This window comes from Notolepis coatsorum (assembly GCF_963971535.1).
Source record: "Notolepis coatsorum genome assembly, chromosome: 11".
NCBI classification, from domain to species: domain Eukaryota; kingdom Metazoa; phylum Chordata; class Actinopteri; order Aulopiformes; family Paralepididae; genus Notolepis; species Notolepis coatsorum.
In genome coordinates this window covers 14,021,823-14,093,911 of record NC_140175.1, presented here as the reverse complement: position 1 = coordinate 14,093,911, position 72,089 = coordinate 14,021,823, and the positions used below count along the sequence as shown (strand labels likewise).

The 72,089-nt window shown below is 44.6% G+C and overlaps 1 protein-coding gene across 1 annotated transcript; it reads left to right on the top strand.

The window, feature by feature from the left end:
• Positions 1-23,595: 23,595 nt before the first annotated feature.
• LOC311236985 (pyroglutamylated RF-amide peptide receptor) lies at positions 23,596-70,920 on the top strand (the record flags this gene model as incomplete). The annotated part of the gene is made up of 6 exons (XM_084324794.1): positions 23,596-23,929; positions 37,729-37,887; positions 39,215-39,276; positions 40,871-41,103; positions 61,246-61,343; positions 70,328-70,920. The coding sequence occupies 6 exons, from the start codon at positions 23,596-23,598 to the stop codon at positions 70,918-70,920; spliced, it is 1,479 nt and encodes a 492-aa protein (XP_084180920.1).
• Positions 70,921-72,089: the final 1,169 nt, after the last annotated feature.

The window sequence follows — 72,089 nt, the reverse complement described above, 5'->3', positions numbered from 1 at the left end:
CATGCTGTCGCATCTATTGGACACAAACGTAATCAGTTGCCGGCAGCGTAATGAGAGAGAGAGAGAGAGAGAGAGACAGACAGACAGACAGACTGAGACTGAGACTGAGACTGAGACTGAGACTGTGCGGCGCCAGTCTAGAGAGGACTCAGAGGAGTAGGCTACTTTGCTTCCTGGATTAGGTACTATAGTTCGATTGAAACGAACCGAGTCCCAACTTTTCAAGAGGACCATGGTTCGGTTGTTTGGTCCTCATTATAGTTCGGTTTGCGTTCACACCTGTACAAACCAAACGGACTATCGATCTAAAGGGACCATGTAAAGTGGACCAAACAGAGTAGGTGTGAACGCGCCCTTAAAATCGTGGCAGGGAGTAGGATTTTGGCACGACACCGGCAGCCATCAACAAAGGGCTCGGACTGCCGGCTCTGCTGCCAGAACCACACTGTCAGAACTCGGGACTTGAGAACTATAGAGACTTATATCACTGGACTATCTTGTATTTGTACTTTTTATATTATATTGTATTTATATTTTATAATTCATATTGTATCTATAGTGTATATAGATACTGGACTGTATAGGCATGTGAGGCTCTGTATCCCCCCCACCCTGTACCCCCCCCCCCCTCCCCCCATGCTGCTTTGATTGACACCTGAATTTCCCAAAGGATATTAATAAAGGATCATCTTATCTTATCTTAAAGAGATTTGCACTACATTCATACCTCATTTGCATTTGCACCTTGCCTTAAAAAAAGTGTTTGTACCTCATTGTCTGCATTTTTACTTCATTGTACTTAGGTTGTACTTAGGTTGTACTTTAGTTTGTATATTGTATTGTATATTGTATAGTGTTATTCCCCTTTTACTTACTTTTTGACTGTATGAAGCACATTCTCAGGGGCTCATACAGAAACAAGCATTTCACTGTAATGTACCTTATAAGTGACAAATAAAAACAGACTTGAACTGGAACTGGCAGTGTGGGGGCCTTGCTGGAACTGAGGGAGCTGTTAAATGAAAATATGGCCCGTTAACTCAATGGCCGCCAACCACGTATATATATGTTTTTTCTTTTATTCGATATTTCTATTCATTACAGGCACACAGACTCTGGGTTAACATGGGGAATCATCCTGATAATGGCAAAGTGCAATACCAGCCGCATCACGCTAGACGGCGTATCCAGCACCCTTTGTAACCTTGTATTGCCGGTTGAATGAATGAATGAATGAAAACTTTATTTAACAGATTGCAGAATGGGTACAATACAGTACGGCTCAATACATACAATTGTTAAGGGGATGCAGACCAGAGAAAGACTTTTGTCTCGTTTACATCAGGGTCCCCCATTTTCAATTCATATAGACATTTATGACATACACAACATACATGACATTTATGGCATAGGGACATAGGTATTTAGTACTGATAAATTTGTGACATAACGGTATTCAAATATACAGTACTGTTACCCCTAGATCCTGACAGAGTATATACATATGATGGGGAGGGGACTGTACATTAGGAGGGGGTGGGTGGGTGGGAGGGAAATATACATACAGCGGGGAGGGAATATATACATGCGGTGGTGAGGAGACTGTCTATTAGGAGGTGGTTCCATTGAAGCACGTCAAATATCCGCAATCCATATGTTGTGGTGGATTATGCTATGGACCAAATTGACATTGGATGTACCAGATGGCGATCAAACAATTGAAATATTATTTTTGGAATACTCCCTATCACAGGTAAGCACGATCTGACGTAAATTTTTGCTTGATCCTGGAATGCTTTTATACCGATCGGGCTGATAAGCGTTTTTTGTGTTCAATACAAATGCTGTTACTGACAATCAAATAATCAGAAACGACCCCCCAGAGTACGATAAAAGGGAGAGAGAGAGATAGTAAGATAAAAGGGAGAGAGAGATATTCAGTTGAAGTTCAGTGGCACCCCACCCCCCAGTCACCGTTGATCAACCCACCCACCCCCTGCTCTGTGAATTGTTTGGGGGGAGGGGGAATCCAGATGTGGAACGGATTTTTGAAAGAAAATAGCATTTGACCGTTGGAAACTTAGCATTACTGGAATAAAATGTATTGTGAAAATCCTTGTTGTATTGCTTCAATAAAGACATCAGCTCACTCACAAAGACAACGTTAGCATTCACACAGCGATATATGTATATTTAGCTGATGCTTTTTATCCAAATTATGTAGATTCAGAGAACTATTTCAGGGTACAACCCTTTCAGAGTAATCGTTTGAACATTGGCGCTAGTTCTGATCATCTGTGTTACTACAATATTACACGGAACACGATAAAAAAGAACACTTACCACTGGTAGATGAATCGTGGCTTACCGTAAATCCTCAAATGGGTCTTCTATTTACCTCAGCTGCGATGAGCACCAGGCCATTTTTAGAGAGAGGCTTATATAAGAGGCAGGCCTTAATTTAAAAAAATTACACTCATGGACATAATCCCTTCATGTTCAGACTTATATTGCATTATTATTATTATTATTATTATTATTATTATTATTATTATTATTATTATTATTATTATTATTATTATTATTATTATTATTATTATTATTATTATTATTATTATTATTATTATTATTATTATTATTATTATTATTATTATTATTATTATTATTATTATTATTATTATTATTTATATTTTTTAATACGTACATTGTCTGTAGCATTGGTATTTAAATATTGAGTGCAGTTGAGTAATTGTGGGATTAACGTAATGCACACACTGAAGTTGGAACTGTCTATACTAGGTTGTGGGGTCCGGGGACGGTTTAGCGTGTGGTACCTTCTCGACTTCCTCAGTTGAATCGAGTTGTTTACATGCAGTAGCTTTAGCTACTAACGTTATCATAGCATCATGGTCTGTAATGTGTCAACTGGACAACGCCAGCCTCGTCTGCCAATGCCATATAGATAGCGAACGTTAACGTTTGCAAACGAAGTCAACGTCATCCAGCTGACACCACAGATCTACCATATTATGACAACGTTAGCTAGCGGCTAGCGCTAAAGCTAACCAGAGGGAAACGTTAATGTACGGTAGTCAGTGTAGCGGGAGGCAGCACTTGATTTCCATTGGCAAGAGTTTATCTCATTCTATATCACGGCACACATTTTTTTTTAAATACTTTTTTTTGTGACCTTATATTAGAGACCGGCCTGTGTTTGTCTAAATTCATCAACACCCCCCCTCATTATAAGAGGCCCCTCCTTTATCGGAGGTCCCTCCTCTATTTGAGGATTTACGGTAGTTTCATTGGTTTCCAATCTCCAGAGCCATGGTCACTGTCTGATAAATCAGAACTGGATGCATCGCTGCTGTCGGATTCAACCGGCCGCATCTTCTTTTCCCGGGTACTACGACGAGGCTCCGGTACAGATCCAGTAACATCATCTTCAATCTCAGACTCTGTCTCGTCGTCTTTGCGAACAAGGGGCATCGTCTCGAACAAAGTCCGTTGGAACAGGGCCAGGTGCTGGGCCCTTCTTGGACCCTTTTATTTGCATGTTTACATTATAATAGATCAAATAATATATACAAAACAGGAATTTGCAGCATATTTACTGATGTTGGCTGGCTCAGGGCATAATCATTTATCATAATACAAAGTGATAAAAGAGAAAAGTGCAATACAGTTCAATGTCAGGCTTGTGAAGAACACCAGTGAGGAACAAAAGGCCAATACATTTCTTTAGCTCCTCGACCTTTTCCATGCATGCGTTCTCGCATGTGGGAGGTGACCTTGTTCAGCTCTAATGTAACATTTTCTGTTCATGACCTGGAGCAGCTCGTCTGTCATAAATAGCTCCAGAAAGTCTATTGGTTGATCAGACTGAAGATCTGCAGCACTGTTGCGAGGACCAGGACTTGCTGTAAAAGGGATTTCGGTTGCCTTCCACGTAGTCTCATCATGCCACAGAGGATGATCTGCTGCACCGTCCGCTACGGGGCCTGCCATCAGCTGTATATGATAGAAATACGTAATTACTAGGGATGCTCGATATTGGCTTTTTTACCGATACCGATATACCGATAATTGTCCAACTCTTAATTTCCGATACCGATATCAACCGATATCACATTTGAATGCCGATATCGGCCGATAATATCGGTAGGCCGATAATATCGGACATAATTTCTATAGAAATGTAAAAAAAAAACAATTTATTTTTTTTAACCGATACCGATATTTTCCGATATCACATTTTAATGCCGATATCGGCCGATAATATCGGACATCCCTAGTAATTACCATCAAATTCATATTTGCTTTTATTTATTTGTGTGGTAAAAGTGTGATGAGACAAGGCCTTATCTTTCTCCACGGGCTGGTACTGCAGACGAAGATGGCTGTCCTTCATCTTCCTCATCTGCAATCAAAATAATGAAAATATACATTTGTTATAATAAATGATGTACACAAAATCTAATTATTTTCACTGTTACTGTCCTTTATCGGAGGTCCCTCCTCTATTTGAGGATTTACGGTAGTTTCATTGGTTTCCAATCTCCAGAGCCATGGCCACTGTCTGATAAATCAGAACTGGATGCATCGCTGCTGTCGGATTCAACCGGCCGCATCTTCTTTTCCCGGGTACTACGACGAGGCTCCGGTGCAGATCCAGTAACATCATCTTCAATCTCAGACTCTGTCTCGTCGTCTTTGCGAACAAGGGGCATCGTCTCGAACAAAGTCCGTTGGAACGGGCCAGGTGCTGGGCCCTTCTTGCGTCTACGTTTGTCAGACATCTCCCAGGCAAAATAACGTTTACAAAAACAACTAAACTCAACAAACTAACGATCTATCTTTACAATTTACTCTATACAACTATACAAATCAATCTATAATCAATCTAAAATACAATACCGTAACTCTCTATATCTCTCTCTCTCTCTTGATGTTTGCCTATCCACAGACCACACGCTACAAGGCAGGTGAGCTCGGATCCCCCCTTTTATAATTTCTCAGTTCTCAAATTCACCAGCCGTTAGCTCTCCAGTAATTGGCAGCAGTCCAACCAAGGTACTGGTTGTGGAGCCTGATGGCTGTTATGAAGGACTGGTGTAACGGAGGTACTGTGTGTCTATCCTACAGTCACGATGGACAGTGTTGTGAAGGGACTGTGGACGGCAGCGGTACTGCAAGTAAACTCACTCCCCAGAGGCGTCCAGACCGCCTGAATACTTTGGGCAGCCGAAGAGTGTTTCCGCGTCTCTGATTGGCCAGGTCATTTCTGGTCATGTGACATGTACGCCCAATTATACAACGGCATGCAAATTTCTCGATTCTGATTGGCTGAAACAGTCATTTTACACGTGTTTATTCTTCACAATTCCACGCTGCTGGCCCAGGACCCGCCCACAACCGAATCACATCACTCCGCCGGATCACAAAATGCCGGACAATAATTTAACAAATGGATATGTTGATAACGACTAAACGACTAAATATCAAGTGATTCTGTCACAGCGAATGGCTTAGTCCTTTAAACAATGTTGGATGATGTAATTGATGGGTCTTGAATCATTGTGTAGCAAAAGAAAAATCGCGGATTGATTGATTGATTAATTTTCAATTTTTTCTTTTTCAATTTCTTTTTCTGCAGCCCTCACTCTCACACTGTCCGACGCTGGCTCAGTCTCCACCCACCCCAAGCACACACACACACACACACGCACGCACGCACGCACGCACGCACGCACGCACGCACGCACACACACACACACACACACACACACACACACACGCACACACACACACACTCCTGTCTGCAACGTTACGCGGGGGATAGTCAGACTGAGAGAGAGCTGGGTGCTGCGCTGTTCTAAGTGAGCATGGCCTATTGAGTTGATTGATTGATTGCTAATTTTATTACTTTACGCTTGGTTTCCAACTGGTTAAGTTTAGGCCCTCTACAGTAGGTTTAAAAAAATAAATAAAAAAATAGGGCGAAGAAAACTTTTTTTTCCTATAGGGCAAAGAAAACTTTTTAATTTGTTTTACCTACTTTCTATAGAAGCATCTAAGAATGAAGTTCTATAGAAAGTAGGTCTGCATCCCCTTAACAATTGTGTGTATTGAGCCGTACTGTATTGTACCCATTCTGCATCTGGTAATAAAATGTTCAATCAATCATTCCAATAATACACAGTTGGATGTGTTAGTTGGTTGGATGCACTTCAAGCTGCTTCCACATCAGGCAACTTCTCTCAATCATTCCAATAATACACAGTTGGATGTGTTAGTTGGTTGGATGCACTTCAAGCTGCTTCCACATGGAGGCAACTTTTTTTTTTGTAGTTGTGGGAACTACTTTTTCTGGCGGATGGTTTTTTCAATAAATCTTCGATTAATGTGTGTTTATTGTATAGCAATAAGGTTGGATGAATATGGCAGTTGTATAAAAGCATTACACCACTTGCAGTTGTGATTTGTGAACAATAAACCATGCCTAGGGGGGTCTAACGACCCTCGGCTGCGCCTCGGGCCTAACGACCACCCCTAGGCATGGTTTATTGTTCACAAACCACTCCTGCGCGTGATGTAATGCTTAATTGTGGGACCGCAAGTTTCTACACTGGTTAAGCTTAGGCGCTTGTTCGAAGTTGGTTAAGGTTAGAGTTTGTCTTAGAGCATGGCGATAGAACACCAGGTAGTTTGCAGGCTGTTAGACCCGGAAATAGGCGCAGAACTTGCTGTCCCACGATTGGCGCACATGTCACATGACCTGGCCAATCAGAGCGCAAAACTCAAACGCGGAAGCACTCTTCGGCTGCCCAAAGTATTCACGCGTCCAGACCCATTACTTAGAAGTGAATTCACCTCTTGGTAGAGTGGTCTGTGATGCCGCCCGTCACGCGGGAGACCGGGGTTCAACTCCCCCTCGGGGCATGTCCGAACCGATCTGTTACACTGGCACCAAGGTGGTTTGTGGTGTGTCGTGGGGGGATAAGTCTGCGGCTGAACGTGCTCCTCGTCCTGGCTAGCTCCTCTGTGGCTGAACGCGCTCCTCATCCTGGCTAGCTCCTCTGTGGTTCTTTCTAGAACTCCTCCGAAACTCCCACAAACAATGGCATAGTCGGAAACAGTATGGTTGGTATTTTTTATTCGCCGGCGGCCTCCCAAGGTGCAGATGTGACATTAATTTACAAAAAGTGACACGAGCGAAATAACAAAACAAAAATACTAGGGCTGGTCAAAATGAATGCTTTAACTCTGGAGATTAATTTAAATAATTTAAAGCGTTAAATTTTTTTTTAATATAGATTAATCTATGGCGTGAAAAATTTTCAACGTTCTGAACTTTCAGCAGTATATTTGCTTGTTCTTTTTTTGCATTGACTCGTGCACCTTTTTGAAAATCATTTGACATGAAGATGGAACACATTTTTGTTGTTAATATGATTTATATCACTAGTTCATACAAGACATTATCGTCCTCTAAGCCAATCTGCACTTTAACATAGGCCTGGGTTGTTTTTATTTCTGTTAGCGCCGCAGATATAAGAAAGCGAGTCTAGCTGAGTCAATGTTGATGGTTTTGTTGAACATTTGTATTTCACAGGAGAGAAACTGTATTCAAAGAAAGCTATTAAAATAGTCTTTGAATCTAAATATGATTTCTTTTGTGTTGATTTGACATTAATTCCATGATTTTACTCAAGTAAATATCTGTTACAAGCTTCGGTCTTAAGTAGAAAAATGCGATTTTTAATCTAGAATAATCTAGATTAATTACAGAAAATTGTGAGATTAATTAGTTAATTTTTTTTATCTATTGACGGCACTAAAAAAAAATACACTATACCTACACTATAAAATTAGTTCCACAATAACACACAATAATAAACAGAACTAACAAAACACTTGCGGAGCTTCACCCATGTCACCTATACTTCGTAGCTCAGCAGGTGAAGACTCCTCTGCCTGGTCAAGACGGCTCTCTTGTACCCGGCTGGCAGCCTCATCGCCTCAGGCTTCACACATGTAGGTGCCACACATCAATTCATTAACCTACCAAGCAAATAGAAACACCAATAAAAACCACAACCATGATAATCTAATAAATATATGTAATGTATGTATGTATGATAATATATGTATATGAATGTAGCACTCCCAGGTGTGCACTCTTGGTTGTGCTGCTGACGGTAAAGGAAATTAATGATGGGGGGGGGGGGGGTTTAATATAAGATAAGATATTCCTTTATTGATATTATATTATATTATTATTAAGATATTCCCTTGGGGAAATTCAGGCATCATAGCAGCATGGGGGGGGGGGGGGGGGGGGGCACAGGTAGTTTTGATGTTCTCAGTACAATAACAGAAGGGAATGATGAGTGTTTGGTGTGTGTATGTGTGTGTGTGCGTGTGTGTATGTATGTATGTGCGTGCGTGCGTGCGTGTGTGTATGTGTATGTGTGTGTGTGTGTGTGTGCGTGTGTGTGTGTATGTACATAGATAGATAGATAGATACTTTATTAATCCCCTTGGGGAAATTCAGGGTATCTCGCAGCTCACATAGTATACAGACATTGACCATTCCCATACAGTAGTTACACGTTATGTCTGCATCATGAATTAAAGTACATGATAAAATTCAATTAAATCATACCCATCAATATTAAAATTAAAATAGGGGCGTGATTAGATAAAAGCAGGTGTATAAAAAAAAAAAAAAACAGGTGTAAAAACAGATGTAAAAAACAGGTGTAAAAACAGGTGTAAAAACAGGTGTAACTATAATACGCTGTTGTACAGTCTGATGGCTGTGGGGACAAAGGACCTCCTGTGCCGCTCAGTCCGTGAGTGCAGGGAGATGAGCCGTCCGCTGCGGCTGCTGCTCTGCCCCACCAGGGTGTGGTGGAGCGGGTGCGGTTGGTATTGCCCATGATGGCCAGCAGCTTGCTCTGCGTGCGGCTCTCCACCACGGTCCCCAGTGGGTCCAGTCTCCTCCCCACCACTGAGCCAGCCTTCTTGACCAGCTTATCCAGCCGTCTGGTATCCCTGGCCGTGGTATTACCACCCCAACAGACAGCGGCGTAGAGGAGCACACTTGACACCACTGCCTGATAAAACATAAACAACATTTCCCCACACACATTAAAAGACCTGAGCCTCCTAAGGAAGAACAGCCTGCTCTGTCCTTTCTTGTAAAGTGCTTCCGCATTAGCAGCCCAGGCCAGCTTATCATCTAGGTGCACTCCTAAATATTTGTATGATTGCACCGTCGCAATGTTGTTTCCCCGTATGCTGACTGGTTGCAGAGGTGGTTTCGACCTGCGGAAATCCAGTACCATCTCCTTGGTCTTTTTTGCGTTCAGAAGAAGGCCGTTCCGTTCGCTCCAGTCGCTGAAGGCTCCCACCTGGTCCCTGTACTCTCCCTCCTGTCCCTTCCTCACACACGCCACAATCGCTGTGTCGTCCGAATATTTTTGGACGTGGCAAGACTCAGAGTTGTAGTTGAAGTCTGCCGTGTAGAGGGTGAACAGGAACAGAGCGAGAACAGTCCCCTGTGGGGCCCCAGTGCTGCTGACCACTGTCTCCGAGACACAGTTGCCCATTCTGACAAACTGTGGTCGGTCTGTCAGGTAATCTGTGATCCAGGAAGTGAAGGAGGGATCCACCCCCATCTTCCTGAGCTTGTCTTTAAGTATGGGAGGTTGAATAGTATTAAAAGCGCTCGAAAAATCAAAAAACATAATCCTCACATAACTCCCCGGCTCATCCAGGTAGGAGTAGGCCCGTGGAGCATGTAGAGGACCGCGTCGTCCACCCCGATGCTCTCCCGATACCCAAACTGCAGGGGGTCAAGGGCGTGTTCAGTCTGTGGCCTCAGATGGTGTAGAAGCAGCCTCTCCAGTGTCTTCATGATGTGTGACGTGAGGGCCACCGGTCTGTAGTCGTTGAGCTCGGCCGGGCGCCCAGCTTTGGGTACCGGCACAAGACATGATGTTTTCCACAGGACCGGCACCCTCATGTCCCGCAGGCTCATATTGAAGAGCTTCTGGAGCGGCTCAGCCAGTTGGTCTGCACAGAGCTTCAGCAGCCTCGAACACACGCCATCCGGGCCAGCCGCCTTTCCTGGATGCAGTTTCCTAAGTTCCGCCCTCACCTCATCTACTGTGAGGGACAAGGGGGGGGGGGGGCTGGGTGACACAGGGGGGGGGGGGGGGGGGGGGCAGGTGACAGGGGGGGGGGGGACTAGGTCACTGGGGGGGGCTAGGTGACAGGGGGTGGGGCCAGGGAGCGGAACTGCAGAGTTGTGGTTGCAGCAGTGAGGAGGAGATGGTGCAGGGGGAGGAGCTGCAGCTGGAGAGGTGGGAGGGGGTGTTGGTGTGGCCTGGTCAACAGGGGCAGAGCGAGCCCTGGCTGCCGTGTCAAACCGGTTGTAGAATTGATTAAACTCGTTGGCCTTGTCCACATCACCCTCTGCCTGGCAGTTTACCTGCTTATAGCCGGTGATGGTTTGTATGTGTGTGTGTGCGCGCTGCTCGCAGTCCGTGACGGAGCCGCTCGTTCACATCCTCATGAAGTGGGAACGGGATACCAGGAAATGTATTTTCTGTTTACTGCAGAGCAGGAAGGACTGAGAGACCCATAGATATCTGTTCTATATCTATGGAGAGACCGACCAAAACACAATCATTGACGGCTGTCGGAGTGTAGAGATATTATTCTAACTATTCTAAGTAGACCACTTATCTCAACAAGAAGTTTTGCCTTTGAGAACCAATGGTTCTCGAGCCGTAACGGCACATGGGGCAGGAGCCTATCTCCTGTTTCCGTAGCGTGAGGCATCTCAACAAAGAAAATATCAATTACAGCCAGGGGTGGACTGGCAACAAAAAGTAGCCCGGAGATTTGCGGTCAAGCGGCTCCCATTTGTCCGAAATAACATATCAAGCTAATCAATCAATCAATCCAATCAATCCAATCAATCCAATCAATCCAATCAATCAATCAATCAATCAATCAACAAATCATCAAATAACAAAACACAATCCGCTAATTTACCTTTGTTTCAAGTTAATATGCAAAACAATGGGTCTCATTTCCAAATGTTTTTCTTTGATATATTTGTGCGTACAGAACAAATCATAATGCTGCAATTACTTTTAAACTCTGTTGTGCAGTGGCACTGGTTGGTCGTTTCCATACTAGTTCCTAGGCTTCTCCCTCCTCCAACCTTTCCCTGTTTTTCTCTGCCTCTGGTTCACATGTTTGTTTAAATAGCATATAAAACAGACATTAACCGTTTCTGCGCCAAAAACGAATGAACTCGTTATAGCCCGCCAATCGTTGGACGCCAACAACGAGTAAACTCGTTATTGGATCTGTTTTTCTTTTATTCGCTATTTCCATTCATAATTCATCCTGCTGTGCTGTATAGGACTGGGTGACACTCTGTCTGAGACCACAGCGGTGCGATACCGCCGCCTAACGCCTTTGCGGCCGCTATTGCACCCCATTTGAAACTATGTGGTTTATTTTCTCGGCCGAGCTGAGCCGTGCAGGCGGGGTCTATACACACTCCGGCAAGACTCCGGCTTATAACGATGCATCGACTAGGCCCCCCCCCCCTTTCATATGCAATGCTGGATAACGCTGGATACACTGACGCGACCAGTATTTGGAATGGCGATCAGATAATTGGATTATTCTTTTTGCAGTACATCAGGTAAGGACTATTATGTTATCGATCTTGCGTTGATCCGATAATTCTTTCCCGCGATCGAAGCGTGTTGGGTGGTGTGTGTGTGTGTGTTGGTAGTAGTGTTGTCACGCCCACAGCGCCATCTGGCGATCATTGTGTTAAGACAACATCATTTGGACAGTTGGTTGACATGTGCATCAAATATAATTTAGCATTCATTATATTCATGAGGAAGAGTCCATCTGAACATACTATGCACTATGGCAGGGGTTCCCAATAAATTTTCTGCCCGGTCCACTATCTAGGCTTCAAATGACTTGGCGGGCCAACCCCGACCCCCTCACCCCTCCCTCATTCAAAATGCAGACATAGGACACACAGTGGCATTGCGTGGGTAAAATGACTGAGGATGCCAAGTCAGAATGTAAAAAAAAAAGAAAACGCTACCTATGTTTTGACAATGCGTTGCAATATGGGACCGTTATGCTATAAGGCCGATAGCGGCATCGTTTCACCAACAGAGCTGAAAGAAAGTATTACAAAAGAAAGGGTTACAAAGTGGTGGAATAAATTCAACCACATCGTCTATGTTTGGATTCATTAAACTGGAGTCCACATATCATATTGCATGTGTAACCCAGGTTTCAGATTCATAACTAACAGATAAAACATAAATAGTTAATGCTATTGTGTTATAAACATAAATAGTTAATGCTATTGGGTTATATATTTTTTTTTATGTGAGGTGATTTTTTTTTGACAATCCCTTTAATTTACCCCTCACACGTATTTCATTATGCTAGCTGGGTATGTTTGTTCCAAGCTCACTTTTTGGGCTGGTGTGTTGTGTTGGGCTGAGCTGTTAGCCCCCCGTTAGCCTAATGTTTTTGATATGCAAACTACTATGACTGACGTGTTTTGTGTGGGTTGATGGCGGATGGCCCCTGGGTGGATAGGATTTATTTTGCTTTTGCCAGGCAGTAGGTCGACAGCGCTCCGCTGCACATGTTCTGGGAATGTCCACCGGTGGCTCGATTTTGGAAATCCATAACCACTCAACTTTTGGACATATGTAACCTGACGCTTCCACTTTCCGCAACAACACTAATCCTAAATGATATCTCCCTGCACTGTAAATAATGTGACTAGTGTTTACATAAAAATATTAAAGCAACAAAGGGACACGTCATATAATTGAATAGATTTTAATCACATACATTTGATTCAAATTGATTGAATAAGTGAACTAAATTTAAACCCAAAAACGTAAGTGCATGTTAATAATAATAACAGTTAAAATGTGTTGGATTTAGTAATAACATGCCAAATCATGAGTTAATATAGCCCAACATTTTAAGTAAATTTAAATCAATTTACCTTGTGAAATTGAGTTGTACTTGCAAAAAGAAATTGGGCTATATTAACTCATGATTTAGCATGTTATTACTAAATCCGACACATTTTAACTGTGATTAAAATCTATTCAATTATATGACGTGTCCCTTTGTTGCCTTAATTTTTTAAAGTAAATCTATTCAATTATATGAAGTTTCCCTTAGTTAACTTACTTTTTTTAAGTAAACACTACACAGTAAATTTTGCAGAGTACATTTTACTCAAACTGAGTACATTTTACTCAAACTGAGTCAGTTTGAGTAAAATGTACTCTGCGAAATTTACTGTGTATAAACATTATTTACAACACATTCTTATTTACCTGCTCTAATGAATAATGCAAATGTATTTTAATTGGCATTATAGGACTTCAATAACACTGAATGTCACTGTTCCCATAATTTCTATACCCAATATCATGTCTTCTTGCGGTGCTTGGTTTACTTGAATTGGGTCAACAGATTACCATGCATATTAAAAAGAATACCAGGTAAACATGTATTTATGCAAAATCAAAACATTTTATTGCAAGTTTATTGCAAGTTTAAACATAAAAATTAAGCACAACATAACCCCACACCCCCCACTTGACCTTGCCTCCCCTCACCCCCACCCCAACACTTGACCTTTCTTAAGCCAGTAGCTTATTCTTGAGGTTGGTAACTTTTGGAGACAGCCTTGTCCAATCCAGCTCCAGGAAGAGTTTCTGGAAGACTTCGAATGTGTACCTGAGACCAAAGAGAGGAAGAAAACCAATGTCAGGTGCTTAAAATGAAATGGACAACAGTCTCACAACATTGTAAATGCCCCAACACTTGACCTTGCCTCACCCCGCAAGGTAAAGTGTACACAAGGTGCACATTATAAACAAACTGTTCTGTGCCAATATTCAAAACCATGAAGCCTCTCCGCTCAAATGAGTATGGCTATTTGGACAAATCTGAGATGAAACAACTACTTACAGTAACCGGATCACTGAAACTCACATTTAACCAAAACTTGAAGGAAACAATGTTATTTTTGACAGTGACTTTTCCCTCTCACTCTGCAAGGGTCACCTTTCTTAAGCCAGTAGCTTATTCTTGAGGTTGGTCACTTTTGGAGACAGCCTTGTCCAATCCAGCTCCAGGAAGAGTTTCTGGAAGACTTCGAATGTGTACCTGAGACCAAAGAGAGGAAGAAAACCAATGTCAGGTGCTTAAAATGAAATGGACAACAGTCTCACAACATTGTAAATGCCCCAACACTTGACCTTGCCTCACCCCGCAAGGTAAAGTGTACACAAGGTGCACATTATAAACAAACTGTTCTGTGCCAATATTCGAAACCATGAAGCCTCTCCGCTCAAATAAGTATGGCTATTTGGACAAATCTGAGATGAAACAACTACTTACAGTAACCGGATCACTGAAACTCACATTTAACCAAAACTTGAAGGAAACAATGTTATTTTTGACAGTGACTTTTCCCTCTCACTCTGCAAGGGTCACCTTTCTTAAGCCAGTAGCTTATTCTTGAGGTTGGTCACTTTTGGAGACAGCCTTGTCCAATCCAGCTCCAGGAAGAGTTTCTGGAAGACTTCGAATGTGTACCTGAGACCAAAGAGAGGAAGAAAACCAATGTCAGGTGCTTAAAATGAAATGGACAACAGTCTCACAACATTGTAAATGCCCCAACACTTGACCTTGCCTCACCCCGCAAGGTAAAGTGTACACAAGGTGCACATTATAAACAAACTGTTCTGTGCCAATATTCGAAACCATGAAGCCTCTCCGCTCAAATAAGTATGGCTATTTGGACAAATCTGAGATGAAACAACTACTTACAGTAACCGGATCACTGAAACTCACATTTAACCAAAACTTGAAGGAAACAATGTTATTTTTGACAGTGACTTTTCCCTTTCACTCTGCAAGGGTCACCTTTCTTACCAGTATCTTATTCTTGAGGTTGGTCACTTTTGGAGACAGCCTTGTACAATCCAGCTCCAGGAAGAGTTTCTGGAAGAAAATGGCATAAATAATACAGGTTCACTCAAGGTAGGTTAGAAAAATGTAAAGGCCTTTAATTCTGTGTACCGTAGTTCCTTGGGATAGGCAAGATTCACTGCATATGCCAACCCAACTAGCATGGAGCAAGCCCATGGGAAATTACCCAGAGCAGTCAGAACTTTCACGCCCTCTATGACGATACCGATGTCGTCGGGACCCTCTGATGTTTCCTTCTTGATCGTGTAGATTTTTGTTGTTTGTACAGCAAGGTCCTGCGACACACCATCTCCATCAGCATCCTGAAAGGGCAAGCAACTTTAGACTGTACAGCCACAGGAGAAGGTCCTATAATTGAACATCTCCCAAATTCCTTCCTTCCAACATTTGGACAAGAAAACCAATGGTCGTATTCACAAAACATCCTCAGGCTTAAAGTTGCCCCCAACCCTTTTCTCTCTTTTAACATGTGCTTCAACTTACATCATACTCCTTTAAGAGCTGATCTGTAGATTCCCCAAGGTACATCACCAAGCCCCGAATGGCAACATCTCTGGTGATGTTGATGCTCGGAGCCTGAAATGACACAAATAATCATTATTCTTCAGTATATTGCAGTGTGGAGGATGTGAGCAACTGCATCAACTGTGGGCCTATGGACGCCTTTACCTACTCCCTTACTGTTCATTGACTAGTTCAGCTTTTAACACCATAACCCCCCATACTAGTCACCAAACTCGGGGACATTCACATATTTTCAGAGTACATAATTATGAAATGAGTTTGTGTTTTGTCGCCTCACGCACACACGTGTGTTGTGTGTAATTACCTTCCATGCAGGTCCAGTAATTATTATTAGAACTCCGAGCACCAAAATTTTGCAATTGGTTATGAATCCAAACCAGTGGAGTTCTCAATAAGCTGGTAAAATAAGAGTCCATCTCAAAATAAACAGAAATGAACCAAATACAATTTGAAAACTATTTTCTAACCAGGTGCCCCACATTAACCAGCTGCCAACTGTGTATTTAAAAGGTCTGCAACTATTTCATACTCTTTGTTGTAGAGAGAATGGCAAGCGAACAATACCTGCTGTATATTTCAGCTTGGGAGTGTATTCATCCAGCTTGGACATGAACTGTGATTCAAGGTGCACCATTGTGATTATTTTCCATTCATCCTGGAGCTGAAAGACAAAAAGGAACATTGAAGCCTCTGAAATGGTACAAGTACATTTCTAAAAACTGTATAACCATGAAATAAATAAAAACACAAAATCCATCCTCCTCACCATCACTGGCCTCTGGTAGGCCTACATCAGAATGGTCAACAGTCTGATTATGGTGACTCGCAAACACGTCTTGCTTAAAATCACTCAAAGAATAGCCTATATGGCTTCTGTTTTTGTGTTTGAGAAATGTATTGTATATATTTGTGCAAAAGTCACAACCTTTAAATACACAAAAGACAGTTTCGTGCCTCTTGAATGAATGAATGAATGAATGAATGAATGAATGAATGAATGAATGAATGAATGAAAACTTTATTTAACAGATTGCAGAATGGGTACAATACAGTACGGCTCAATACACACAATTGTTAAGGGGATGCAGACCTGAGAAAGACATTTGTCTTGTTTCCATCAGGGTCCCCCATTTTCAATTCATATAGACATTTATGACATACACAACATACATGACATTTATGGCATAGGGACATATAGGTATTTAGTACTGATACATTTGTGACTTAAACGGTATTCAAATATACAGTACTGTTACCCCTAGATCCTGACAGAGTATATACATATGATGGGGAGGGGACTGTACATTAGGAGGGGGTGGGTGGGTGGGAGAGAAATATACATACGGCGGGGAGGGAATATATACATGCGGTGGGGAGGAGACTGTCTATTAGGAGGTGGTGGGGGTTTTGGGCATTTACGGTGGCCAGTTTCGAATTGCAGCCTCCCGTAGGTGCTCTTTAAGAGCGGTTTTGAATGTGGGTAGGGATTCACATTCCTTTACAGCTTTGGGTAGGGCGTTCCACATTGATGTGGCATAATTGCGAAACGTGTTTAGTCCCTTGTTTGAGCCGAATCTGGGTTTAACATGATTTGTTGAGCTTCCTCTGGTGTAGTGGTTGTGGTATTCACTGACCTTTGGGAAGTATTTTGACATGTACATGGGTACCTTAGTCGTATAGTGTATCTTGTAGACCAGGCCCATTGCAAGTTGCTGTACTCTGTCGTCTACTCTAAGCCATCCTAGGTTGTCAAAGTGGGCAGGGGTGAGGTGGGTTCTGGGGGTAAGGTCAAGTAGTAGTCTGACCAGTTTGTTTTGTGATGTTTGTAATTTTGTTTTAAGCGCCTTTGAGGTGCTTTGGTACCATGAGGTGCACGCATAGTCGTAGTACCCTTGAATGAGTGCTCCTGCCAGAGTCTTCAGGGTATTCTTGTTTACCAGAGAGGAGATCCAGTACAAGAATCTAGTTTGTTGGTTGACTTTTTTTTATTACATTGGATGCCATCAGGCCATCAGGCTGCTAAACGAACAATAAACACTATGCAACAACCATCAAATGCACACAGCACACACACCCACACGCACACACTCACTTAAACAAACAACACACTGCAGCACCCACTCTCCACACTTTAGATCACACAAACACACTTTATATTTATTGATAAAGGATTTGCACTACAACTCGTACACCTACTGTAAATTGTACCTAAATTGCACCTCATCCTATTTCTGCCTTGCACTATATAGTATTGTATATTAGTACACTACACATTATTGTATATTATATGGTAACTCAGTTACGTCTATTCTGCATCGAACATTGTACATATGTCTATACTGAACACTGTGACCTAATTTTTTTACTTCTAATTTACATGCTATACTATGTTATTTTATTTCATACTTATCTTGTCTTGCACAGTCTCTGGAGCGTAACAGTAAGAAGCATTTTGTATAAAAGTATTCTGTACTTCTGTATGACAACTATTAAAGAAACTTGAAACTTGAAACTTGCCATTTTGTCACAGGAAAGATTTGCCTCTAGGATGGAACCCAGGTAGGTAATTTCGTCTTTCCTTGTGACAATATTGTCACCCACTGCAACTGAGAAGCCGTCGGTCTTGCTGAGTTTGTTATTTGAACCGAAGAGAATGGACTCTGTTTTGCCCATGTGTAATGATAGTTTGTTATCAGATGCCTTCCAATATGCTGAAAGTAGTCCTTCACTGTAGGACAATGGCGACTGCAAACTAAACACTTAAAATTAATAATTCCTGGCCTTGAACTTTCTCCTGCTGCATGGTATCTGGATAAATGTGTGCGAAGGGCACCCTGTGTTTTGAATGTGCAAGGACAACCGTCATGTAGACATGGCTGGGGTTGTGCACTACCGAATGTTGCGTGTTGTAGTCTGTAATGCTTCAGTAGAATCCTCCTTGTAGTAGACAATGATTTGCAGATCTTACAGTTCCACCTCATAGTCCAAGCCTAAGATAAGGGAAAAAGTAATTAATTTACATACCCAAGTAAATGGAAAATTGTGCCACTTCTACAAGAAATATTTGCATGTTCACAAAAAGAAAATAGGGAAATTACACCGTGTTGTGGCTGATAACGTTACAGCTTAGCTAGCACGATAGCTAGTTAGCAAGAACTGGTTGGCTAATATAGGCTAGCTAGCTAGCATACGAGCCGACAGCATGGTGCCTGGCTGTTGCCACGTTTTAATCTTAACAGGTGGGTTACCGTGCCGGGTCCGTGCACTGAACACACACAAGTCGCGGCACTTTGCGAGCATCTAGAGGCTCTGGTTGCATTTTTCGCCCAACATATAAATACTGTTAGAAAGATCTATTTGTTGCCGTTCTAATGCAACCTCACTCTACCAATTCCGTGCCTCGGTTCTCGAGTTACATGACTTCTTCTTTCGTGTAATGTCAGAGGTCCAACTCTGTATCTTGTAGCCATGCCCTTAACTCTGGTCCCACATCAAAGAGGCTGGCTTCCGAGGGTGGTTTGTATAGGGGGCAGATGGTCAGGATGTGGTCAACAGTCTGCTCAGGGTCTCCACACTCACATGCAGCGCTGTCTGCCAGGCCCCACTTTTTTAATGATGCTTTAAAGCGACCAACCCCAGATCTTAAACGGTTCAGCAGAACCCATTGCCGGCGTGGAAGATAGTCTCCTGTGGCGCCATCTCCTGGATCCCAGATGTGGTGGTGGATACGGGTTGGCCCAGCACTCTCCCACTCTCTCTTCCAGGCTGCCGCCAGCCATCCATTTCTGGATAGGTCCTCAGTGGTGGAACGGAGCATCTCTTGTGCCACCTTGTTGTAGGGGTGGCGGGACTTGAGTCTGCTCATAGGTGCTGTTGTTGTTGTGGTGTTGTGTAGGATGTGCCAGTCATGCTTCACTGCCTTCCTTGCTAGGGCGAGAGTGGCAGCCTCTCGTCGTAGGCCAGCTGGTGCGATTCCTGCAAGGACTGGCAGCAGGAAGACGGGTGTAGCCTTCAGGCATCCAGTGATGATCCGGAGGGCGTTGTTAGTAGCCGCATCAACTTTTTTAACGTGCGGGCTTCTGCTCCAGACTGGGGCACAGTACTCTGCTGCCGAGAAGACCAGGGCTTGGGTGGATATCCGAAGGGTCTTGGCAGTGGCTCCCCAGGTTGTACCTGCGAGGCGTCGGATCAGCGCAACCCTTGATGTTGTCTTTGCCCTGACATCTTCGAGGTGTTGTTTGAAGGAGAGTGTCCGATCCAGACGCACGCCAAGGTATTTAGGGGCTTGCTGGGACTCCAGACGCTTGTGGTCAGCATATACGTCAGGCGAGCGTCTTTTTAGCAAGATCTGGTTGGCTAGTATAGGCTAGGTAGCTAGCATGCGAGCCGACAGCATGGTGCCTGGCTGTTGCCACGTTTTAATTTTAACAGGTGGGTTACCGTGTCGGGCCCGTGCACTGAACACACACACAAGTCACGGCACTTTGCAAGCGTCTAGAGGCTCTGGTTGCATTTTTCGCCCCAACATATAAATACTGTTCGAAAGATCTATTTTTTACCGTTCTAATGCAACCTCACTCTACCAATTCCATCACTCGTTCTCGAGTTACATGACGATGTCAGGCGAGCGTCTTTTTAGCAACTACTGGTTGGCTAGTATAGGCTAGCTATAGCAAGCATGCAAGCCATGTAGACGCATTAGCGAACCAAGATAAGATAGTGAAGGGGGAGTCGGAATTGCATGCACTCTCCTACAACAGTCGGAAAAACATTTTCTCCTGAAATGTAAAACTTACTTTTAGCAGCATGTTACATAGTGGTACTGCATTAACTTGAGAACAGGCAACAGATTAAATGTACTCGTAATTATTACTCACCTGGGTCCGTGTGCATGTACCACACTCGCTGTCTTTGGATATAATGGCAATAGCATGATCCTTGCATGTGATTGGCCGCATCATCCACGTGGTGTCAAAATAAAGTCCCATTAGTTGGGCGAAAGTGCCAGGTGATTAAAACCAAAGACCTCCTAATGAGTAAAATCTTATCAATTTTCTGCATCTCTGACATTGCTGATAAAATCTAATTAAATTCGACTCAATGTATCACAGCTAATTTTATTCAACTCAAATTGTGTAAAATGCAATTAATAAATTGTTCAAATTCGTTCAATTCAGCCCAATTTTATTGCATACGGCACATAGTCTTTTTTATTATGTATAAGTTACTAATAATTATTTAATAAATATTAATTAACCCCAATCCCAGTTTTTTGAGCTACTACCGGCCTCCATACATCAAAAAAGACTCATTCTAGCGGGAGTTACAGGGGCCAAAAAAATGTATAGCCATGATGAGATGGAAACAACCCGAAAAACTTACAACGATCAATTGGGCTTTGACACTCTTGGATGTGATTTGTATGGAGATCTCCACTGCTCGGGTGATTGGAGTTAGGGAATCCAACATTGAATTGTGGGCCTCAGCGGCTTGATCTAGTGGCGAAGCTGGGTCGGGGTGTTTGTCCTTGTTATTATTATTATTGCTGTTATTGTCCTGTGAAGTCTTGTTGTTATTATTATTACTGTAATGGCACATTTTCATGTTCCAAGGTCGTGTTTTACCTTGTCCTGAGGGATCCTGGGGTGGGAGTGGGGCGAAGAAACGTCTTTTGTAATGTCTGTGGCAATATAATTTAATTAAATTTTATATTCTGTTTTTATAATTTTTTATTATTTCCATGTATTGTCATTATTATTATTATTATTATTATTATTATTATTATTATTATTATTATTATTATTATTATTATTATTATTATTATTATTATTATTATTATTATTATTATTATTATTATTATTATTATTATTATTATTATTATTATTATTATTATTATTATTATTATTATTATTATTATTATTATTATTATTATTATTATTATTATTATTATTATTATTATTGCTGTTATTGTCCTGTGAAGTCTTGTTGTTATTATTAATACTGTAACGGCAAATGTTCATGTTCCAATGTCCAAAGGGTATGGGAGTGATCCTACGAGGTAGACACAGCAACACACACAGCCAAAACACATAACACAAGACAGTAAACACACATAGCAAAACTGTTAGGTCCTTCGGCAACAGTAAACCTTGGTTCAACAAGGACTTAGCAGCACTCTGCAAAAATAAAAACACTTCATTTCTCAAAGAAGCATACAATCCAGCCAAATATGAACTCCAAGGCCAAATCAAACCACTCAACACAACTGGAAAACCTATTCAATGACAATAACCCCAGAGCAGTCTGGAAACATCTCCAACAGATGACAAACTACAAAGCACTTATATATAACCCACGCTTACAAACTACAAAGCACTTATAACCCATGCTCGTGGTCCCAGAACCCGCCAACAACCGAATTAAAAAGCACTTAATGGACTAAATGGAAAACGATTGTCACGGCGAATGTCTTAGTTGCTTAAACAATGTTGGATGATGTAATTGATGGGTCATGAGTCATTGTGGAACAAAATAAAAATCGTGCAGATTGATTGATTGATTAATTGCAATTTTTGGTTAAGTTTAGGCCCTCTTTCGAAGTTGGTTAAGGTTAGAGTTTGTCTTTAGAGCAGGGCGATAGACCACCAGCCCTGATTCCAAACTCTAACCATAACCAAATTCGAAAGCGCATGTACTTCCTCAGGCAACTGAGGAAGTACAGGGTCAAACGCCACCTGCTGGTGCAATTCTATACCGCCATCACACAAAGCATACTCACCTCCTCAATCACAGTCTGGTACGGTTGTGCACAAAAACTCTCCACTCAAAAACGTCAACGCATCATTAACAAGGCCTCCAAAATCATAGGATGTGACCTTCCCTCCCTGGACTCCATCTTAACCTCCCGCACAACCACTAGCGCCAGAAAAATCGCCAAGGACCCCTCACACCCAGCACACCCCCCTGTTTCAGCCCCTGCCCTCAGGTAGGCGCTTCAAGTCCATCTTTTCAAAAACCACCCGCTTCAAGGACCGCTTCTTCCCAACCGCCATTCGGATCCTGAACTCCCTTGGCCCCCCCTCTCACCCTCCCGCCCTTACACTAACCAAGCTCCTGACCTGATGGACTAGACTCTTCTGTGTGTTTATGTTGTGCTGTGTCGTGCTGTGCTGTATTTATGTATTTATTGTGTCATGTTGTGCTGTATTATCTATCCATTTGTATCTATGTTCCAGTTTCATGTATTGTAGAGCTTATTACACTCTGTACCGATCAAGAATACCACCAACCTGGTTGTGTGGCAATAAAGGAATCTTGTCTTGCCTATTTTTTTAACTGAATCATTTTAAAACTATTTTTATTATTTGTATTACTGAATGAAACCGTAAACAGAGAGGCCTATTGGGGATGCTAGATCCTAATGTGAAACACTGTGATTTACCTTACCTTGCTACCTCTCTATCTTTTTCATGCTCGCTTATGCCTGTATTTTTTTTACTGTTGTGAAGCACTTTGAACTGCAACTTCTGTATGAAAAGTAGGGATGCTCGATGTTGGCTTTTTTTACCGATACCGATATACCGATATTGTCCAACTCTTAATTTCCGATACCGATATCAACCGATACCGATATATGCAGGGTCCCCCCCCCCCCCAAAAACGGAATAATTTCAGGTAATTAACATTACATATCTCTTGTTGTGGAATTAACACAACATTATGCATACTTTTGACAGTAAATAAAATCAGAATTTGTTCTTACTTGCTTGCCTGGGTAAATAAAGGTTCTAGAAATGTAAAAAATAATTCAAAAAAGAAAAATATATATATATTTGAAAACCGATACCGATATTTTCCGATATCACATTTTAATGCCGATATCGGCCGATAATATCGGTAGGCCGATAATATCGGACATCCCTAATTATAATAATAAATCATCTTGAACCCCCCCAGGTAGGTGGGCCAGCAGCCAGCATGAACCTCAGTGTCCACTTCCTGGACGTGTGGCTGAAGGCCTCCAACCTCTCCCGGCTGCAGTTCATCCACCGGTTCTCCATCCCGCCGCTGGTCTCCGTGCCCCGGCTGCCCGGCCCGCTGCAGCCCCTGTTCGGCGTCCTCTACCTGCTCATCTTCTGCCTGGCGGTGGTGGGCAACGGCGCCGTGCTGGCGCTGCTCTGCAAGAGGAAGAAGGGCCTCCGCTCGCCCAGCACCTTCTTCATCTGCTCCCTGGCGCTCAGCGACCTGCTCATCGCCCTCGTCTGCGTGCCCACCTCCCTGCTGCAGCACTTCTTCGCCAACTGGTGGGCAGGTAGGTCTCTTCTATGCCAGACGTTTTTTTCTAGCATTTTCTTGCATTTCGCACTTTTAGTTTTAGATATTTTGTAAATGGTAAATGGCTGCATTTATTCTCGAAGACACTCTGATGTCACGAGACCGCCGCCATCTTGGTATAGGGGGACCATACGGATTTCTACCATCAAATCCATGCATTGAGCTCCGTTTTTATTACATGTTTTATCACATTCTTGTTCATTTCATAACATTTTCATACGATTTGTTTTGAAAATATTAAGGCCAACATGGCATTTCACTATTTCGAAAGCCTTTCTGGTGATTCTAAGGCGAGATATGAGTCAAAGAAACTCCCCGATTACCACGACCACAACATCAGAGCGAGGTAGCCGAACGTTAGCCACCAGCCACTTTTTCCTCCGTGATGGTATAAAACTTCCGATTTGGATTTCTGTTTTTGTCATTAGTATAACGCGTAACACAGCAGCTCTTTGGCATTGTGAAGGACTGAAGAAAAGTCTGCTTGATTGTCTTTAATTTGCCGCTTTAACGATCCGTTTCTCCACTAAATAGTGTACACAATGTACCAGGCGGGGCAGTTTCCCCCCACGCTGCAGTTGCGTAGCAATAACAGACAGGAAGTTGACTTAGAGAATAGTACAGCTGATTTTATCCAAAGCGCTTTACAGTTTGTTCCTCACATTTGACCCGTTCACTCACAAGGTGCCAACCTGCTCATCGGAAGCAGTTAGGGGGTTACGCGTCTTGCTCAAGCACACTTCGACACGCTGCCCGGGTAGGAGCGGGAATCAAACCGGGAACCAAGGATTACTAGACGACTGCTCTGTCGCCCCCGACAGTGTGGTAGGGGTGTAAAGGTACACGTATCCGTGCCGAACCGAACGAGTTTCAGTGTGTACCGTACCGTAGTGTACCGAACGAATACAACGGTGTGTTAACCACTAACGACCGCCCACCGGGGGCTGTTTTTTTTCACAATCTAATATACCGTAAATCCTCAAATATAAGACGTCTTCTATTTACCTCAGCTGCAAAGAGCACCAGGCCTTTATTAGAGAGAGGCTTATATAAGAGGCAGGCCTTAATTTAGAAAAATGACACTCATGGACATAATCCCTTCATTTTCAGACTTTTATTGCATTATTATTATTATTATTATTATTATTATTATTATTATTATTATTATTATTATTATTATTATTATTATTATTATTATTATTATTATTATTATTATTATTATTATTATTATTATTATTATTATTATTATTATTATTATTATTATTATTATTATTATTATTATTATTATTATTATTATTATTATTATTTATATTTTTTAATACGTACATTGTCTGTCTACATTTATTTAGACTAGCATTGGTATTTAAATATTGAGTGCAGTTGAGTAATTGTGGGATTAACGTAATGCACACACTGAAGTTGGAACTGTCTATACTAGGTTGTGGGGTCCGGTGGCGGTTTAGCGCGTGGTACCTTCTCGACTTCCTCAGTTGAATCGAGTTGTTTACATGCAGTAGCTTTAGCTACTAACGTTATCATAGCATCAAGCGAACGTTAACGTTTGCAAACGAAGTCAACGTCATCCAGCTGACACCACAGATCTACCATATTATGACAACGTTAGCTAGCGGCTAGCGCTAAAGCTAACCAGAGGGAAACGTTAATGTACGGTAGTCAGTGTAGCGGGAGGCAGCACTTGATTTCCATTGGCAAGAGTTTATCTCATTCTATATCACGGCACGAAAAATAAAAAAAATACTTTTTTTGCAACCTTATATTAGAGCCCGGCCTGTGTTTGTCTAAATGCATCAACCCCCCCCCCCCCCCCTCCCATTATAAGAGGCCCCTCCTTTATTGGAGGTCCCTCCTCTATTTGAGGATTTACGGTAATTATAATTTTATTTTAATATTTTTTTACAAGTCGATTATTAATTTCAATATAGAATATTCGTTGACAGCCCTACAATTACAATTAGTTACTGCACACTACATCACCCCTGAGTGGAACATGGAAAGCCAAACTTTCCCCCACTGTACCGAAAACCATACCGAACCTTGACTTCAAAACCGAGGTACGTACCGCACTGTGGTTATTGTGTACCGTTACACCCCAAGTGTATAGTGTTTGGTCTTTTTTTTTTTTTTTTTTGCTGTATGAAGCACAATCATACAGAACCAAGCATTTCACTGTAATAATAATAATAATAATAATAATAATAATAATAATAATAATAATAATAATAATAATAATAATAATAATAATAATAATAATAATAATAATAATAATAATAATAGATCAAATTTCTATAGCGCCTTTCATGAAACCCAAGGTCGCTTTACAATCACAACAAAAAATAGGGCTAGGGAAGTAGGGGAAAAAAGGGGGGGATGAGGGCAGGTAAGGGATAATGAACCTAATCTAAAACTAACTAATGGGGAAAAGCCTTGGTGTGTTTTGAGAGCAGTTTTGAAGGTGTCCAGGGTTGGGGCGTTGCGGATTTCGGGGGGGGGGGGGGGAGAGTTCCAGAGGGTAGGGGACGCCAGGCTGAAGGCTCTGTCACCGAAAGTCCGCAACCTGGTGCGAGGAATGGAGAGGAGACCCAGATCAGAGGATCGTAGGTTCCGGGATGGAGTGTGCTGGTGTAGGAGATCAGACAGGTATCGGGGGGCGAGGGCATGGAGAGACTTATAGGTGAGGAGCAGGAGGTGATAAATGAGTGGATCAGGGTCTCACAGCCACAGAATCTGAGAGAGAGGATCGGAGATGGGAGATGTTTTTGAGGTGGTACCTTTTATCTGTGACAAATAAAACAAAACTTGAACTTGAGGTGGGAAGGTTTTTTTCTCCGAGATGCTGGTAAGGAGCTGGAGCGATAACGAAGAGGTCCGCACTCTGGAACTCACCTGGCTTGATGATCACAAGTCGCCACCCACCTCGCCGCTTCGTCACAGAGACTCTGATCCGATTGTGTGCGTCATTCGGAAAGAAACGCACATACCACCGCCATTTCCGTGATGACTAAAACCCACCTGATGTAACGGAGGTCAGTGAGTAACATGATCCACAGTCATGATGGACTGTGTTGTGAAGTGAGTCACCTATGATTGGTCACACTGAGAGTGGTTAAAAGTGGAACTCTCTCCTGTTATCCTGACCAGTCATTTGACATTTGACTGACTCTCCTCTGCTCACCATCACTTCCATTCACCCTGTGCCAACACGTCCCTAGAGTAGCCTATAATTGTTCTATCGCAGCGGCACAGTGGTGTAGTGGTTGACACTCTCGCCTCACAGCAAGAAGGTCCAGGGTTCGATTCCCGCTTGGGGACCAGGTTTCCACGTTGCCAGGTACCCAGGTGGGGTATCTCCCAGGCCTTTCTGTGTGGAGTTTGCATGTTCTCCCCGTGCTCGCAAGGGTTCCCCCCCGATAAGAGAAACCCAATGGAAAAACATGCACAACCAACAGATCGCTGACACTGTCGCGTGTCGCGTCCTTGATGAAGACGGGCAGGAGCACTTGGATTGGTCCCCAGGCGCGGCCCCACGTCAACGGCCTGTCTGCTCCCGGCTGCCCTTGTTTTTTTTTTCAAACCCCTCCCCCTTTCCTGTTTTGTCCGTCCGACTGACTGATAATATTAATATTTTGGAGGACAGGCTTCTATCAGTGTTGTCGCACCAGTAATGTCGTTTAGCCAGGTCTCCACCAAGAACATGCATTGTACGTTTCTTTTCGGTTATTGGATCATTGATTAAGAAAGATTTGTTGGCCAACGATCTGACATTAAGAAGGGACATCTTCAGTGACGGGGAGTGAGGCCGGCCTTGGCTGAGCATCGATAGGTCTGAGGTTACTGGGTTTTACAGAGGGTGTTGAGTTTGTTATTAGATAGTTTGTTATTGGAACAGACTGATAGCCAGGCTGCTTTGAGCAGGTGTGTGTGGGTGCCGGGTATAGTTCTTGCTGTTAGCACTTAGCACTCCCCAGGGGGGAGCTGGGCGCAAGCTACGATAAGAGTGGGGCTTAAGTTTGAGACCAGTTTGTTTATTTCTTTATTTCTTTATTTCAGATCCCCATTAGTCACTGCCTCAGCAGCGACCATTCTTCCTGGGGTCTGGATACAAAACATATAAAAATTAAACAAGAATAATCCATAGAACAACATAAAAACAAAACAAATATCAATAAAACACCAATAAAATATACAAACAATTATAGAACATTAAACCAATCAAAATCAGACATACAAATATGTATGCCAAATTTTCTAATATAGAACAATAACAAATATACAAACATATAGAACAAATCGAATATCAATAAAACAACTAATATCAATAAAACAACAAACGGACACATCTCAGAGAAAACTAAAACGTGCTCAAAAACAGCACGACATTCCATACACTAATACTTTAATACTCCTCATAACCACTAGACAAAGACATCCTGTTCGTCCTGTGGTTAAAGGGGAGTGGGGAGGATGAGGCAGTCCCTTTAATCATATGCTATCATGAAAACTTTCAACCGTGCACGTGTACGCACCCACCTGCCTGACCACGCCCACATCCGCTCACATATAAGCAGGGTCATGGCCATACTACCAGCTCCTTACCTACTTTCACCACCGTGAAGTCAGTGTATAGCACCGCTTTAAGTTTAGTGCTAAAAGTAGTTGTTGGTAAAGGAGCTGCGTTGACATTGTTCTTTTGTTTTCTCTCTCGCGCACATTTTCGGGAAAAGAAAAGGATAATGTCGCTTAGATCGTTTTAGACCTCCACCAGCGCTTCACAGTCGCGGCTTCCTCCGTGCGTCGTGGGGCATTCCTGGCTCCACGATTGTGGCAGACAGGTGCGCCTCAGCGGCGTCCGGAGGAGAGTGCGCGTCGCCGAGGGACCGTCAAGCTCCCATCTCCTGTGAGGTGGCCGAGTTCCGGTTCTGGTTCCCCCCCCCCCCCGCCGGAGGGCAGTCAGCCGGTAGGCTGGCAGTCCCTCTGGTGGCCGGGGATTTGCGATGCAGGCTCTTCGCCTCTGCTCGTTCTCGTCATACGGCGATGAGCAGCAGGGGCGGACGGCTTAGCGGCCGTGTTGAGCTGGCCCAGAGCGGGGATTCCCTCGCCTACTCTCCATTGCGTCCGATGGAAACTGAAGATTACATGGAGGGGGCGGGGGCATTCCTGTTCGAAGCTCCGGTGGAGGGTGGAGACATAGATATCTATAGAACACTAGATAGCTTAAGGCGGAGTCACCAGCGTCACTGAACCGCCGCCATCTTGCTCCAGTTAGCCTTGAGTGAGAGTGAGTGAGCTGCACAGACAAAAATACTCATAACTCGCTGAAATATTGACGGATTTACAAACGGGTTGGTTTGCTATAAACATCAAAGATGTAGTTATGATACTGCATACTTATAAATTTTTTTGTATAGCGCTTTTCCGAATGCTCAAAGACATTGACAATAAAAATAAATGATATAAAAAAGGTGTTCGAGGCTTGAAGGCAATGGTAAAAAGGTGGGTTTTTAGGGCTTTTTAAATGATGAGAGGGTGTCTGCGTGACGGATATGGTTGGGCAGGACGTTCCAGAGTGTGGGGGCAGCTGCAGCGAAGGCCCTGTCGCCCCCCCCAGGTCCGGAGCTCAGTCCTGATGGGTTGGAGGAGGTTAGCATCTGCGGACCTGAGGCAGCGGGTAGACGTGTGGTGGAGAAGGAGATCAGAGAGATAGGAGGGGGCCAGGCTGTTGAGGGCTTTGAAGGTGATGAGTAGAATGAGGACTTTCTTTTATAGTGTCCATAGCCTTTTCTTTTTTTTATCCACTTTTTCTCCTCCTTTTTCTGTTTTTCTCCCATCCCAATTTTTCAGTCGTGCCAATTCCCCCCTCCCCTGTCTTGACCGTTGCTCGCATGTGCCCCCCACTGGTCGGTCGTAGGGAGGGTTGAAGAATCTATCGCATGTCCCCCCTCCGATACATGCGGAGTCAGCCAGCCACTTCTTTTCACCTGCCAGCGCGGACTCTCATTGGCGAGGTGTAACGTGTGGGAGGCTCACACTATACCCTCGACATCTCCTGTCCTCGCTGTGCAGGCGCCCTGACCGACCTGTAGGAGTCGCTGTTTACAACGACCAGATTACCACTCCATCGACTCCCCTCCCGCTGACTCTGCCAATTGAGTCAGTATGACGGCCGGCCCAAGCCGGAGGCAACGCTGACAGCCGGATTTCGATACCGGTGTCTCACGCTTTGGTGACGAGCGCTTAGACCGCTGCGCCACCCAGCCGCCCTTGTCCATGGCCTTTTCAGAGTTTTTTCCGAATGTTGCCATCGGATGCAAGGTCTGCCGGAGCAGGAGTCATATGAATCAAAAATGTTTAGAAATTCTGTCTGTGAAAAGTAATTTCAATAAGTGCTTTGAGAGTTGACACCTGTCTAGACATCTCAGGCTGCCGTGTTCAAACCCTTTCCTTATGGCGTCTTCTCACGACAACTATAAGACCTCCTTTTTTTTTCTTTTTCTTTTTTACTTGGTGTGTCATCTCTCGTGTGGTGTGACAGATACAACAAGGATTCAGAAAAAATAAATAACGCAGGGTGCTCCAGTAGCACACCATGTTACCGCGCTCGCGCGGGACTCCGTGCTGCGTCACGGATCTGGTTGACTCCGAGTTCGATTCCCGGACCCGCCGTCATTTGCCGAATGTCTCCCCCTGCTCTCTCTCCCGTTTCACCCTGCAACTGTCGGTCATGCTTGACCAGGAAAGCGATAAACGCTAAAAAATAAAGTTTAAAAATAAATAAAAAATAAAATAAATAACGCACATCCTCCGTTTTGTTGGTGCTGAGCCAAACTGTAAACACAGTAATATATAAGACAAAGCGGGGCTCGCAACTCATTTGTAGTTCCAAGGTGTTTATTTGACAAAAAGGCAGATGCAACGTTTCGACCCTTCCGGTCTTCTTCAAGCATCTGCCTTTTTGTCAAATAAACACCTTGGAAACTACAAATGAGTTGCGAGCCCCCTGCTTTGTCTTAGATAAAACCCGGATACCATCTGCTATTGTGAATGTGAAGAAAGAGCACCAGTGTCAACGGAGCATCACTGTGTATGTGAAGAAAGACACAGGAGCAGCCAGGTGTTTGTGTTTAAGAACAAAAAAAGAAAAAAGATAGATATATATATTTAGTCTAACTGGTCTCTCGACTCTGCTCCTCAACATGATTATTTGAAGGAGCAGCAGAGTTGGCTAATTATAGCCATGTTCCCTCAAATTATGAACAATAATGCCTTCTCTCTCTCCATTAGCTATGTTTATTACATGGCGTTTTCACATTCGCCGAAATGCTTGCTTCCTTGTGATTGGTCAATAGCCCCCGACAGCGTGGTGAATTATTTTCCGATAACCACCGGTGATTATTGTTTTTCGCAGCTGGAGTAATCAAGCCCCACTGACAAACACTGTTTCAGTGCAGCCAATCAGACACACCTGCCGGGCTGCCCGCGATAATAATAATCACTTTATTTGGGCTGACAGAGCCACAGAACAACTGCGATTTGTCAAATGAATTAGGTATATTGTTAGTAAGTTAGCCATGTAATAAGCGGGATAATGTATAGCTTTACTCGGTCATCATCGCAAAATAATTGACCTTCACTGACGTTTAAAACACCTCGCCGAGGCGGCTCGGTATTTTAAACTACGTGTCGGTCAATTATTTTGCGACAATGACCTCGTAGCTATACATTATCCCTTACTTACGTTTCAGTTTATTTGGATCCCCATTAGCCACAGCAGTGGGGTCCATAACACATCAAATACAGTTACAGACCTACATTATACACTCACATTCACATGGCATACAGACAAAGTAAAAACAACAAATCTTTTTTTTACCTTTTTTCTTTTCATGTCAACGTTCACACGCACAATATATGCTTACCTAGGATTTGAGTTGATTCAACAACAAAGCAGTCGGAGCAATGGCAAGCCGAAAACTGTCGACATTTTTGTTATTTGAAGTTTGGATTTTTTTCTCTCACTGAGGTAGGTAAATTACATTTTTTGAGACTAAAGTACAGAAAAAAGGTACCGTTGGGTACCGGTATCGATTCACAGGTACCGGTAACGTATCGGTTCAAATGTGAAAGGTACCCATCCCTACAAGACATGCTCCTTGAGTCTAAACCTCTAGGAGTCCTACTTGATGAACAGCTAACGTGGCACAATCACATCGACAAGGTGACTAGTAAAATGAGGAAAGGAATATCTATGATACTCCTCTTTATTAACGCCACTTACCCTCTTACAGGTTATTCAAACTGTGGTGTTATCACACCTTGACTACTGGGCCAGCAATCTGGTCAAGTGCAGCAAAAAAAAGATCTTAAACTTGAATGAATGAATGAATGAAATGAATGAATGAATGAATGAATGAATGAAAACTTTATTTAACAGATTGCAGAATGGGTACAATACAGTACGGCTCAATACATACAATTGTTAAGGGGATGCAGACCTGAGAAAGATGTTTGTCTTGTTTCCATCAGGGTCCCCCATTTTCAATTCATATAGACATTTATGACATACATAACATACATGACATTTATGGCATAGGGACATATAGGTATTTAGTACTGATACATTTGTGACATAGGCGGTATTCAAATATACAGTACTGTTACCCCTAGATCCTGACAGAGTATATACATATGATGGGGAGGGGACTGTACATTAGGAGGGGGTGGGTGGGTGGGAGGGGAATATACATACGGCGGGGAGGGAATATATACATGCGGTGGGGAGGAGACTGTCTTCAGATTGTGCAGAATAGAGCAGCTCGTCTTGCACTCGGGTGTGCTACGAGGACAGGTGTAGACCAAATGCATAGTGATCTTGCTCGGTTGAAAGTAGAGGACAGATCGACACGCAGCCTACTAACATTATTCAGGAATATAACTGTGTCCAAACAACCAAGCTGCCTGTACTCAAGAATAATCTTTTCACCAGACAGACATGAGCACAGGACAAGACAAGTTACCAGGGGTCATGTTTCAATTCCTCTACCGAGATCAAATGCAATGAAAATAACTGCTATGTATAGGGCCATCTCACATTGGAATAGGTTGCCGTATGAAATTACTCAAGCAACAAGCAAAGAAAGCTTTAAAGGTCCTGTGTCTTGCTATTCCTTTCACTATTTGGGCAACTTTACACAATTCCTGTGAGTCTATGGAACACATCTGTAAAGTTTTTTTTCAAAGAAATTCATTGTTTTGTATTTCTAATCAAGTACTCTAGTCTAAAGCAGCATTTTTCCACTTCAAGATTTCAAACTGTTTTGGGCTGGGCTCCGCCCATAAGTGACAGTCACCCACAGTCTGCACTGGCAGACAGAGAGAGACATAGAGAGATTGAGAGGGATACTAATTAATTACGCCGCGGGGGGGCATAATCCCACGGGACAATGCATTGGTAACTTGTTTCAAATGACAATATATACCCCTGTGAATATTATTGCACGGATCGGAATACGGGCACGCGCAATGATATTTTGCAGCAGGTTGACAGTGATATGCGAGTGCTCCCGACTGCGTGTGTGTTTGTGTATCCCCGCGCGTGCTCGCGTCGGGAGTATGTGTGTAAATGCTCCGTGTCCCTCTCTCTCTCTCTCCCTCTCTCTCGCTCGCTCCCTCTCTCTCGCTCGCTGGTGCTCTGCTCTCTCCCGCGCCACGTCAACCCGTTTGAGGAAGTGTCAGTATTTCCACTCGCTCTGTTGTTGAGCGAATTGTTGATTGTGGGCGGTGACTACAACCAGTGCCTTATTCACGTCAGCAAAACAGTCAAATCAGAATGGCTTAGTTCAGTGAGGGAGGATCTCGTGAACTCGAGACTGGACTGATGAGCCAAAAAAACCTTCGGGAGAGGTTTATTGTTTATTGTTTAAAAGGATCCCCATTAGCTGCCACCTAAGTGGCGAGCTAGTCTTCCTGGGGTCCACACAGCAAGACAACAAAAACACAAAACATAACAATACATGAGATACATATGACAATCACAATTCACTTAATTAACAATGATAATCTAAAAACAGTAAAACATTGTAGACATCATTATAAACATCAGAATATTTTGCTCACATATTTAAGTAGTGCATTCTCAGGTGGTATTTGAAAGACACTTTGCTATTCAATTTACTTATGTTCAGTGGGCAGTTATTCCAATGATTGATGGCACGATAAACAACCGTCCTCTTTAATTAAAGCATTTGATTTTGGACGTGGTAACATAATCTGTCCATCATCGGCTGACCTAGTAAAATAAGAATGAACCTGTCTGCATCTGACAATTTGTTTGTATAAGAAAACAGGTTGAGACGAAAAGACAGTGTTCCTGAAAAATGGAACTGTGTTGAAAACCAGCCTATTCTCTACCGTTAACCATGAGAGTTGACGCCACGGTGCATAGTGATAGTGTTTGTTCTCATGGAACAATGTAAGACTAACCTTGCAGCTCTGTTCTGGGCAGTTTGCAATTTCTTTAGTTGACCTTTGGATGCAGAGGACCATACTGGTGGTGCACAATAATCCAGGTGACATAAAATTTAAGATTTCGCCACCTGTCCCACAGAGGGGTTAGTTGGACAATGCCTAGACTATGTCCGCTTACATTCCAACCACACATTTTGCAGTTTCTGTAGTGATGAAGAGTCTTTCTATGGAAGCGGTTTCTGTAGTGATGTTTCTATGGAAGCGGTTTCTGTAGTGATGTTTCTATGGAAGCGGTTTCTGTGGTGATGCTTCTATGGAAGCGGTTTCTGTGGTGATGTTTCTATGGAAGTGGTTTCTGTGGTGATGTTTCTATGGAAGTGGTTTCTGTAGTGATGTTTCTATGGAAGCGGTTTCTGTGGTGATGCTTCTATGGAAGCGGTTTCTGTGGTGATGTTTCTATGGAAGTGGTTTCTGTGGTGATGTTTCTATGGAAGTGGTTTCTGTGGTGATGCTTCTATGGAAGTGGTTTCTGTGGTGATGCTTCTATGGAAGTGGTTTCTGTGGTGATGTTTCTATGGAAGTGGTTTCTGTGGTGATGCTTCTATGGAAGTGGTTTCTGTGGTGATGTTTCTATGGAAGTGGTTTCTGTGGTGATGTTTCTATGGAAGTGGTTTCTGTAGTGATGTTTCTATGGAAGTGGTTTCTGTAGTGATGTTTCTATGGAAGTGGTTTCTGTGGTGATGCTTCTATGGAAGTGGTTTCTGTAGTGATGTTTCTATGGAAGTGGTTTCTGTGGTGATGCTTCTATGGAAGTGGTTTCTGTAGTGATGTTCCTATGGAAGTGGTTTCTGTGGTGATGCTTCTATGGAAGTGGTTTCTGTAGTGATGTTTCTATGGAAGTGGTTTCTGTGGTGATGCTTCTATGGAAGTGGTTTCTGTGGTGATGCTTCTATGGAAGTGGTTTCTGTGGTGATGCTTCTATGGAAGTGGTTTCTGTGGTGATGTTTCTATGGAAGTGGTTTCTGTGGTGATGCTTCTATGGAAGTGGTTTCTGTGGTGATGCTTCTATGGAAGTGGTTTCTGTGGTGATGCTTCTATGGAAGTGGTTTCTGTAGTGATGTTTCTATGGAAGTTGTTTCTGTGGTGATGCTTCTATGGAAGTGGTTTCTGTGGTGATGTTTCTATGGAAGTGGTTTCTGTGGTGATGCTTCTATGGAAGTGGTTTCTGTGGTGATGCTTCTATGGAAGTGGTTTCTGTGGTGATGCTTCTATGGAAGTGGTTTCTGTGGTGATGCTTCTATGGAAGCGGTTTCTGTAGTGATGTTTCTATGGAAGTGGTTTCTGTGGTGATGTTTCTATGGAAGTGGTTTCTGTGGTGATGCTTCTATGGAAGTGGTTTCTGTGGTGATGCTTCTATGGAAGTGGTTTCTGTGGTGATGTTTCTATGGAAGTGACATCATTATTGTAACTGCAGCTATGGTTAACAGTTGGTTAATATAGTTATTTATGTTTACAATTTATATGCTTATTTTGTATAATAGTAATAATACACTCAATTGCTTTTCAATGTATTTCTTATTTGTTTTATATAAGATATATATTAGTGGCGCACTGTTTTTTCTATTTTATTTGTGCAATTACCACATCTCACGAGAGTTGACACACCTGGTATCCGGTGACGTGTTTCCGCCTTCTCTCTCTGCGTTGGACCATGAACTTGAATGGTAATGGAATTACCTGGCGTTCTAATAAGTAAAGAACAATCCATCACGCCAACGAAACAAGACAATCTTCCAAGAAACTGACAGAAGACATACTACAGTAACGCATCGATGTTCTCATGTACTGGCACGCAGCCAATACGATTTTACGGTTTGGATGAGGTTGGATTAAGCTTCTTCATTAAAATCAGTCCAAGAAATCAACTTGTGTTTTGCGTCGTGCCGAGGATGTCACAATTATTGTCGTCTCAACCTTGCTTTGCTTCACTGAAGGCAGGTTATTTCTGTCACACGTGGGTTTCTCTGTGTGAAGCAGCACAATAGCAGCGGGACCTTTAGTACCGGTCTCTCCGGTTCAATTATGCACGGCAAATGTGTTCATCGCTGTGAATGATCCTTGAGGAAGATAATGAGCCACTATACACTCAGTCCAGACACGCCACAAATGGATGTTCCTGTGCTCCGAGCCCGTGCTCTCAAATGAGAAAGGCGTAGACTATAATGTATGTGTCTCAGCATGATAAATTAATACATTTAAATTAATTTAATTAATTAATTGAATTCCTTATTATGTCTAATATTATTTTTAGATCTATTCTACTACGGTTTAGGAGCCGGGAATTACAAGCATCTCCCGTTTTCCTGAACGTATGTACATTTAAAAAAAAAAGCTGCAACAATAATAGAATCAGATCTGATCTGTTCCTCGTGACTCATCCTCCTCGTGTCTGTGTCTCGCACAATGTAACACTGAGTGGCACAGGAAGTCATTCATTCCGACAGCCATCAGACTTTATAACGCATCACTGAGCACAGGGTGACGATACAGTCTGGCATAATCTTTCTGGACCTTTACCTTTAAATCGACACTTTGGGAACAGGACTTGGCTTTCTCTCCCAATGCCGTATCCTGACACTTTACAATCTTACACATATAGGGAGGTGTAGTCTGACGTCACTGGTTGTTCCACCCGTATAGGGATTCATCATTGGGAAAATGGATCATCGGCTATTGTAACAATTCTGACGCATGGAAATTGAAAAGCGTTCCCTTTTTGCACAAAATGAGTTCCCTTCTATCACTAACATTATTGTTTAAGCATTTTTGGTTGAAATAAATTCGACTTTCGAATTTTTCTTTATGATTAATTGCGAATATTTTCACGTTGAGCTATACAGTAGATTGTGGATGAATAAGCACAGAAAGGTAGACCATGCAAATGTTAATGCTTTATTTGTTTTAAACGAGACGATTTAGAAATGGGCAATGGGGAAATACATTGCGTTGGACAGAGGGTGGAACACGAAAAACGGCAATGACGTAACCACTACACCTCCCTATTACTGTACATTTTACTGTATATTTTTGGCTGTATAATTTAGAATGTACAGTATAGTGCATACCAGAATGTATATCCCTGACTGTACTTTATTCTCTATTCTTATTCGTGACTTTTGTTTTTGACTATACCTAAAATGTTTACCGTTTACTGTGAGCGATCTGTAGTAGCAGAATTTCCCCCTCGGGATAAATAAAGGATTTCCATTCTATCCTATTCCTGGGGGCTTTCAGGGGATTTCCTGTGCAAGCTGGTGCCTTTCCTCCAGGTGACTGCCATTGCAACCAGCATCCTAACCATGACCTGCATCGCCGTGGAGCGATTCCAGGGCATCCTCTATCCCCTCCACGTACGGAACGGCTACTTCCTCTGCCACGCCTGCAAGATGCTGGGTAAGGGAACGGCAGATGACGCACCGAGTGTCCTGGGGTCCATAACACGTAAAATACAGTTACAGACTTTATACACTCAGTCACAACATTCACATGTCATACAGACAATTAAAACAACAATAAATACTCCTAATCAAATTCATAATACAATACAACAATACCTACTCATATTCAAATTCATAATACAACAATACCTACTCATAATTCATTCATAATACAATACAGCATAATATACTATTTAGCTTTTTTTATTTTTTTTATCCACTTTTTCTCCTCCTTTTTCTATTTTTCTCCCATCCCAATTTTAGCCGTACCAATTCTCCCCTCCCCTGTCTTGAACGTTGCTCGCATGTGCCCCCCACTGGCCGGTTGTAGGGAGGATGGAAGCCTGTCACGTGTCCCCTCCGATACATGTGCAGGCAGCCTGTCGCATCTTTTCACCTGCCAGCGCGGACTCTCATTTGGCGAGGAGTAACATGTAGGAGGCTCACACTGCCCCCGCAATTTTCCTGTCTCTGCTGTGCAGGCGCCCCAACCGACCTGTAGGAGTCGCTGTTCACAACGTCCAGATTACCACCCTTCGACTTCCCACCCACAGTATGATGGCCGGCCCAAGCCGGATGCAACGCCGACAGCTGGATTCGAACCCGGTGTCTCTTACCCACCCTGATACTAACACCACTAGACCAAGACACCCACCCTGATACTAACACAGCTCTCACCACTAGACCAAGACACCCACCCTGATACAAACACAGCTCTCACCACTAGACCAAGAGACCCACCCTGATACAAACACAGCTCTCACCACTAGACCAAGACACCCACCCTGATACAAACACAGCTCTCACCACTAGACCAAGACACCCACCCTGATACAAATACAGCAGTACTATGATGGTTCGTTCACAATACTAAGCAGCTCAAGACTACACACACACTTTTCTGATAGCCTCACCCTAACCCTAACCACACACTGTTACCTTAAACTAACCCCAGCCTTAACCCTAACCTTAAACTAACCATAACCATAACCCTAACCTAACCACACTGATACCTTAAACTAACCATAACCTTAACCCTAACACTAACTTTCTATGTTAAGAACCATCATCATAGTATTGCTGTGTTTGTATCAGGGTGGGTGGCTTGGTCTAGTTTTTGTGCTGTAACTGTTTTTATTCTTCTGTTTTTTGTTTTTTTTCTTTCGCCAATACGAAACTTAAATACATTACGTATACAATATGTAAATTATAACGTACATTACAGTGTTGATACTGTGTAGGATATAGTATGCATTGTATAATTTATGCTTTGTCTTCTATAGTGACTGTATGGCTGGTTGCCGTGGCGATAGCAGCTCCTATGTGGTTTGTCCAGAAAGTGCAGGTAAACATGCTTCCTTTGCAAATTAACTCTTAAAGGGGCAGTTCACCCAAAATTAAAAGACATTTGCTGTTGAGTTTCTCAAATGTATCAAAAACAGAGTGCCATATTGGAGAGCAAGGCTGTAAGATGGTGCTGAGTCACAACTAGGGGGTGGTCTGGAGGGGGGCAGGGGCCCCCAACTGGGAGGCAAATACATTTGCAATAAAGAAAGACATTTACTGTAATTTCCTGCAACTTAATAAAAACATAATTTCAATAGAATAGCACAGGGGTAAGTTATTTATTTAAGTACAACGCATAATGTTGCACAATAGTTTAATGTTGAACACAAAAACACACACAGTGGAACAGAGCGATCACATAAAATTACAACCGCTCCCGCCTACCTCCGGTCAATGGTCTCTAACTACACACCCTCAAGACCCCTACGCTCTGCATCTTCTGGCCGCCTCAGACCCACTCTTATCCGAGCTCCGGGAGGGTCATCAAGGAGAAGCCGCCTTTTCTCAGTCCTTGCCCCACAATGGCGGAATGAACTGCCCACCCCAGTTAGGACAGCCGAAACCCGTCCAATCTTTCGCCGTAGACTAAAGACGCACTTCTTCAACCATTATCTGAAATAATAATAATAAAAAAAGAATCTAACCCTAACTAACCTTAAACTAAGTCCTAATAAACTAACCTACACTGTAGCAATCAACACTTTGATGAACATTGTTACTCAGCTGATAGAGTGCAGCCCTTCCTGCTGACTTGTCGTACAAAACTTGTAAGTCGCTTTGGATAAAAGCGTCAGCTAAATGACTAAATGTAAATGTAAATGTAAGTAGGGTATCAATCAAACGGCGTACGTTTTAGCTTTCAAACGATGTGTTGGTTGATCTTAATAACACAGCCTGAGGCCAAATTTGCTGCAACGTGCAAACAGTTTTTTTTTTTATATATATATATGTCTATGGCAAAATCCCAGTCAAGTCAAGTGTTCCTTTATTAATCCCCTTGGGGAAATTCAAATGTCATAGCAGCATGGGGGGTACATGATGGGTACATATATAATAGAATAATAGAACATAGAACAAAGTGCAAGTAATAATGACAGTAGTAGTAGTGAACAGTAGTGAGTGGCAGGATTCAATCAGACGGTAGTAATCGTGACGATGGTACACATGATAATCACTAACAGTCTCTATTAAGGGTGTAACAATGCAACCTCACAACGATTAAATTCGATTACGATTCTTCAGGCAACGATTCAATGCATCATGAAATCTCTTCATTTGACCACGATTCGATTCGATACATTTTCTATCAGTTAATTCCCCAAACATTTTTGAATACACAAATGTGGCTGGGGGAACTGATTCACTCAGCAATGAATGGACTATAGGTCAATAAAAACAATACACACAAAAAAAACAGATTTTTGTAAAATTTTCTATCTATTTTTTAGATCGATTCTAACATTTTCAAATCGATGCAGTTGAATCGTCACATTAGGATCGATGCATTTCGATGCATCGATGCGTCATTACACCCCTAGTCTCTATAGTTCCCATGGTGTCATGGAAGGACTCAGCTGTTTCCTCGCCTCCAGGTGAAGTACGACTTCCTCTACGACGTCGTCCACACCTGCTGTCAGGAGGTGTGGCCCGGGGCGCAGCAGAGGCGGGCCTACACCGCCTGCCTGTCGGTGCTGGTCTTCCTAGTCCCCATGGTGACCATGGGCGTCCTGTACGGGAAGGTGGTGCGGGAGCTGTGGGGGAGGCGCCGTGTCCATGATGTCATGCTGCAGACGCTGCCGGGATCCGAGATCAGCAAGATCACCAGGTCAGACAGTTTTTCTGTTATGCGTCCTATGAGGATCATAGGAGGGGGGGTGGAAAGGTGGGGGGGAGTGCACGAGCCAAGTCCTGGTGGGGGAGGTGAGGTGCTGGGTAAAGGAACGCCATGTCTCCTGTTCTTATCTTGACTCTCCGACGTGACCTTGTGCATTCCACATGCTCCAGCAGACTTGAGAGTGGGGGGGGGGGGGGGGGGGGGGGGGGTGCATCAGGGCAGACAATGCTCCCTGAATGCTCCAATTTGATTTAAATTTGATTTGTCACGCTTTTCATTTCCTGCGCGACCCCCAGCATGACTTGAGTTCTCGATTGTTCATCAGATTGATGGACAGCAAGTCTTTTTACAAGTTCCATGTGGTAGACTTCCAGTCTGGCCACAGCTATCTCCAGACGGTTATCGTCTTTTTTCCCAATTATTCTTGTACAGATCCAGATCCAGATAGCGATCAGCTGTGCTCTGCTTCCTTGAAGAAAAAAAAAAATACGATCAACCGCAGCAAATGGCCAGCTTACTAGTTGATCCATATTGTGATTTGAGTAGGGAGTCAAGTCCGTTGAAGAAGGTAGAATCCACACGTCAAGACCGACAGGGAGGCAGTGTGAGCCGGCGATAGGAACGACCTTGAAGGTCTGGGGAGAGGAAAGAAATATGCGACTTGTCTCTGCAAGAGGTGGGAAGGAACGAGCCTCAGGTTAGTGTTGCAGACTCTCTCTGAGCTCAATTGGGAAGATACCGCCCCCTATCGTCTCTCCCTGTGTAACTGCACCCCATTACTTTAGACTGATGGGGGGGGGGGGGCGGGTCAGTTTCCTCATTTTACTTTTCTGTCAAGCCAACTGAAGAATCCATTGTGATCACCGGCCCGGAAAACGTGTGGATTATGTATTTACAGTACCCAACGCTGAATCAATAAACGCGATCGATATTTGGAATGGCGATCAGGAATTGGAATAATCTTTTTGGATAACATCTGATCTGAGGTAAGGAATTTATTTTACCAGTCTTAGGATAATCAGAGCTATTTTCATAGAGATATCAGCCTTTGCCCTATGCTTGTGTGTGTGTGTGTGTGTGTGTGTGTGTGTGTGTGTGTGTGTGTGTGTGTGTGTGTGTGTGTGTGTGTGCGATCAGGAAATGAGAGAATCGATATTTCAGCCCGCTTCTATAGCGTGCATAAGTACACATATACTATCGATAATCTAGCGTTTATTTGAAAACGATTCATAAATAGGCAGAAAAATTACAACGTTTTTGTGTATGCCAGAATATTCCAGTAAATCCCGATTATCACGGAATCTTTATATTTTCCTTGAAAACGAGGGCTTTTCAAAATGCTATCAAACGGAAATGAAGCGATTAAAAAACAATCTGTTTCGACAATGTTGACTGCAAACAAGTCATTGACAACGACGGGCAGATTAGACACATAGCCATAATTTAAGACAGAGATTATGCGTTCACAACGCTATCATTGAAGTCGGTGGGGGCATTTAACGGGGGTAAGGCACACCGCATGGCTGGTAATCAAAGTGTTAATACATATTATAATTTTTTTTGCATACAGTCAACATATTCTTAAATAATAGCGCTGCCCGAGGCTGGGCATACAGTCAACGTATTCTTAAATAATAGCGCTGCCCGAGGCTTAGTGGCAATGCACCTGTACAGTCGTACACCTGGCAGTAACAGGGAAAATGCATAAAACACCCCTGGAACCTGATAAACAAGCTTAAAGCCAGGTTAATTTTTCAAGCACGACATGCAGATTTGCAGTTTTGCCTTATTTGAATCGAACTCTATGAGCTTAGTACACACGTCACAAACTGCACGATGCAACACACCGAGTGAGAGAGAGAGAGAGCGAGAGAGAGCAAGAGAGCGAGAGAGAGAGCGAGAGAGCGAGAGAGAGAGAGAGAGAGAGAGAGAGAGAGAGAGAGAGAGAGAGAGAGAGAGAGAGAGAGAGAGAGAGAGGCCTCCGTCCTCCATCGCCGTAATTGAATTCTGCTGTGTTAATTAAATGTGATTTAACATTGCATTGTTTTTTTGTGACCAACTTTTTATTTTGTCTTTTTTTAAAACAAGTTCAGAGGAAGGACATTCACATCAGCATTTCATATTAATTCACACAGTGGCATAAAAAGTGTCTTTTCAGTATATATTGTCCGTCAGTATATTCATATACTGTGTAGCCTGACTGTTGCAGTTGTGACAGTCTTTTCCTCCGTTCTGGCGGTCCTGTGGCTGCGAGACAGCCCAGGTCGCTTCTTAACCCCACTCCCAGCCCCCCGGGTTTGCATAGACATTTTAGGAGAGGGGGAAACCTTGATGCATACATGTATAGGATACTCTTAATTAGAAAAGAAATCATAATTATGTTTGTTAGATAACCAAGTAATAGGGAAAAATACAATACAATTTAGAAACAACCACAACAAATTATAGCAGTAAACAGAAAAGGAAAAGATAAATGGAAAAGATAAATGGAAACAACAGCAACATGATTTTTGTTCATTCTCTGGTGTCAAGGTACAAGTGTTCAACCTAGTGGAGTACTGATTTTACCTTCTGGGCCGCAGTAAGTAATATTTGGATCGATTCTGTCCTTGCTCCCTGTGCTCTAGCACTGGATGCCTCTAATCTCAATACTTCGTAGAAGGACAGTTTCCAACGGTAAATATTGAGACTATGGGGTGGTTTCCATCTCATTACGAGCATTTTCTTTGCTGCCGTTAAACCGGCCAGAAACACTCTCTTTTTGTGAGGTGTTAATTTTAGAGATGAATCATCATTTAATAATAAAATGTGTGGCAAACAAGGTATGTTTATCTCTGTTATATTAGTGAGAAATAATGCAACCTTGGCCCAAAAAGCGAGTACTCCTGGACATTCCCACATCATATGTATGTATGTTCCTATAACTTTTTGCGGACATAAAGCACATAGAGGACTTTGTAATATTTTTATTTGACAGAGTTTCCTGGGTGACAGATAAAATCTTTGTATCATTTTGTAATGAGTTAATTGGTTATTATAATTACGAGAGGTTAGTGGAATATTATCCCATACATTCTGCCAATTTATGCAGGCATTGTAATTCTTTAAATCTATGTTCCAGACAGTGGTATTACCTGTAGTTCTGTTTAGTTTTCCTTGTATTTTATTATATAACCCAGAAACAAAACCATTTTTAACATTTATGCCATTCACTATGTTGTGAAGGGCCAGATTAAACCGAATATATATATTTATTTATATATATATATTTAATTGTATTTGTATATTCTCTAATATTCCCTGATATCCCTTGTATATTCCTTGTACAATATGCATTGAATATCCATTCTAGCCTACTGAACATCCCATAATAGTCTCCATTCTACTATTGGTCGAGACCTTGGTGCCAGGCTGCCATACCCCTCAGACCCAGTTCAAACGTACCGCTCCACATGTACGAACAAGTCCTAGTTCCGCGTAGGAATCTGACTACCGCACCACTAATGGGACTATTTGTTCATAGTGCGTATATATACTGCGCTACTAAAGTAGGACTTTCTTTTCAGTCCAGTTTCTTACCCTCCAATAGAGTCACAGACGTAAAGCCTCCCCGCGACGCCACTTGTGGGAGTAAGGCCAAGTTCGCCTACCATCGGTATTGAGACATCGTGTATATTAATATTTGAATAGTCATATTTGGCACTATATCGTCGAGTTGGACGTAGTCTATTAAGCTAATAATAGTCTGTGAATATATAGTGCTTCGTGCGGTGAGAATACTACCGTAGTCAGTACCCCATCGTTTCGGGCAGAGAACTGGCTGCTTATCCAGGGTGGTTGACCCCACGTGAAGCTGCACCCGAGGAGCCCCAGAGCCGACGAGCGAGTGGACCTGTACACCGGATTATTCTACCGACGACAGCCCGCCTTCCCAGGCACGGATTATGCTTTGTATACATTGATTATTCCATGGATAAAGACCCCCGACACTGCCGTGTGTTGGAACCCCCCCCCCTGGAGAGGACGCAAGGTGAGGAGACGCTCTGCAAGACGAGGTCGCTTCACGTCTCTCCTCCGTGGACCGGAGGACGCCGGCCCACAAAGAGTCCACCTGCTTTCATCTGTGGTCCAAGGATCGCCGGCGCATTGAACGGCACTACAGTGGGTTCACCTGGGATACCCTTGGCCGGATGAGGCAGCCGGATTCTACCCCCCCCCCCCTTCCTACTCCTGTCGGCTTACAAGCGACCGGATTAACCCCCCCTAGCGTATCCAGTATATAATCATTAAAGTATCATTGCTGTTATTCCTTAAACTATTCCAGGTCGTATATGTACCACCTGCGCCTTCAGAGATTGGACATTCTCTATTGATATACCGACGAATACTCTTGCCATAAAAGTGCATACTAATTTCCATTCATAAATGTGATTGATTTGATTAAGTGCTTGCTCTACACACCATCGCTGTGTAGAAATAAAGACCTATTTCTAATTCGTACATTTGTGTTGGATCCGTTTCATCTACGTGACAGTGTTCATCATAATATATTTATGCCGTGTACTGGGTGGCCGAATATTAAGTACAAAGGTAGTGGTAGTAAGTATCATATCTAGTAATACAGTCAGGGAATTGTACCCCTCAGTTACAATTGGTCCTTCGAGCCGGAGGGGTAATTAGTGTAATATTAATATAGTGTTATTAATATTGAAATGGCCTATGATGAACACTCCACGAAACGATCCTCCTAACCAACGCCCGCAGCGCGAACGACGGCTCCCTCAGTACTTAGAGGCCTACGCTGTCAGTCAACAACCTAGTCTTCTACTAACAGTAAACGCGGTAAAACTAGAAAGTAAAAGTATGTCTAACCCCAACGCCCAGACTACCCCGACCATAGAGGCCCCTACGGGCTCTAATGTAACTGACCAAGTTCACGGTGGGGACCAGTGGGAACCAGACATGACTTCACACCCCGCCAGTACTGAAGAAGTAGTCCCCGATGAGTCCCGGGAGGAATACAACGCTACCGAGAGAGAACTCGGCACGGAAGAAGACGGGGAGAGCACCGTGGAGATAGAGCTCCAAGGCTCCGCAAGGAGTACCCCGAGGGAAGGCTCCCCTATACAACCGCCTTCTCCCAGCGAGGCAGAGAGGACCCTACAGCAGGCCTTCCTCATCAGCCTGAACGCCGCTGCTGAACGCGACCGACTGCAGATCCAGCAGCGGAGCGAAGAAGAGCATATACGTCTAGAACTAAGACGCATTCAGAGAGAAGAGAATGTGGCCCGAGACCGAGCAGACAGCCAGCGAGCAGCTGCTGGTGCTCTACGGGACGCAGAGCGCGACAGACAGCAAGCGCAACTAATAGAACAGCTGATCAGACGGACAACACCCTCTCCCTCCGCCAGAGGCTCCAGGAACTCGTCTAGACACACCTCCAGGGCGGCATCCCCTAGCCGAGTAAACAACCCTGAACTTGACCAACAGACGAGGTCTATACCCCCCACAGACCACCTCCCCCCACCGGTCCAAGCGAGACCTAGCAACCGGGAAGGAGCAGCATATCCTGTGGAGAGGCTAAACCAGAGACTACAAGCACTGGATGACCTAACTGAAGACGAAGAGGAAGAGGAGGAGAACCACGCCCGACGACAGCACAGTACTCTACCGGACCAGGAGGTCCGGTACAGCCCAGGCTATACTCCCGCGGAGCTGCGCTACAGACCCCCGACTCTATACACGGGTGAGCACGACGCACGACCCGCACCGAGGAACAGCACCTGGACAAGCGGGCCATGGTACACTGCCGGTACCAGCCCATACCAAGGAGCGGGAGGAGACTCGCCTAGGAGGCCTCTCCCCCAACGCTCGCCGATGTATCCACAGTCAGCGTCATACATTGGCACGCCTATGGTACCCGACTTCACCCAAGAGAACCGGGCCCAGTATACGGAACTCTGCATGTGTCTGGAGACCATGTTGGTGGATGTATTGGATGAACGCCATAAATACGCCATCCTACTGAAGCACTTAAAGGTACCCCGCGCACATAATATAGCGCTCGCCTACGCGACTTCCACCACCCCATACACAGCAGCGCTGGTAGCATTGGACCAGAGGTATGGGCGCATATGGGATTACGTGATCCAGGAGATCCGACACATCGACCGCTTACCCCCAGCAATAGACAATCGAGCACTGGACGACCTGTCCATCAGAGTGCAGTCCCTGGTAGGGATGTTGGGAGCGCAGAGAGAGAAGGGGAGGCATGAACTTTACGCCAACTCAAATGTGGAAAGGATCTTGGAGAAGCTGCCGCCCGCTCGACAGGAGCGTTTTAGGCGACAGAGGGACCACCGAGACCCGAATGGCCCCGAACCGAACCTCCTCGATCTAGCAGACTTCCTGGCGAGAGAAGTCAGCAGCCTACGGCTAGATACATTCGGACGGAGCACCCCTGGCTCCAGAGAAGGAACCAGACGACTAAATGATGGAAGAAGATCGGTGACTGTGATGCACCAATCGGAGTCAGTACCGAGCAGCAGGAGCCACAGTACCCCCTCCAGAACGGAGAAGTGGAAGATAGTGTGCCCCTACTGTGAGAAAGAACACTGGCTAGCGCAATGCGACTCCTTCCCCAAGCTGAACGCGGAGGAAGCAAGTCAATGGATAAAGTCCAACAAGCGCTGTTTTCGCTGTGCGCGCTCACACATGGCAGCCGAATGCCGCTTAAAGAAAAGGTGCACCAAGTGCGATGGAGCCCATCTGGACATACTTCACGACAGTAACAGACGGCGCCCTTCACCCGCACCATCCAGCAGCAAAGCGAGCGTCATGTACATCGATCCCGCCAGCAGCAGTGGAGCCCGAGTACTCCTAAAAGTAGTGCGTGTGACACTAAGCTACCAGAATAAAGTCCTGGACACTTACGCCGTCCTCGATGACGGGTCCGAGAAGACCCTTCTGCTCGCCTCCGCTGCGGCCCAGCTAGGGCTGCGGGGAAGCGAAACCCAAATGACAATTCGGACAATAAGACGAGATTTGAAGACGATAAAGGGCGAGAATGTCTCATTCTCTATCGCAGCAAGCGGCCAGCCTGAGCGACGGTACCAGATTACAGACGCTTTCACCAGCCAAGAAATAGGGCTGTCGCGGTACACATACCCCGTCGCCAAGCTGATGGAGAAATATGCACATCTGCGCAAGTTACCGATCCCGCTCATAGACAATGCTATGCCGACCCTGTTGATAGGCTCCGACCATGCAGACCTCATTGTCCCGATAGACCGGGTTCATACCGGACCCCGAGGCTGTCCTGCAGCAGTCGAGACCCGTTTGGGATGGACTCTCCAAGGCCCGCTCGCCAAATCTCTCAACCGAAGTACAGCCACTAGATGTCTCCACTCCCGAGTCACAGAGGGAGAAACCGCACTCCTGCAACACGTAGAGCGGCTATGGACCTTGGAACAAATGCCCTTTAAGAACGGAAAGAAAGACATTCGCTCTAAAGATGACATTTACGCCATTCACCTCCTCGAGACAGGGACCAAGAGAGTCCCGGTCAACGGCGTGTTGAGATACGCCACGCCACTCCTGCGGCGAGAAGGAATGCCTACTTTCCACGCCAAGACAGACGCCACAGAACGGTACCTGCTGAACACGGAGCGGCGCTTAGCCAAGAACCCCGCCCAAGAGAGTGTATACCGCGCTGAGATTGAGAAGCTCATCACAGCGGGACACGTCACAAAGATGGACATTAAAGAGGCTGACCAGACCACTGAATCGTGGTACGTGCCTCACCACAAGGTCCATCACAACGGTAAAGACCGCATAGTATTTAACTGCAGCTACCAGATCGGATCCCAAAATCTGAATAAAGAGTTACTGCCCGGTCCCACACTCGGCCCCTCCCTACTCGGCGTTCTACTCCGCTTCCGCCAGGAAAAGGTGGCCATCAGCGGGGACATTAAAGGAATGTTCCTGCAGGTGAGATTAGTAGAGGCGGACAAGCCCCTGTTACGGTTCCTATGGAGAGAGAAGCCAGGAGATGAGCACCCAGCCATCTACCAATGGGAAGTCCTCCCCTTCGGAACGACGTGCAGCCCCTGCTGTGCTACATTTGCACTACAGAAACATGTAGCAGAGGACCCAGCAGCGGACGAAGAGGTCCGACACAGCGTAAAGAACAGCTTCTACGTAGACAACTGTCTACAAAGCCTTTCAACCCAGGAAGAAGCCGAGGCTCTCCTGATTAAACTCCGCGCCTCATTGATCAAAGGCGGCTTTGATCTCAGGCAGTGGGCCAGCAGCGATCCGCAAGTACTGCGCAGCCTCTCCTCCGAGGACAAGGCAGCCAGCAGCGAGACCTGGATGGCTACAATCCCGGGAGAAGCCCAGGAGATGACCCTGGGATTGGTGTGGCGATTCAAAACAGATTCGCTTCACTACAGACACAAGCCCCTGACTACGGAGCAGGGAAGGCCGGCGGCGGCGCCGACCACCAGACGGAGTGTGTACACAACACTCGCCCGACAATATGACCCGCTAGGATGTATTCTACCGTACACCACCAGGGCAAAAATGATTGTACGAGCATTGTGGGACAAGGACCAGGGCTGGGACGACCCCATTCCCGCACACCTTACATCCACCTGGAGAGAGTGGGAGATGGAGCTCCACTCACTCCCAGGCGTTAATATGCGCCGAAGCTACTTCCCACCCACGGTGAGGCCAGAGACATGTAAAATGGACTTACACGTCTTCAGTGACGCCTCAGAGGTCGCATACGGATCAGTAGCCTACTTGCGGGCCCAAGAGAAGGGGGGAGAGATCTACACAGCATTTGTCCTCGCCCGCTCGAGAATAGCCCCACGCAAGCAACAATCTATCCCACGTCTAGAGCTCTGCGCAGCCCTAGCCGGAGCGCACCTAGCCACGCTCATCCAACGTGAGCTCACCATACCGGTGTCTAGAACAATCCTGTGGTCAGATTCCACGACGGTACTCGCCTGGATCAAATCGGACTCATGCAAGTACAAAGTCTTCGTGGGAGTCAGAGTCACCGAGATTCAAGACTTAACCGAAGAGTTAACCGGAGAAACAGAGTGGCGCTACGTTGATACAAAACAGAACCCAGCTGACGTCATCACCCGGGGGATCCCCCTGGATGACCTCACCCGTCACAATGCTTACAGTGACGGCCCCGCATTCCTAAGACTCCCGGAAGGACAGTGGCCCATGCCTATCCCGAGGGAAGCAAGTCCAGAGGAGGTGGAAAATAAGAAGCCTGTGTTCTGTGGATTGAGCACTGTTATCTCCGCAGACCCCAACACACTCCTGATGGGGCGGCTAGATCCTGCATTACCCCAGACAATGTACCGGCCTGAAGAAGCGAACGGCCGACGAATGTGGAGGTACAGCCCAGTATTAGCCGACAAGTTTTGGAGCAGTTTCCTACTGCACTACCTACCGTCTCTACAGACCCGCCAGAAGTGGGTAAAGGAGAGAGACAATTTGACAGAAGGAACAGTCGTCATGATTATTGATCAATCACTGCCCAGAGCTATGTGGCCGGCCGGCCGCATAAGCAAAGTGATCACCGGTGCCGACGGCAAGGTCCGAGCAGCTGAAGTGCTCGTCCAGGGTCGCACTTACACCCATCCCGTGGCGAGGCTCATAGAACTGCCCCGACTCCCAGACACAATCGATGATGACCATGACCCTATAACCCTATGACTTTGTGAAGTTGACTGACCCCTACAGCAAACCCTTATGTGTAAATAGACAACGCGATTAATCTGTCTCTGTTTAACTGATTAGGTCTGGGACCAATCAGGGGGTGGCTGTTGTGAAGGGCCAGATTAAACCGAATATATATATTTATTTATATATATATATTTAATTGTATTTGTATATTCTCTAATATTCCCTGATATCCCTTGTATATTCCTTGTACAATATGCATTGAATATCCATTCTAGCCTACTGAACATCCCATAATAGTCTCCATTCTACTATTGGTCGAGACCTTGGTGCCAGGCTGCCATACCCCTCAGACCCAGTTCAAACGTACCGCTCCACATGTACGAACAAGTCCTAGTTCCGCGTAGGAATCTGACTACCGCACCACTAATGGGACTATTTGTTCATAGTGCGTATATATACTGCGCTACTAAAGTAGGACTTTCTTTTCAGTCCAGTTTCTCACCCTCCAATAGAGTCACAGACGTAAAGCCTCCCCGCGACGCCACGTGTGGGAGTAAGGCCAAGTTCGCCTACCATCGGTATTGAGACATCGTGTATATTAATATTTGAATAGTCATATTTGGCACTATATCGTCGAGTTGGACGTAGTCTATTAAGCTAATAATAGTCTGTGAATATATAGTGCTTCGTGCGGTGAGAATACTACCGTAGTCAGTACCCCATCGTTTCGGGCAGAGAACTGGCTGCTTATCCAGGGTGGTTGACCCCACGTGAAGCTGCACCCGAGGAGCCCCAGAGCCGACGAGCGAGTGGACCTGTACACCGGATTATTCTACCGACGACAGCCCGCCTTCCCAGGCACGGATTATGCTTTGTATACATTGATTATTCCATGGATAAAGACCCCCGACACTGCCGTGTGTTGGAACCCCCCCCCCCTGGAGAGGACGCAAGGTGAGGAGACGCTCTGCAAGACGAGGTCGCTTCACGTCTCTCCTCCGTGGACCGGAGGACGCCGGCCCACAAAGAGTCCACCTGCTTTCATCTGTGGTCCAAGGATCGCCGGCGCATTGAACGGCACTACAGTGGGTTCACCTGGGATACCCTTGGCCGGATGAGGCAGCCGGATTCTACCCCCCCCCCCCCTTCCTACTCCTGTCGGCTTACAAGCGACCGGATTAACCCCCCCTAGCGTATCCAGTATATAATCATTAAAGTATCATTGCTGTTATTCCTTAAACTATTCCAGGTCGTATATGTACCACCTGCGCCTTCAGAGATTGGACATTCTCTATTGATATACCGACGAATACTCTTGCCATAAAAGTGCATACTAATTTCCATTCATAAATGTGATTGATTTGATTAAGTGCTTGCTCTACACACCATCGCTGTGTAGAAATAAAGACCTATTTCTAATTCGTACATTTGTGTTGGATCCGTTTCATCTACGTGACAGTGTTCATCATAATATATTTATGCCGTGTACTGGGTGGCCGAATATTAAGTACAAAGGTAGTGGTAGTAAGTATCATATCTAGTAATACAGTCAGGGAATTGTACCCCTCAGTTACACACTATATTCATTAAAGGGTGACCTGGTAAAGGCTGATTCCATGGGACACCATAAGTGCGCATTGCAGTGCGTAACTGTAAATAAAAAAAGAAGGATGTACTAGGGACATTATAGATTTGTTTGAGCTCTTGAAATGATCTGAGACCGTATTCACTGTATATGTCAGATAGTTTGTGAATACCTTGTCTTTGCCAATTGGGAAATGTAACTGGTTCCCCTCCCAACAGTAAGAAGTTGTTATCAAAAATAGGGGTATCTATGTGCCATTTTGTGTTCCACTGTCCCGTTTCGGCAATATATTTCCAGACGTAAATTGAATGTGCTATAATTGGTCCGAATTTAGTACGGCAAAAGCTTGGGGATAGACCAGAAAATAGTATATCTTTGAATGTATATGGAGATACAATGTGCCTCTCCATATTCACCCATGGTATGTCAGAATCATTATTGAACCATCTTAGCAACGGTCTGAGCATAAAAGAAAAATAGTACTGTTCAAAATTAGGAACAGATAGCCCTCCTGCTTTCCTACTGTTTTGGAGTGTGGAATTGCTGATTCGTGGATGTTGTTCACGCCATATAAATTTGAATACTAGTCCCTGTAGCTTCTCCCAAAATCCTGGAGGTGGCGGTAAATGAATCATGCTTACCAGAAAATTGATCTTAGGGAGAATGTGGGTCTTGACTACTGAAAGCCTGACTGAAAATGGGATTAATAATAGTGACCAACGGTTTAACTCGTCAGATATTACCTTCTTAAGGCTCTTGTAATTTTTTGACACAATTTTGTCAATGGATGTGTATATATCTATACCTAAATATCTGAAACCAGAGCCCACTGGTATTTCTGTATGTAGTTGGGGACTACTTGCTGCTGTATTTAGGGGAAGTAAAATTGATTTATTCAAGTTGATCTTGTAGCCTGAAATAAAACTAAAATGTTTAATAGTGTCTAGGACTACAGGTAGGGACCGTGGTGTATTGTCAAGAAATAATAACAGATCGTCTGCGTACAGACAAATTTTATGGTAGGTGTTATTTACTATTATGGGTTTTATTTCGGCACAATTTCTAATTTTTTGGGCCAAGGGTTCAAGAGATAACGCAAATAATAATGCGGAGGCGGGGCAACCCTGCCTGACGCTACGTCTGATAGGGAAGGGTGTGGAACACTGATTGGATGTGATAACCATGGCCGTTGGATTATGATATAAGATTTTGAGCATATTTATAAATGTGTCTCCAAATGCCATATTCTTCATGGTGTGCCATAAGTACTCCCATTCCAGCCTACATTGCATTGTATGTGACAAGCATTTTAACACGCGTTCCCATTTGAGAGACGGGTCTCCAAGAAGGGGCCCCCCCGCTGGTTTAGCATGGCGTGCGATGAGTGGTCTTGTGAAGTGAAGTGGCCGTCTTGGCCCGACAACGTTCACGTGCGCAAATAAAAAATTGCTCAAGTGTTCACGCACACAAGGGGCGTAGGTTTGCTGTCAACATTGGGTCTGGCGGTCCTCCCTCGGGAAGATGTGAGCGTCAAACATTTAATTTCCTGCATTCGTATGTACTTTTATGCACCAATTTGCCTTTACTTATCGAGGGATTGGTGCAAAAGGGGGTGTAAGTGACATTTTCAAAATGTTACAGAAGAGCAAAGACAAACGCCAAACTCAATTGAGGGTTCCCACTTATGCCTTTATGTTTGTGGCCTTTATTTGAACAAGTAAAATTATACCGAACTTATCTTTTTACCATTTGATTGATAGAGCTCGTAAAGAGCTTTACAATTATATATAAAACAAGTTTTCGCCCCTTTTGCTCCAAGCCCTCGTTATGTAAAGAAAAAGACAACATTCAGGTACCCACTGACAGGTTCTCACGCATTCTGTATTGCTTTCAAATATATTTATTCTATAGTTATAGGTAAGCAGTATATGAATGTTTTGACCCCCTGTATTTTTCACCTCTTTTGGGGAGGGGGTTGTCTTTCATATTAGCTATATTTTCTTGACCTTTTCTCAACATGTCCCTTGCAACCCCCCCCCCCCCCCCCCTTACATCTACACCCCTATGCGTGCACACACACACACACACTCACACACACACACACACACACACACACACACACACACACACACACACACACACACACACACACACACACACACACACACACACACACACACACACACACACACACACACACACACACACACACACACACACACACATTTAGAATCTTTATTTATGTTGTAGTGCCGAGAGATGGGAGTCGGAGACGGTAGCTCGAGTTAGAGCGAACAGCATTTATTTGGTACACACATACAACATGCTACAGGTACGTTGCGTGCAGAGGACTGACTCGTGGTGGCAAGTAGTGCCACCTCCTATAATGTCCGGGCGGAACTCTTGTTCCTAACAATAGTTCCGTGGGTGAATTATGTACAATTAACAATCACTACACAAGCCCCCCCAGAATTCAACCATGGTCAAAATCTCCACGGCGGGGAGAGACCACGACTCGGCCGCGGCGTGAGCGGACAACCCGGGGCGCGGTGCAAGCGATTGCGCCCTCCACGGCGCCCGGGGGCATGAACCGGCCACGGTGAGTGCGGAAAGCCAGGGGCGGGGAGGTAGGGGCGGCGCAAGCGCCCGTGTCCTCCCCGACACCCGGGGGCACAGACGTCGACGAGGCCAACGGCGGCTCCGTCGTTGGCGGGTCCCGGGGTAGCGGCGGACGGCCTCGGCGGGGGGAGAGGGCCAGCTCTAAGGGCTGGGAAATGTCTACGTGGGCGGGTTCAACCTTGTGGTGGTTGTACCCCACCTCAAAGGCGAGCCTTCGCCAGTCCTCAGGGGCCTGTGGGCTAGGGTGTCCGGTGGACAGGTCACACAGCAGCGTCGGACCCGCGTGACCAATCGCGACGTCCTCCAGGCATAGCCTGGAATCTGCAGTCCCGAGGGCCTGGATGTCGTGGTCGGAGGCCTGTTCCGAGCCCCTGTCGACGTAGTCGAGGCCCGGCTGTACAGCTCCGATGACGACGCTGGGCTTCTCGGCGACGTGTCCCGCGGCGCCCTCGGAATCGTACGTGAGCTCTTGTCGTGCCGACCATGGCTCCGCCACCTTTGACTCAGACGTCGTGAGGGGTTCGTGGTCGGTGAAAGCTGTAAGAAGGCCGCCGTATGTCGCCTCATCGCGGACACATGCCAACGAAGCCCGTGTCTGTGCATTTATTAGGCGGCCATGTCTAATGTCCACGAGGAGACCGTGTGCACCCAGGAAATCTGCCCCCAGTAGTGGGAACGAAATGTCGGCCGTGATGCAGTCCCACGTGAACCGCTGGCCCCCAAAACACAGTTCCACGGTCCTTGTACCGTAGGTGCGGATAGGGGTATCGTTGGCGGTCGTCAGGCGTGGACCTCTATCATCGCCGGCGATGTCCTCTTTTGTAGCTGGCAGGACGCTCCTCTGAGCTCCGGTGTCGCAGAGGAATTTGCAACCGGAGAGTGTGTCTCTAATGAAAAGCAGCCGGTTCGACATACCTGCGCTCACCGCTGCTACTGGGCGCAGGTGCCTGCGTTTATGCGTTATGCCGAAAGTGCAAGGGGAACGGCATCTTGTCGCCCTCGCGCCGAAACGTGCGTGGTAATAACACAGGCCTGCGGCCGCGCTGCTCCTGATCTTCCTCGCCCCTCCCCCTGCGGCGTGTAACCGCATGTCGAGGCTATTAGCCCTGGGGCAAAGTGTCGAGTGGCCAGGTAGAAGCGGTCAGCCTCTTCTGCTAAAGCCCGGGGATCCGTAGCCGCTGTATTGGCAAGTGCCGTCTGCACGTGTGGCGGCAAGTGCCTGAGAAACAGTTCGATAAACAGGAAATCAGGCCGTTCTGCACCCAGCAGGTTTAACATCATCTCCATGTGCTCCGAAGGCTTGCTGTCCCCCAAGCCTCGTAAAGCCAGCAAGCGTCGGGCCCGCTCTGACTGTGACAACTCGAATATTCTGAGTAGGTGCGTCTTAAACGCCTCATATCTATTCCGTGCAGGCGGAGCTGTTATGAAGCCTACCGTCCTCGCCGCTGTAGTGCTCCCGAGGCTCGAGACGACGTGGTAATACCTTGCGGCGTCGTCGTCAACCCCTCGTAGGGCGAACTGCGCCTCAGATTGCGCGAACCACGCCGCCGCAGAATGCTCCCAAAACTCCGGCAATCGAATAATAACGGCATCGTTTGCCATGTTCGGTTCGGTCCCTGATACTTCAGCGAGACCAACGTCAGGGTCACCAGTGTAGTGCCGAGAGATGGGAGTCGGAGACGGTAGCTCGAGTTAGAGCGAACAGCATTTATTTGGTACACACATACAACATGCTACAGGTACGTTGCGTGCAGAGGACTGACTCGTGGTGGCAAGTAGTGCCACCTCCTATAATGTCCGGGCGGAACTCTTGTTCCTAACAATAGTTCCGTGGGTGAATTATGTACAATTAACAATCACTACAATGTCCACATAAAGACAATGTTTAAAGGACACAAATATTATATTATTATTATAATATACTTGTACATTGTGGGTTATTCTGATACATTCGTTACAATGGCAACCAAAGTTACACACACACATGGATGATGAACCTGACAAACAACACACAGCTCATGGATACAGATAGCAGCGTCTTCTCCAAATTGCACGGCTGCCAATAATTGCTGACACTGAGCAATATCTTGCTAACTGTTTGGCTCTTCTCTTCGGAAGACCGGCCATCTGAAGGCCTCTAACACCCAACGTATGCACACACACACACACACACACACACACGGTGTCTGTGGTGGTTCAGCCTAACGAGGGCGGCCAGGTGCAGACGTGGTTACACCGGAGGCTCCTGTCAGCTCTCCGCTAAACGACCCGGGTTATAGCCGCCACTCTGAGCGGTGTTGGGATCGCATGCGAATGGGGAGAAATTGGATTCGCCCGGCGCCGACCGCTCACTCTGTCTTTCCGTCAGTCCATTACGGCGGCCGTCGTCGTTGTTTTTTTTTTTTCTTTTCTTGTATTCGTCCCCCTTCGATTGATTTCCCTTGCGAGCAGCTCGCGCGCGGGGGGCCAGAGAGAGAGAGAGAGAGAGAGAGAGAGAGAGAGAGAGAGAGAGAGAGAGAGAGAGAGAGAGAGAGAGAGAGAGAGAGAGAGAGAGAGAGAGAGAGAGAGAGAGAGAGAGAGAGAGAGAGAGAGAGAGAGAGAGAGAGAGAGAGAGAGAGAGAGAGAGAGAGAGAGAGAGAGAGATCCACGGCGGGAACAGAATAGATTGCATTAAAAACTCACCCTAACGCAGAATCAGGTCCAAGAGGAAGGAGACAACCGTGGAGATGACAAAGTTCACCAGTCCCATGATATTGTCCCCCCCCGTCGGGATGAACTTGGGAGTCTGTTCCTAGTTTATCTGCCACTGTCTAATGTGAAATATATAAGCATGTAAGCCAAACTAGATTTTAGGTCTGTGATGGAAAGTGATTGTTAACATTCTATTTATTTGTATTTTTTAGTGCTGTCAAACGATTAAAATATTTAACTCGATTAATCGCATGATTGTCCATAGTTAACTCGCGATTAATCGCAAATTAATCAACTTTTTTTTTTCTTTTTTTTTTACCTTAAACAGATCTTTTTCAAGTTCCAAGTTTTAATACTCTTATCAACATGCGAGTCAACAAATGCTTGCTTTGTGCAGCCATTTAACACAAAAGGATGACCCTCATGCATTGCAAATTTGCATCAAATTCAAAACAGAGTGATGCACAAAATAACTTAAAAGAAAATAATAATTTAAAACAATGAATAAAGTGTGCATGAAATAATAGGGGAAAGAAAACGTTAGGAACTTGTTACATTCACACACACAAGGGCTGATTAATCACACACCCCCCCTCTCTCCCTCACACACACATTCTCCCAGTTCTTTTTCTCTTTTGCCCCTTCCTCATCTCTCTCACCCCCCTCTCTCTCTATATCTCACACACACACACACACACACACACACACACACACACACACACACACACACACACACACACACACACACACACACACACACACACACACACACACACACACACACTTCAGAAAAAAACATAGTATCAATGAGAGCATCAATAATATATAAGCAAAGGAAACAATATAAGCACCTGAGTGAAGTCTAGTAAAAAAAAAAAAAAAAAAAAAAAAAGGCTAGTATTTTTTTTTTTTTTTTTTTTTAGTTAATCTTGAGTTAAAAAAATTAGTGGCATTAATAGAATCGGGAGTTAACGCGATATTAACGCGATATATTTGACAGCCTTAGTATTTTTATTTTAAAAAAAGCGGCGGCCCTGTGTGTACATAATGTAAATATCTGTAGATGACAGCATCTACTCAGGCGGATCTATAGATCTTAAAAGTAGCCGGCAGCCAGTGTGTGTGTTTCCACGGTAGACAGTGGGAGAGCAGCAGGCAGGGTGTTAGAGATAGGGCCAAGGTCACCATCTAGAGCACGCCGCTGGCAGGTGGAGAGATAGAGAAAGGGCTTTAGAGTGGGTCAGTAGGTGACAAGAGCCGTTGCCATGGTGTCGTGTCACTTAGTAACGAGAGAAGGGGCGTGGCTACGGGGATGGCCCCCGTTGCTAGGGGAAAGACGTTATAGCTGTGAGTTTCTTCCGGTTTAAGTTAGACTAGGACACGAGGCTGACACGTAGGGAGGTGGACAGAGAGACTGCAATAGCTGGAGGGTGGGGGATGGGCCTCCTCCACCCTCCTAGGCCATGAGGGCTAGCTTCGGCTAACAGGGAAGGCTTTTGGCTAACGACTAGGCCTCAACTACCATCGGACTAATAGCAGAAGAGACGGTAGAGATAATGAATTCAATAGCAGTCAAAGACCTTTCAGAACTGTTTGTTTATGGAAATAAACATCACCATCAAGGAAAGGTATCATGTTTCAAGTGTGTCGTTAATTCTTTTGAGACGAATGTATCACCGGGGAGGGAGAGAGGGTATCAGTCAGTACAATGAGAAAGAGATCAATACAACGCAGAAACTTCACGGAGCCACAGGTGACGAGGTGATTACTGGATGAGGACCCGAAATCCAACTATCTGAATTAATGGAATAAGTGTTATTATAATAATAATAATAATAATAATAATAATAATAATAATAAGAAGAATTGCATGAGTAAAATGGATAGAAATAGACATAAAATACAGTAAGAATAGACATAAAATAGATAGCAGTTCAATAAAATAGCTCTAATTTACAATACGATAATCACATAGCTTTGGTGCGTAATTAGCAAAGGCTCCATACCCGAGTTTCTTTTGGCTATTGCTGGGAACCTCCAATAAACCAGTAGTGATCATAATGTTCTTGGGGGAACATAGTTGACAAGAGAATTGGTAATGTAGCTTGGTCCTGTTCCATTTAGTGCTTTGTATATAAGGAGGACCTTAAAAACAATTCTAAATGCTACCAGAAGGCAGTGCAGAGTAGCTAACACTCTCGATTCTAGTTAACAGCTGCAGAGTAGCTAACACTGGACTGATGTGGTCTCTCCTCTTGATTCTAGTTAATAGCCTAGCTGCAGAGTGGCTAACACTGGACTGATGTGGTCTCACCTCTTGGTTCTAGTTAATAGCCTAGCTGCAGAGTGGCTAACACTGGACTGATGTGGTCTCTCCTCTTGGTTCTAGTTAATAGTCTAGCTGCAGAGTGGCTAACACTGGACTGATGTGGTCTCTCCTCTTGGTTCTAGTTAATAGCCTAGCTGCAGAGTGGCTAACACTGGACTGATGTGGTCTCTCCTATTGGTTCTAGTTAATAGCCTAGCTGCAGAGTAGCTAAGACTGGACTGATGTGCTATCTCCTCACTGGCTCCCCATTGCTGCACGAATCCGCTTCAAGGCCCTCGACCTAGCATACCGTGCGGCAAAGGGAACCGCTCCCGCCTACCTCCGGTCAATGGTCTCTAACTACACACCCTCAAGACCCCTACACTCTGCATCTTCTGGCCGCCTCAGACCTACTCCTATCCAAGCTCCGGGAGGGTCATCAAAGAGAAGTCGCCTATTCTCAGTCCTTGCCCCACAATGGTGGAATGAACTACCCACCCCAGTTAGAACAGCCGAAAACACATCCAATCTTTCGCCGTCGACGCACTTCTTCAACCATTATCTGAATTAAAAAAATAAAAATAAAAAATCTAACCCTAACTAACCTACACTGTAGCACTCAACACTTTGATGAACATTGTTACTCAGCTGATAGAGTTGTGCCCTTCCTGATGACTTGTCGTACAGAACTTGTAAATCGCTTTGGATAAAAGCGTCAGCTAAATGACTAAATGTAAATGTAAATGTAATAGCCTAGCTGCAGAGTGGCTAACACTGGACTGATGTGGTCTCTCCTCTTGATTCTAGTTAATAGCCTAGCTGCAGAGTGGCTAACACTAACACCAGTAAAGAGTGCATTACAGTAGTGAAGTGGGCTTGAAATAAAGGCATGGATCTCTTTTTCAGCATCCTTTTGATTGAAATGGTCTGTTAAACTCACTCCTCATAAATACTGCCCTAGCAATCACACCTCTTCGTCGACTCTTCAAGTGCCCTCCAGGGGCCAAATCAAGACTTCAAGTGCCTTTCAAGCATCAGATAAAGTGTGGGGTTTTCGATTTTTCAAAAGCCTGTGTCGTGTACAGTAATTGTGCAGCTTCCAGCCTGAGAGCAGAAGTAAGAGTCTTTTGTTAGCGTGAGAGACGTCTGTAACAGAGGCTCATGAGGGAGGATGTCTGCTGACCCTTTTGACATGTTTTATCTTTGTCTTTTTGTCCTATAGGAGGAAGAGGCGAGCGGTGAGAATGATGGTCACTGTGGTGCTGCTGTTTGCCGCCTGCTGGGCGCCTTTCCATCTGGTGTCACTGCTCCTAGATTATGGTGCGTATGGTGGTCTGGTCTGGTGGTCTGGTCATAGTTTATCATTGTTCTATTTACCACACGAACGACCTTTATTACATGGCGTTTTCACATTCGCCGAAATGCTTGCTTGTGCTTTGGTCAATAGCCCCCCGACAGCGGTGAATTATTTTTCGATAACCACAGGTGATTATTGTTTTTCGCAGCTGGAGTAATCAAGCCCCACTGACACGCACTGTTTCAGTGCAGCCAATCAGACACACCTGCCGGGCTGCCCGCGATAATAATAATCACTTTATTTGGGCTGACAGAGCCACAGAACAACTGCGATTTGTCAAATGAATTAGGTATATTGTTAGTAAGTTAGCCATGTAATAAGCGGGATAATGTATAGCTATACTCGGTCACCATCGCAAAATAATTGACCTTCACTGACGTTTAAAACACCTCGCCGAGGCGGCTCGGTATTTTAAACTCCGTGTCGGTCAATTATTTTGCGACAATGACCTCGTAGCTATACATTATCCCTTACTTATTTACCACATAATAATAATAATAATAATAATAATAATAATAATAATAATAATAATAATAATAATAATAATAATAATAATAATAATAATAATAATAATAATAATAATAATAATAATATAATATAATATAATATAATATAATATAATATAATATAATATAATATAATATAATATAATATAAAATAATATAAAATAATATAAAATAATATATAATAATATAAAATAATAATAATAATAATAATAATAATAATAATAATAATAATAATAATAATAATAATAATAATAATAATAATAATAATAATAATAATAATAATAATAGAATAGAATAGAAATTCTTTAATTATCCAGAGGGACATTTTACACTACAAATCGCTCACATTAAACATTTAGACAGAACAAAGTCACGAATAAGAATAACAAAACAAATTGCCTAAGAATAGAATAAAATATACAGTAAAGATATACAGAAGTGTACAGTAAGTGTAATATTGCACAGTGTTGTTTCAAAAGTAAAATTCCAGGAAGATGGTAACTGTCACCCTGTGCTCAGTGATGCAGTGAGGCACAGTGATGCGTTGTAAAGTCTGATGGCTGTCGGAATGAAGGACTTCCTGTGCCGTTCAGTGCTACATTTAGGGAGTGTTACCCTAGCACTGAACATGCTCCTTCTGTCAGCCAAGTCTGTGTATAGTGGGTGGGAGGGGTCTGTGTGTAGTGGGTGGGAGGGGTTTTCCCTGATGGCCTGCAGCTTAGCAAGGCTCCTCCTCTCCGCCACCCTCGCTAGAGAGTCCAGCTCCACCCCAACCACGCTACTGGCCTTCCTGACCAGCTTATCCAGCCTGGTTGTGTCCCCAGCTCTCAGACCGCTGCCCCAGCAGGTCACAGCGTACAAGAAGGCGCCCGCCACCACCGACTCATAGAACATCCCCAACATCCTTGTACAGACATTGAAGGATCTCAGCCTTCTGAGGAAGTAGAGTCGGCTCTGGCCCTTCTTGTACAGTGCCTCTGCGTGTTTTGACCCGTTCAGTTTGTTGCCGATGTGCACACCGAGATATTTGTACACCTCAACCATGTCCACATCGACTCCCCTGATGGAATCGGGGGTCACAGGTGCACTCCTTCTCAGTTACCTGGTCTTTGCCACATTTAGCTGCAGGTGGTGGTTTTTATAGCACCATGTGACGAAGTCCACTACCAGTTCCCGGTATTCCCTCTCATCACCGTCCTTTATACATCCCACTATCGCAGAGTCATCAGAAAACTTCTGAAGGTGGCAGGACTCTGACCGATAGTGGAAGTCGTTGGTGTAGGCGGTGAAGAGGAAGGGAGAGAGGACTGTCCCCTGCGGGGCTCCGGTGTCGCTGACCAGTCTGTCCGACACACAGCTCCGTAGGCTGTGGTCTGCCCGTCAGATAGTCCACAACCCAGGACACCAGGGGGGCCTCTACCTGCATCGCCTCCAACTTCTCACCCACCAGCCCAGGCCTTATTGGTATCAAAAGCACTGGAGAAGTAAAAAAAAAACTACCCGGGGCCGCTGTATCAAACCTGTTGTAAAACAGGTTTAGTTCATTAGCCCGGTCTACATCTCCATCCACTCCCCATGCCTTCCCCCCGCCGGTTTAATGCCGGTTATGGTCTGGATTCCAGTCCACACTTGTTTGATGTCATTGTTCTCCAGTTGAATGAAATGAATGAATGAATGAATGAATGAATGAAAACTTTATTTAACAGATTGCAGAATGGGTACAATACAGTACGGCTCAATACACACAATTGTTAAGGGGATGCAGACCAGAGAAAGACGTTTGTCTTGTTTACATCAGGGTTCCCCATTTTCAATTCATATAGACATTTATGACATACACAACATACATGACATTTATGGCATAGGGACATATAGGTATTTAGTACTGATACATTTGTGACATAAACGGTATTCAAATATACAGTACTGTTACCCCTAGATCCTGACAGAGTATATACATATGATGGGGAGGGGACTGTACATTAGGAGGGGGTGGGTGGGTGGGAGAGAGAGAAATATACATACGGCGGGGAGGGAATATATACATGCGGTGGGGAGGAGACTGTCTCTATTAGGAGGTGGTGGGGGGTTTGGGCATTTACGGTGGCCAGTTTTGAATTGCAGCCTCCCGTAGGTGCTCTTTAAGAGCAGTTTTGAATGTGGGTAGGGATTCACATTCCTTTACAGCTTTGGGTAGGGCGTTCCACATTGATGTGGCATAATTGCGAAACGTGTTTAGTCCCTTGTTTGAGCCGAATCTGGGTTTAACATGATTTGTTGAGCTTCCTCTGGTGTAGTGGTTGTGGTATTCACTGACCTTTGGGAAGTATTTTGACATGTACATGGGTACCTTAGTCGTATAGTGTATCTTGTAGATCAGGCCCATTGCAAGTTGCTGTACTCTGTCGTCTACTCTAAGCCATCCTAGGTTGTCAAAGTGGGCAGGGGTGAGGTGGGTTCTGGGGGTAAGGTCAAGTAGTAGTCTGACCAGTTTGTTTTGTGATGTTTGTAATCTTGTTTTTAGTGCCTTTGAGGTGCTTTGGTACCATGAGGTGCACGCATAGTCGTAGTACCCTTGAATGAGTGCTCCTGCTAGAAGTAGTCTGTCATCAATGTCCTCTCCATGGGGCTCACAGAGTGCCTGCCAGTCTGTGACCTCAAAGCAGCCCTGTAGTGCCTCTTAATAATAATAATACACTTTATTTGTATAGCACCTTTCATACAGAAACTGCAACTCAAAATGCTTCACAACAGAGAAAATACAGGCATAGGCAATGGCCACTTTTTTATATAGTGCTTTTATCCAAAGTGCTTTACAATTTGTTACTCACATTTTACCCGTTCACTCACACACAGACGGCGGAGGCAACCATGCAAGGTGCCAACCTGCTCATCGGGAGCAATTAGGGGTTAAGTGTCTTGCTCAAGGACACATCGACGCGCTGCCCGGGAGGAGTGGGAATCAAACCGGTAACCTCCGGATTGTCAGACGACTGCTCTACCTCCCGAGCCACTGTCGCCCCACATAAAGTGCAGACATATAAAACAGTTTTTCACATTAGGATTAACATCCCAACAGGCCAACTTGTTTATGGTTTGATTCAGTTTTAAATAGACAATAATAAAAAGAGTAAGATAAAATAGACCAGTCCATGGCTGACAGATCCAGTGAGAGAACAAAGACAGGTCCTGAGAGCAGCTGAAAGGAAGTATAGAAAGTCACGCCTCACTGCTGACATCGACACATATCACAACCTCTTGTTAACATTCTCCAAAACCATCACTAATGCCAAAGCTTCTTTCTTCCACCATAGGATCGAGGCCTCTGCCAAGAATCTTCGCAAACTGCATGCTACCATGTCCTCCCTCCTCACTCCCCCCCCACCCCCCCCCTCCCTCATCTTTCTCTGCCGAAGACTTTGCGATCTTCTTTGAGGAAAAAGTGGAGAACATCCGCAGCTCCTTCTCCCAACCCCCACCCATTCCAAATGCTGAATCGAGAACCTCATCCTTCACTCTGTCATCTTTCTCTCCCATTACAGAAGCAGAGACCCTGACACTGGTAACGTCGAACCGTCCGACTACTTGCCAGCTGGACCAGCTACCCTCCCCACTCCTCCAGACCATAGCACCAGACATCCTCCCATTCCTAACTGCAACCATCAACTCCTCACTCAACTCGGGGGTGGTCCCCACCTCCCTAAAACAAGCCAGAGTCACGCCGCTCATAAAAAAACCAACCCTGAACCCTACCATCATAGGCAACTACCGTCCTGTCTCTCTTCTCTCCTTCCTTTCTAAAACACTTGAACGTGCTGTATCCAACCAACTTACTGCTTATCTCTTACGGAATGACCTCCTAGACCCTAATCAGTCAGGCTTCAGGACTGGTCACTCCACAGAGACAGCCCTCATTGCGGTCACAGAGGCACTTCACTTAGCAAAAGCGAAAGGCCTCTCCTCTGTCCTGATTCTCCTAGATCTATCTGCAGCCTTCGACACAGTCAACCACCAGATCCTCCTTGCGGCCCTCGCAGGAATGGGAGTGGCTGGCTCTGCGCTGACATGGCTGTCATCATACCTCAATGACCGCTCCTACCAAGTGTCATGGAGAGGGACCCTGTCGGCCACCCGCCCCCTGCGGACGGGTGTCCCCCAGGGCTCGGTTTTAGGACCCCTTCTCTTCTCCCTCTACACTAAATCACTGGGTAACATTATCACGTCTCATGGCTTCTCCTACCATTGTTATGCCGACGATACTCAACTCTTCCTCTCCTTCCCTCCCTCAGATATCCACGTCTCTGAGCGGATCTCGGCCTGTCTGTCCGACATCTCCGCCTGGATGACGTCCAACCACCTCAAACTGAACCTAAGCAAAACAGAATTGCTCCACCTGCCGGCCAAATCCTCCCCCCTAACCGACCTTTCAATCACAGTCGAGAATGCAGCTGTGACTGCGTCCCCGACCGCCAAGAACCTTGGTGTTGTCCTCGACGACCAGTTGAACTTCTCTGCTCACATCGCAGCGACGACCAGAACCTGCCGATTCCTCCTGAGCAACGTCAGAAGGATCCGCCCCTTCCTGACAAAAGAAGCCACCCAACTCCTCGTCCAATCAACAGTCATCTCCCGCCTCGACTACTGCAATGCACTGCTCGCTGGCCTCCCGGCCACTGCCACTAAGCCTCTTCAACTCATTCAGAACGCAGCGGCCCGCCTGATCTCAAACCTACCGAAGTCGGCCCATGTCACCCCACTTCTTAGGGACCTGCACTGGCTCCCCATTGCTGCACGAATCCGCTTCAAGGCCCTCGACCTAGCATACCGTGCGGCAAAGGGAACCGCTCCCGCCTACCTCCGGTCAATGGTCTCTAACTACACACCCTCAAGACCCCTACGCTCTGCATCTTCTGGCCGCCTCAGACCTACTCCTATCCAAGCTCCGGGAGGGTCATCAAAGAGAAGTCGCCTATTCTCAGTCCTTGCCCCACAATGGTGGAATGAACTACCCACCCCAGTTAGGACAGCCGAATCACGTCCAATATTTCGCCGTCGACTAAAGACGCACTTCTTCAACCATTATCTGAATTTAAAAAAAAAACTATAAAAAAAAAAAATCTAACCCTAACTAACCGTACTGTCATGCACTTGTCCTAATAAACTAACCTACACTGTAGCACTCAACACTTTGATGAACATTGTTGCTCAGCTGATAGAGTTGTGCCCTTCCTGATGGCTTGTCGTACAGAACTTGTAAGTCGCTTTGGATAAAAGCGTCAGCTAAATGACTAAATGTAAATGTAAAATGTAAAATAGTGCAGTGCAATAAAATAGTAGAATAGAATAGACATAAAATGAGCACATAAAGTTATTCTTCCTCTGATCAATAAAGTTATGTTTTTGCAGGTTGATATTAGAGACAGTAGTCTACCCGTATTCTGCATGTTTAATTATAGGTTAAAGTCTTGTTTTTGGCATTTTTTAAGGTTAATAGCGTTTAGAGGTTAAAGAATGATAATATTTTATTTTTAGTTGTTATGATAAGTGATTATGTAATCTATATTATCAAACAGGGTGGAGTGTGGTGGAAAATATGATCATGTCATTATAGATCTGTGTTGAGATATCATTTTATCATTTTACAGCTTGACTGTTTCAGTGTGACCAACTAGTGTAATGTGTGTGTGTCTCTTTAAGAGACCCCTAGTTCCCAACATCTCCCCAGCCAGCCAAAGCAAGGTTATTATTACTTCCCGTAACTGGGAACCATTTTTATTTACTTTCATCATCATATCTCTTCTAATGTTACGTCTTGCAAGTGTGTATAAACTATGTTCTGCCCAGACCTCCTGGTCACTTTATGGCCAGACGATTGTGTGTGAACATGATGTTTCTGTCTGTAAACTGTCCTTTCATTGTGGCCACGGTGAAATAAACTTTTCTATCATTAATAATGACTCAGAATGATTTATAAAACGGCTCATCGTTTTGTCCTTTAATATTTCCCATTACACATATAAAATCAGTTTTTTACAGTGTAATAAAATTGTTCTGGATTACTGTTTAACAGTTCAAAGTCGTCTTTACCTTCTCTGTTTGGTATCCACAGTTTAAAACTTGACAGTCTTCCCTCCTGCAATTCGAAACTGGCCCCTGTAAATGTCCTAACCTAACCCCCTCCAATGTACAGTAAATATCCTAACCCAATAATACACGAGACCCTCTTCCTGGGACCAAGTAAGGTTTCGTCGATAATCCAATGTACAGTTACCCCCCCCCCCCCCCCACCCTACCTACCCAATGCAGTGCAGTGCACTAAAAAGTAAAGTAAAATGATGCAAAGTGCAGTGCAATAAAATAGAATGGACAGAGTAAAATAGTGCTACAGTACAATCAACACTGTTTTCCCATCTTTACTCAATGGCGCCAGCGTTATTGACCATTTTCACAATGTTTGCGGACCCATCGTATATTCTATATTATAGCTATGGAGACAATAGTATGGCTCATTTGACAGGCACTATTTATAGTCCAACACTGACAAACCAGTTAATATTTTTATAATTTTTTTTATTATCTTTTTCCCCCTTCTTTTTCCGTTTTTCTCCCATCCCAATGTTAGTCGTTATGCCAATTCCCAATCCCCTTCCTGGTCGTTGCGCACTCTACCCCCTACCGTCGGTCTGGGAGGGCGGAGACTATCACATGCTTCCTCCGACACATGTGTAGCCAGCCCACCGCTTCTTTTCACCTGGCAGCGCGGACTCTCACTGGGAGAGTGTAACGTGTGGAAGGTCACACTACCTCTCCCAGATCCTTCCCTTGCTGTGCAGGCGCCCCGACCAAACTGTAGGAGTCGCTGTTTACAATGACCAGGACCCACCCACGCCGGCTTCCCACCCGCTAACACTGCCAATTGTGTTAGTATGGACGGTCGGCCAAGCCGGAGGCACCACAGCCGGATTCGATCCCACTGGGTCTGTGGTGGTAGACAGACGCTTAGTCCGCTGCGCTACCCGGCTGCCCAAACCAGTTAATTTCGATATACTTTCGTTTGTGCGCTATTCCATCCCCCATTTTCAAAATAATCCAGTATTTTTTTCTAGATTGCGAGATATGACATGTTATATTATGCTAAAATCTTTCGGGTTGCTCGCCTGAAACCTATATTATTTCTTCACAAAATCATCAATCATCATTTTACGAAACTGCGATCGCTACCAAAAGCATGTTTTAGGTTCGTTAAAATACGAAGCTGTGATCAATACAAAAGCATGTTTTAGGTTCCGTAAAATATACCTAAAATAGACCTTACCTTAGTCAGAAGGTAGCATTGAAGGTTAGCATTGAAGAATACACAGTGATGGTATATATAGGTAATTCGATTACTGATTTCTACTGATTACTTTATCAATGTTCAGCCTTGTTGTTATCACTAAGTCTAGGGTGTTACCATGTTGGTGAGTGGGTTCATTTACATGTTGTATTAGCTCAAAGCTGTCCAGTAGGTTGATAAGCTCAATAGCCTTTAGGTCGTTCTTCTTATTTATATGAATATTCAGATCTCCATGTATGATTCATCTTTCACATCTAATGATACCGACTGAGATTAGCTCTGAGAATTCTTGCAGAAATATTTATTTTGGTGGCCGGTACAATGTGATGATGAGCAAATTAGGCATGGGCGTGAGTAATCGATTACTCGTAGCTATGAAAAAATAAAAATAAAAAAATCGAAATTATAAATTTTTATGAAATTATTATTATTATAATTTTTTTTTTACATATCTTTTCACATGTATGTGTAAGATTATAACTGTTTGTTGGTTCCCTTAAACATATATACGTGAATGAACAAAAATAAGTAAAAAAAAAAAAAAAAGAAAAAAATCGAATATATATATATATATATATATTTTAAAGTTTTTTTCCCTTTTCGGGTAATACACGATCAATCGAGTATATAGCATGCGATCAATCGATCTGGATTTTTCTTTAAAATGCCCATCCCTAGAGCAAAGACAGTTCAGCTTTGAGCTCAATAGCAAGATATTCAAATGATGTAAATTCCCCCATGTCAATGTCATTACATACAAACAAACGATGTAGATAAAATAGCAGCAACCCCTCCCCTTTTCCTATTTTGTCTGACCCATTGATAATACTTATAATAATTTGGAGAACATGAATTTGTATTTAAGCAAAGACTCCACAGCACCACCCCCACCACCACCCATATTTGCATAAGGACCCCCTCGAAAACGAGATAGCATATCTCAAGGGGTTTATCCTTCAAATAAAATTTCAAATATAACATACTGAACACACACACGGCCACTCTGCCTCGAGTGGTGGCTCACGGACGATGCACTTATATACTGTCAGACCGGTTCGCTTCACATCCATATGACACCGTGTGTCCTTGTTATCCCGTCTCCCAGGGCAACTGGAACTCGACCTGAACTCCGAGTTCCTGCTCATCAGCGCCGTCCAGATCCTGGGCTTCAGCAACTCTGTGTGCAACCCTCTGGTGTACGTCGCCCTCAACACCTGCTTCAAGAGGGACCTGGTCACCCTGCTGATCTGGGGTCAGAGGGCACTGGCGCGCTGCCTGTCCGGCGTAGGGAACCGGAGGAGGGGCGGCGGCGCGAGAGTCGGCGTCGCACCCCTCCCCGACGGCGCCGAAGCCCCCTCCTTCCCCCCCGGCGGCAGTGCGGCGGCGGCGGCCGAGCGCCGCCTCCCGGCCGAGCGACGCCGCCGGTGGAGCAGGGTGGTGGTGTGGGGGCCGGAGGCCGCGTCCCGGGGGGGGGGGGGGCCCTCCTCGCCCGAGCCGCCGTCGGAGGCGGAGGCGGCGGCGGCGGCGGAGGGTGCCGCGTTGAAATCCTTCCCCCCTATTCGCCTCTTCGGCGGGCGGGGGGCGAGGAAGACGAACGGCACCCTGGTGCTCAGCATCACCGACCCGCCGCGCGACAGCAGCGACGCCGCCGCACATGTTTTGGGAATGTCCACCGGTGGCTCGCTTTTGGACAACTAAACTTTTAAAACATAATGTAACCTGACAACTCCACTTGCAGCAGCAACACTGCTTCTAAATGATATATCACTACTGCCGGCCTCCATACAGCAACGAAGAATCATTCTGGCGGGCGTTACAGCAGCCAAGAAACTGATAGCCATGAGGTGGAAATAGGGTTGGGCATCGTTTGGATTTGAACGATTCCGGTTCCGATTCCGATTCTCCATATCGATTCCTGTTCTAAACGATTCTCGCTTCCGATTCTTTGAGGTGCAGGAGGTCAAAACAGGTCACAGCTTATTTCGCAGGAGAATTTTATATTTTTTTGGAAAAAAATATAAAAAATTCATACTATTCACATTTTCAGTTGACTTGATACAGTTTCATTTGGTTGCTGTACTGTAACTAGGGTATTAATTAACAAAGTAATTTTAAAAATGTTTTTCCGAAATGCAAATATGTTACTTCCGGTTCCAGAACCAGAAGTTAGGAACCGGTTCCTATTAGAACCGGTTTTCGGTGCCCAACCCTATAGGTGGAAACAACCTGAGAAACTCACAACGGCCAATTGGTCTTTGACACTTTTGGATGTCATTTACATGGAGATCTCCACCGCTCGCTCGGGTGATTGGAGTTGGGCAATCCAACATCGAACTGTGGGCCTCAGCGGCCGAGACGGTAATGATCTAGCGGCGAAGCGGGGTCGGGATGTTGGTCCTGAGGGGTCCTGGGGTGGAGGGGTGGGAGTGGGGGAGGGAATGTCTTTTGAGGGGTGTCTGTGATAATATAATTCGATTTTTATATTCTGTATTTATTATTTGTATTATTTCTAATTGTCTTGTCGTTATTGTAATTATTATTGTAATTAAGTACTGTCCTGTGATGTCTTGTGTATTGTGTCACACTGTATTGCGTTGTGTTTTGTTTAGTGCTGTCAATAGATTAAAAATGTTTTACTAATTAATCTCACCATTTTCTGTAATTAATCTAGATTCATCTAGATTAAAAATAGCATTTTTCTACTTAAGACCGAAGCTTGTTGTAACATATATTTACTTGAGTAAAATCATGGAATTAATGTAAAATCAACACAAAGAAAGTATATTTAGATTCAAAGACTATTTTAATAGCTTTCATTGAATACAGTTTCTCTCCTGTGAAATACAAATGTTCAACAAAACATTCAA